Below are 72,089 nucleotides of genomic sequence, written 5' to 3' on the forward strand. Positions count from 1 at the left end.
TAAGCACGCAGTGGTGAGGTAAAATGCAATCAGGTACATTCCGTGTAACACATTGACGCATATGACTAAGGTTAACGTATTCTTCGATAAATGACTTGTAATTATTTGCGATATTTGCCGATCTTGAAAATTGTTTTTCTAATTGATAAAATTGAGCTATTGCTTTTTTCTTAGATTCGCCCAAATTTTCTTTGATATTTGCCTTCAAAGGTAATCTGACAATATATCTGCCGTCCTTTCTTCTTATTGTTTCCGAGTTGTATTGCTATATGCATTGATAGTCCTCACTGGACATGTTGATGTTTCCATCAGCTACATCTTCGATTTTCCAAAAGTCTTGTATGTCTTGTATGTGATTCATCACAACGTTGCAATGGAATGATTTGACATTTCCACTCAATATCCAGCCCAGATGAGTTTGCTGCGCTACAGGTAGTGATTCATTTACTTTGATAATTTCGCTCATGAGTATTTGGGCAAATACGTCGGCACCCAGGAGCAAGTCGATGGGTCGACTTGTATAGAATTCTGGATCGGCCAGCTGAATATTCTTTAGGTGTGACCATGACGGTTGGGCGAATGTCTTATTCGGCAAGTGATGGAGTAGAGTGTTCATTATCACTGCTTCAGTTTGGAACTCGAACTCTGAGTACATAGATGCAACATGCAATAACATTAATTACGCCCTTGCTGTTTGTTTGATTAGAACCGATGCCAAATATAACCCCTTTGCATGCTTGACGTGGAAGGCGTAACATTTGAGCTGCATTTTCGCTTATGAGGGAAGCCTGAGAGCCTTGATCTATGAGAGCCCTCATAGTGTGATATGCTCCATTTGCTCCCTTGACCTTGATTAGAGCCGTAGCGAGTAAGACTTCAGAAACGTATTCATTTGCGACATGAGAGACATTGGCCCTCGGTTTGTGCTCCCGTGACGTAGATGGCGTTGGCAATCGTGTAGCAAGGTGTTATGAGTCTCGTGACATACCCGGCATTTTGCTTCAGAATAGCATTGGTTGTCTTTATGATCGAACAGGCAATTTTTACATAGTCTTAACCTTTGTACTGTGTCGCGCCTCGCTTCTGGCCTAGATTCTAAAAATGTTTTGCAATGGAATAAGCCGTGACTGTCACTGCACAGTGGGCGTTTTTGAGCCTTCATTGCAAAACTTTTTATTGTTGAATTGCGTATGAACGGTTGCTTCGAATCGTTTTTGTTATAATTATTGAATGATTTATTTTGTTTGGCGTAATTATGATTTTCGGCGTAATTATCCTTTTTATAGCTTGACGACGTTGGCGCTGATTTTGATGGATGCGTCTTGCGTCGAGATGACTCCAAAGCAGTATATTTGTTTTCAAGGAATTTCAGAAAATCAGCGATCTTGGGCAACTCTCGTGGGTTTTCTAGAGACAAGGCGTAATCAGCATTTGTTTGAGTGTCGAGTTTCTGCGTCAATAAGTGCACAATCAGTGGTTCCCATGGTGAGGGACTGAGCTTCTGTAGTGTGGTATGTAATTAATATGTATTTCAGTCGTAATAAATCACTCGTAGCGCATGGATGTGTTTTTAATTATTATCCTCACGACTCATACACGTCATGGCGACCCTGCCTTGCGCAAGCGCCTTTCGTCGCGTATCAGTTTACGGCTGTCGGTAGGCGAATCTTGCGGATTCAGCGGATTCCTGTGTGCCTCGGTGCACGAAGTTAGAACTTTTAATCATCGACGTTATAAAACACAATGACTTTGACTGCGATACGATACGAAGCTCTAACGTGTTCGGTCGAATTAAAGTTTCATCATGGGGAAATCCTATTCGAAAACGGAAGATCGAGAGGTGGTAATAGCACAAACTGCCTCTGGTGGCGACAACAGGACATCAGAGTCCAACGTTCACCTAAATAACATCCTGCTGCTGTCGGCCTTGGTACTTTTTGGCATCGTGTTTGTGGTTGTACTGCTTCGAAAAATACGGAAAAGGCACGAAAAATGGATTGGCGATCGAGTGGAGTCGGAATTTATAAGAAGAATGCGGTTGAGGTTGTCGGGGAGACGAGAACGCGATCGGGACGAGCCGAGAGACCAGCAGTGTGTATAGCCCAGCTGCCTCCTATCCAGCACGCCGGAACGGATATTTCTTTCAATGAATTGGCTTCGTGAAATGGAGTAAGACTTTTGTCCTTTTATTATTATTATTCGTCGTATTATGCAGTGAAAAAGCGCCGCGAGTGGAAAAAAAAAACATAAAATGTTGAAGTGCCGTAATTTTAATTTTTCGTTGTGTTGAAGGACACTCGTCTTCTACGAGAACATTAGTACAATAAGTTTAAAAATATATAATTATAAAATATATCTCTTATGCCGCTATATTGTTACTGACGTTATTGCGCGTCTGTTATTTTTTTACTTTTAATGATTATTAATTATGGTTTAAGGAATGTCACAAGGTTCATTATAACAAAAATCCAAGTATATACTTTTTTTTTAAGCATGAGCTTATTTGGTTGATTTTATGGAAAAGGATTTAGAGTATATTTTAAGTGAGTTAACTGATATAAAATTAAGCTTAAGAAAATTAGGTCCAAGTCGGAGGTTACAATATAAAAGTTTAGTTAATAAAAAAGTTCTCAAAGCTAAAGACCTTTATGCGTCATATAAAACTATTTTAAATATTTTTACACATAAAGACAGTGATTTGGAATTAGCTCATTATATTTACGAAGTTTTAAAAGAAAAAATAGAATGCGTTTATAATCAAATTTTGAGTTATAACATTGATTGTGACCTAAGTAATAGGGATATTTTCTTAAATATGGAGCGTTTTGATATAAAAACGGCTACATCACTTATCCCGGTGATGGATAATTCTGAAGTAATTACTGAGAAAATTATTGACTCGGTTGAGTTATACGATAGTTGTCTCAAGGATGATGAACAGAAAAAAATGTTGATTTCGTTTGTTTTGAAAACAAGATTAACTAAGAGTGCAAAGTTAAAGTTAAAATCCGAATATAGCGATGTGGGAAGCCTTGTTCGGGATATTAAAACGTATTTATTGACGAAAAAGTCAGCCAATTCTATTCTTTTACAATTAAATAATTTATCTCAGAACAATATGTCTATATGTGAATATGGAAATAAATTATCAGATTTATTTATAGGTCTCACTATTGCACAAGCGGATGGTAATGAGAAGGCATGTGAAATATTGAGACCGTTGAATGAGAAACTTGCCATTAAAAGATTCTCTGATGGATTAAGAAATAGGCGTTTAAGCACGATAATTTCAGCACGTGATTATTCTGAACTCAAAGATGCAGTTCGCGCAGCTGAGGATGAGGAGCTGGCGCAGCCTTCAACTTCCAACGGTATTTTCAACGCTAGAGGTAAGTTTAATAATAGATTTTATAATAATCCAAGTAGAAATACGATGTTTGGAAATAATTGTGGCCGAAATGGTTTTCAATACCGTGGACGAAATTTTGGGAACCCGAAACATAACGTGCAACAATCACGTTTCAATACTCAACCTCGTGGAGGGTACACATTTTATAGGGGTAACAGTAACAAATTTTCGAATTTTAGGGGTAACAATAGATTTCCTGATAATAGAGGTAATCGTGGTAGACGTAGTCAGAACAGAATATTTTCGGCTCAATCAAGCTCATCTACCACTGATAATGATAAAATATTAGAAGAAAATCAGTTTTTTCGGTCCTAAATACATATTATGATATTTTAACTTGTAATGAAAATGTTCGATACGTTTATTTTAATATTAATGAAGCCAGGTGTTCATGGTTACTTGACACCGGCGCGTCTATTTCCGCTGTTTCTAAGAAGGTGTTATCAGAAAGCATTCCCGTGCATGAAGATTATATTGTTATAAATGGTATAGGTGGTAAAATACACTCCAAAGGTTATGTTTTTCTTACATTACATACTTCGGATGGTCATTGTTTTTAACATAAGTTTTATTTATTTGATTATTTACCATGCAAATCGGATGGTATAATTGGGTTAGATTTTTTGATTAATTTTAACTCGCACATTAATTTAGAAAATAATACATTAATTTTGCAAAACGAAAACGAGTGTTGTGTACCTCTTTTCACACCAGCCTCTGTTTTTTATAATTATTTGAATATTCCAGCGAGGAGTGAATCTATTCATTATATTCGACTTGATAGTAATGCCACTGATGATTGTGTTGTTTTGCCCAAAGAATTACAGAACGGTTTATATTTAGCTGCTGCAATTGTGAAACCAGTCAATAACATTATTCCAGTTAGAATACTGAATACGAAGGAAGAGACAGTTAACATACCTTCTTTTCAACCTGAATTACATTCATTATGTGACTATCAAATATGTGAGTTTAGTCGGTGTAAATCCAATGCAAATCGATCAAAGCTTTTATTATCGTTATTAAAATTGGATCATATACATTCTAGTGAACGTGAAACAATAGAAGCTATTTGTCCTAAATACAGTGACATATTTCATTTACCAGGTGACAAACTTACAACTGCTAAGTCATGTGAACATAAAATTTATTTAAAACCAAATGTAAATCCTGTTTATATTAAACCCTATAGATTGCCACATAGTCAGAAACATGAAATTGCTAGGCAAATAAAGCAAATGTTAGAAGATGATATTATAGAGGAAGCTCAAAGTGATCGGTCCAGCCCTATTTTACTGGTACCAAAAAAGTCTGAAGATAGTAGTAAAAAATGGAGATTAGTAGTAGATTATCGTAAACTAAATGATGTTATTCAGGACGATAAATTCCCATTGCCGAATATAACTGACATTTTAGAATCACTTTCTGGAGCTGTTTACTTCACACATTTAGATCTTAGCCAATCTTACTATCAGGTTAGCCTAAACCCAGATTCAAGAAAATTTACTGCTTTCACAACTAATACTGGTCAATACCAGATGAAAAGAATGCCTATGGGTCTTAAGACCAGTCCAAGTTCTTTTGCAAGGGTAATGACAGTTGCTATGTCAGGACTAACGTACGAAAAATGCTTCCTGTACCTGGACGATTTGATCTGCGTCGGCAGAAATTTGAGTACACATAACAAAAATTTAATAGATATTTTTGAAAGACTTAGGAAAGTTAACCTAAAATTGAACCCAAACAAGTGTCATTTTCTTAAAAAAGAACTATTATATTTAGGTCATATAGTATCAGCTGAAGGCATAAGGCCAGATAAAGAAAAAACTAAAATCATTGAAAATTACCCTACACCCAAAAACACTGATGATGTAAAACGTTTCCTTGCATTTTGTAACTATTATAGAAAATTTATCAAAAATTTCGCTGTACTTTCAATTCCATTGAATGCATTATGTCGTAAAAATGTTCCGTTTATTTGGTCTGAGAAATGTGAAAATTCGTTTAAATTGCTAAAAAAGGCTTTAATGTCACCAACTGTTCTGCAGTACCCAGATTTTTCTGACGAAAATAAATTCATATTACAAACAGATGCTTCTGGCATTGCTGTTGGAGCAGTACTTTGTAACAAAGATATGCGCCCTGTCGCATATGCAAGTCGACCCTTAAATAAAGCCGAAAGAAATTACCCTACAATACAAAAAGAATTAGTTGCGATTGTATGGGGAATTAAATATTTCAGACCCTACCTTTTTGGCAGGAAATTTACAATAATGACAGACCACAAACCATTATTATATTTGTTCGGAATGAAAGATCCATCAAGTAGACTATTAAAGTTTAGACTGACTTTAGAAGAATATGACTTTGACATAGTTTATATTAAGGGTAAAAATAACGTTGTAGCCGATGCATTGTCTAGAATTTCTATGACCTCTGAAGAATTAAAATGTATTAATGAAAAAGTATGTGTTATGACAAGAGCACAAAAACGTAAATTAGAGGATAATTTAGGAAGTAGTTACACTCCAATCACCAATAATAACACTGACTATCGGCCTGATCAACCGAGAATCGTGGAATTATTGAGGATTCTGAGTGACGCTGTAGAAATGATTTTAGTCAAAGGTAACCAATTAAACAAGATAAGAAGTGAAAAAAGTCTAGATGTAGAAACCGAGTGTTTTGCATTATCTCGTAGTAAGAAAATAATATACGTAAACCTTGATTTCAAAGCACAATATACGCGAGACGTTTTTGTGAAGAAATTAAGTCAATTATGTAAAAATATTAACGTCGACGAAATATGTATAATAAAAGAAGATAATAACGCGTTATTTATAAAAAATCTAATTGAAGAAATTAAGAATAAGGATAAATGGACCGGTCCACGTATTTGTATTTTGCGAGGTGTTGAACGAATTATCGATGACAATGATAAACGATTTATCATTAATGACTATCATTTGTTACCGACCAGTGGTCATGCTGGTATACGTAGAATGATCAATAATGTAAAAAGGAGATATTACTGGCCAGGACTTGACAAAGACGTTACTAATTTTGTGAATAAATGTGAGCAGTGTCAAAAAACTAAATATTGTCGTAAGACTAAAGAACCAATGGTGATAACAACCACTGCCTCATATGCTTTCGAAAAAATATTCTTAGATTTAGTTGGGCCCTTAGATAAGGATATAGATAATAATAATTATATACTCACACTACAGTGTGAATTAAGTAAGTTCATTGAGGCTTATCCTCTTCAAAATAAAGAAGCAGTTACGGTAGCTAGATCTTTTGTTAACAATTTTATATTAAGATTCGGAATTCCAAAAGTTATAGCGACAGATAAAGGTACCGAATTCATGTCATCGACGATGACTGAGGTTTGTACGCTTTTAGGTATTACAAAACTAAATTCCACTTCTTACCATCACGAATCGATTGGTTCGCTTGAAAACACACACAAACATTTAAACTCATTTTTAAGAATACAGTGTGACAATGTTCCTGAAACTTGGAGCCACTGGCTTCCGTTTTGGTGCTTTTCTTTTAATAATACAGTACACTCTTCTACCAAATATGCTCCTTACGAATTGGTCTTTGGTAAACCCTGTGACATTCCGAGTAGATTAAGTCGTTGTGTTGAACCTTTGTATAACACTGATAATTATAGTTTAGAATTAAGATATCGTTTGCAAGTAGCACAAAGAGATGCTAAAAATAATTTGATTAAAAGTAAGGAATTGAGAAAATTTAATTATGACAAAAATGTCAATAAGGTGTTTTATAAAAGCGGTGACTTAATATAATTAAAAAACGAAACTGCAAATAAATTAGATTCTTTGTTTACTGGACCATATATTGTTATTGAAGATCAAGAACCTAATGTAAAAATAAATAAAAACAATAAAATAGAAATTGTCCACAAAAATAGAACAAAATTGTTAAAAGTATAAACTCTAAATTGTTTTCATTTGTATCTTTGTTATATTATACAGGTATGTTCTTATGTTACAATGTAAATTCATTGTATTGTATTTGATTTATTGATAAAAAAAAATGTATGTATTTCATTTTTTTTTTCCTTAGTACCCCTATGGTGTAGTGTGGTATGTAATTAGTATGTATTTCAGCGTAATAAATCACTCGTAGCGCATGGATGTGTTTTTAATTATTATCCTCACGACTCATACACTTCACTTCTTTATGGCATTAACACATTCATTGACAACATCGAACATGTTCTTAATATGCGTGTCAGATGGTGTATGCATAATTGGTATTGATAGAAGTACGTCTACGTGAGAACTGAATATGCGCTTATAATTGCTGTACCGATGCTCCAGTATGTCCCAGCAAATTTAGTAATTTTCTGAGCTGATATCCAAGTGTTGCACTATCCTTTCTGCTTCACCTTTCAGTTTCCCCTTCAAAAACTGCATCTTCTGGGCGTTAGACAATGACTTGTTAGTGTGAATAGCCTTGTTAAATAGGTCTTTAAAAGAAGTCCACTTGCTATAGCTTCCATTGAAGAATGGAATGTCTAGCTGAGGTGTACTCTTTTCTCTGTGCACTACTGAACCCATCTTGATATTGATAGACCGTTTCACCATGGACCACCGTGCTTCAACTGTTTTCAGGATGTCTTGGAATTCCCATTTTTCAGAGAGGCCTTCTATGTCTACATTCGAGATGGTACGGGATAACGCTTTGAAGTTGCTTTTTTATTTGCGCAGCATGTCTTCTAGCTTGCTGTCATTTCCTCGGGAAACAGTGTTTCTGAATGATTTGCTCTCCGCTTTGCTGTTTGCTTGATCGGGATCAACTGCCGCTCGCTGATCTTTAAATTTTTGTTTGTCTTGATCTTGAGACTCCGTTATACAAACCGATGGCTTGCTCGGGGTTCGATCTTCCACCTGAAGATCACTCGCAGCACTAAACTGAGATATTGTTTCTCGAGCTTCGTTGTAAAACGTCTTTGCCTTATGATAGACGTTGTCCGTGAAATACCTATATCCACGGTCGTCAAACTTGCACAATTGCAAATGATTCGACTGAAACTCGTCCCAGTAAGAGTCCAATGTTTGCAATCGTTTTCTGATATATGGAAGTGTCTTACGACCAGATGAATCTTTTTTGAAGTTACTAAATAGCTGCTCCATAGCCCCGATGGTTTGATCTTGATTGGCTAAAAGATCCTCCATGGTTGCACTCATTTTGATTGTTTAATTATTAGATCTGAATTGATATTCTGTTTTACTTACTTCTTGACTGCTTTACCAGGTTGCTGATGATTTAAACTTTCTGTGATATGTGCGTGTCGTCTCAATTCGCCTGGTGAGACCCGCTTGTGGGAGGCCAGGGAACCGATTCGCTACCACAAAAAGAGTATCCGGCTCGAAGGACCAAAAAGATGTAGGGTGTTTGCTGTCTGTTCACCACACAACTTATACTTGTTGGATTGACTGATGAATAATATTTGATTGATACGAAGTTCGAGATTGAAAATTATTTATTGATATAATTTGAGTGCCAACTAAGCGAAATTAATGATATGTGTGCACTGAATGTAAAGCGCCACGGCTCACGTAAAGTGCTAATAAGTCAGAAACAAATTATTGTGCATTGCTTGCACTGTACAATATCACTGAACATATACATATCTGCACATTAAATACCCGGACACTAAAAACAGAAGAGAGCCTCAAAGAACTAGAAATAGCCATATCCAAGATAAAATGGGACATAATGGGCATCAGCGAGATGAGAAGGCCAGGAGAAAGGATAGAAGAGAGGACAGACTTTATCATGTTTCACAAAGGAGAATACACCGGTCAAAAAGGAGTAGGTTTTCTCATTAAATCTGAACTGAAGAAGAACATTATCGGATTTGAGGGAGTTTCTGACAGGATTGCGATAGTTAATTTAAAATTTCCGGGTTACAATAAAAACTGGACCATCTTCCAAATATATGCCCCAACAGAACAAGCGGGGAAAGCAGACATAGAATATTTCTATGAGAGTATCTCTGAAGCAATAAAGCCACACTATAGCAACAATATAATAATCATGGGTGACTTTAACGCACAGGTTGGAGAAAGGCAAACAGGAGAAGAATCCTCAATTGGCTTAAAACCAATAAATTCTCTAGTGACTTAAAAAGTAAACTTAATAATAACAATTTAATAAGCCACATAGAACTGCCGACACGGATGAATTCGTGCTTGGATTTAGTAGTTAGTAATTTGAATGATACCAAAGCTTCACTTCATTATTTAACTCTGTCAGACCATGAATCAGCACAATCACTGACATTTAACATAGAAGCTAGACAAAATTACAAACAAAAATCTAGCTATTGGTTTAAATATATAAGGGATCTAAGCACAGAAAACATTGATAAGTTTAAATATTGTATGTCAGAATTACTTTTAATGAAATTTATAGTTGTACCAATACAAATGAAGCATTTAATTCTCTACACGATACAATAACATTATTTTATAAGCTTTGTTTTCCAGTCATTAGGATAAAAAATTCCCACAAACAAGTTAAAAATAGGTACTTAACAAAAGGTATTAAAAATGCTGTATAAAAAAGAGAACCTTATATCTAAAGTACCACTTATATAGACATAATAAAAAAAATAATAAAACTATTTACAACAACTACACAAGAATTTTAAGAAAATGTATTTACAAATCACAACAGATAAATAGTTTAAGATAATATATTAATAACTCCAAGAACGCATGTAAAGCATAATGGCAGTTAATTAAAGAAAATATAAATAATTCAACAGCCATTTCTGAAATAGAATGTATTAAAAGTGATAATAAATTATACGATAATCCTAATGAAATATGTGAGTTATTTAATAATTATTATATATCCTTAACTAATAATGAAACACAAAATACTAGTACTATTAGCTCATTTATTTCTCCAAATCCTAAAAGTATATTTCTGACCCCATTAGATGATATTGAAGTACATAAAATAATTAAGCATCTAAAAAATACAAACTCAACAGGTTATGATGAATTAAACACCAAAATATTAAAAATATGTGCTCTGAATTTAGTGCCTCCCCTTACTTACGTAATAAATTTGTCTTTATCCGAAGGTGTATTTCCAAATAGGTTAAAAATGTCAATAGTAAAACCGCTTTACAAAAAAGGAGCAAAAACGGATATGAGTAATTACCGTCCCGTAACGTTAATCCCAATGTTATCAAAGGTGTTTGAAAAGGTAATGTACATAAGAATGGAAGATTTCCTAACTTCCTGTGATATTCTTAAAAAAGAACAGTTCGGTTTTAGGAAAAATAGCTCGACTTCTCTAGCATGCTTTCAGCTAGTCAAGCAAATCACGGAAGGATTAAATGAGAAGTCTAAAATTGGTTGTGTATTTCTGGACATGACCAAGGCATTCGACTTTGTCTGTCATAAAATACTGTTATCCAAGCTATCTTCTTACGGTATACGGGGTATCGCAAATGATTGGGTAAAAAAATATTTAGAAGTTAGACAACAATGTGTTGAAGTAACTAGAACTAATAACTTTCAACAAACCAACTCAAGATCTGACTTTAAAGTAAATAAATTTGGCATCCCACAAGGTAGTATATTAGCTCCGCTTCTTTTTCTTATATACATAAATGACCTTCCCGATGCAATAAATCAAAATTGTATAGGTATTATTTGCTGACGATACAACCCTAATCATTAAAAGTAACAACAAAGAAAATCTAGAAACTGAAATGAATAACGCTATAAGTACTGCTATAAAATGGCTAGAACAGAATAATTTAAAAATAAACATAACAAAAACTAATGCAACACAATTTCAAACACATAACTCACTTACATTAGATTTAGACATCCATCACAATAATGATCAGCTCCCTATCACTAATAATTGTGTATTTCTAGGTATAACTATAGACCAATACTGCAGTTGGAAGCCGAGAGATATAGAGAAAATTGTCAACAAAATAGATCGGTATATTTATGTATTAAATAGAATAAGACAAACAGTTAACCAAGAGGCCGCAATGTCTGCCTACCATGCCTATGTATCCTCTATCCTAAGATACGGAATAATAATTTGGGGTAACTCCGTAGATATAGATAGAGCTTTTAAAGTTCAAAAAAAATGTATACGAGCTATATGTAATTTAACCTTTTTAGATAGTTGTAAACCGCACTTTATAAATCTGAAAATACTTCCACTGCTTTCTCTATATATATATATGAAATATGTATATTTGTAAAAAAACATAATTATTTATTCGAAAGTTTTGGAGATAAAAATAATAGTAAATCTAGGCATAAGGATAGATTATGCTTACCACAAATAAGACTAGAATTATATAGAAGAAACGTTTATTGTATGTGTATTCGAATATTTAATAAGTTACCACAGAGTCTAATAGAGCTACCGTTTCTAATGTTTAAAAAACGTCTATTTAAATTGTTATTATGTAAATGTTATTATAGTGTTAAGGACTTTTTAGAGGTTAAGATAGAAATATTATAAACAAGTACTTAGTTATAAAATTTGTTAATATTTGCACGCCACATGTGGCAGAATATGCGCTCTTTAATTTATATTACCATCTTTAAACACCATATTTGAGCAAATAAATTATTTGATTTGATTGATTTGATTTGGGAAGTTTGGGCACGGTAAAAGAAGCCAAAACGGACGGAAACTAGTAGAATTCATGATGGAAAATAACCTCATTTTAATGAACTCATGTTTCTACAAAAAAAAAAAACAAATGGACATGGTCCTCCCCAGGAGCAAAATTCAAAACTGATATTGACTTTATTATAACCAACAAAGCAAGCGCGTTCTCAGATACCAACATAGTTAAAAACCTCAACTTTAACACAGACCATCGCATGGTAAGAAGCTGCCTTAGCCTAAACCAACCCAAAAGATCCAGGAAAACCCTAATAAATAATAATAAGCTGTATCAAACATCAATAAACAGTCAAACCACCAATCTCCACACAACCGATTCACTCAATGATATCATTACCTCCAATGCAGAAATGGGGATCAGATACAGGAGATTACTAAACAAATTGAAAGAAATGACAGTCAGCAAACCCAGAAGCAAAGAAAGCTATTTAAGCAAAGAAACTCTAGAAATAATAGAAGAAAGAAGAATACTAATCTATGCTAATATTATAAAGCTGAAGAGTTTGTTTGTTTGTTTGTTTGAACGCGCTAATCTCAGGAACTACTGATCCGATTTGAAAAATTCTTTCAGTGTAAGATAGCCCATTTATCGAGGAAGGCTATAGACTACATATCATCACGCTACGACCAATAGGAGCAGAGTACCAGTAAAAAAAGTTACACAAACGGGTAAAATTATGACCCATTCTCTCTTATGTGACGCAAGCGAAGTTGCGCGGGTCAGCTAGTATCAAATAAAGGGGACAAAGAAAGACGTCAAAAAATTGCTAACCTTAGCAAAGATATTAAGGAAAATATGAGGAAAACTCAATAATTATAACTGTAAAAGATGAAGAAACATATGAAACAATAGTAAATAATACATTAAAAAACATAATAACATGGTTGGATTTAAATAATTTACAAATTAATATAGGAAAAACTAACATTATTAACTTTAAAACACAAAGAAGTAATTACAAAGAACTTAATATAACATACAATAGCCAAAATATTAATCAATTACAAAGTACCTCATTCTTAGGTATTATTATTGACCAACACTTAAAATGGTCTGAACATGTTGACAACATCTGTAAAAAAATAAACAAATTTGTATTTGCCTTAAAAAAAGTTAAAGAAACCACGATTTGTGATGAGGGCCCTTGTTATGAGGACACATGTTGCAGTTTAGAGGGTATGCCCGCCCTTCTATCGGAATTTGCACATAGCCCCGCACTCCACCCTGGGTGCTGGTGTATGCATAATGCGCATACGCACCACTCCCATCGTCGTGAGCCGGGGCGATCACATAACGATTCCGATAAGTGTGTTACAATAGGGAATTACATACAAATAATACTGATGAGCTCGAGTTGATACGGTGACGACCCGTTTCCGAGTTGATACGTATGCTTACGACCTTAAATCAACTTCAGAGTGGTCGTTTCACAATCAAAATTGCTTTAGATAGTTTATTCTAGCAAAATCAATCATTATTTATGTTTTACAGCACTTTCAGAAATGAATAAATGTTTGAATATTATGAATCTTCAAACCTGTATAACTCGGTTCAAAGCGATCCTACCGGTTTTGTGCAATACTAACTATTGCTTCAAATGGCTAGTTCTATCGATATATGCCACTTTTTTTTGTTGGCCGGCACTTTGAAAAAGGCCCAAAAATGTATGGAGCCTGGATGATCTCCTTTGTAAAATGTAATACTCATCTTTTTGAACAAAAAAATAACACTAATAAACGAACAGTCACACATTCATATTTTAAACTACCAGTACCAAGACTTGAAATGATCGGACATAGTTGTGTGTATATGGCGCCATTAATCTACAACTCTTTACCGAAAAATATAATTGAATTGCCATTTAAGAAATTTTGTATCTGTCTACATAAATGGTTAGTTCAGGAATGTTTCTATTCAGTTAACGACTTTCTAAAAAAATACGGATCTCAATCTTATCACTTCAATAACATTTTATAAATATATTATTTTTATATTGTCTTCTAGTTAGGAACTATCTATGTACAGATGTACATAGATAGTTCCTAACTAGAAGAGACTGTGATAATAATAAAAGAATATATTAGATATTAAAGTATGGATTAATGTAAGTTTTAGAAATATGTAGATACGCTTAATGCGTGCTTAATATTTGCATGTCATCTTCATGACAAAATATGTGATACCAACTAATTTATATTGTAAACCACCTGTTGTACTATATTTTCTGCAAATAAATCTAATTTGAATTTGAATTTGAAGACCGCAAGGAGAAAAGAAACAGAGTTTTGGAAGAAAGTATAAAAAGAACAGGAGGAACCAAAAAGGCAATGAAACAACTAAGCGAACAAGGGAAAGAATGGCTATCGAAACTAAAGTAACGCGAATCTTACTGAACTAATCGACTATCAATACAGAAACTAGCCACTGATTATTACCGCCGACTGTATTCTGATAAATTCGAATTAGGGCTAGCCACAACTTCCGAAGTATACGAGACAAATGGAAACGAAGTAGATAAAGTGCCAGAAATCTTTGTTTCAGAGGTAGTCAAAGCAATAAAGTCCCAAAAACTGGAGAAAGCCTCAGGGCCGGACCAAATACCTAATGAAATGCTCAAGGGAACCTTAAAAGAAATCAGTCCTGTGCTGACACAACTCTTCAATGAAATCTTACAAACAAGGCGAATTCCAAAAGAATGGACGGAGTGCCACATAATCCTACTACATAAAAAAGGCCCTAGAGACGAGATTGGGACCTACAGGCCGTTCTTGATTATGCCGATGTCAGCTATCTTGATCTTACCGAGGACCAACTGAATAAACTTGAGCGACTTCAAAACTTCTTTATTAGATTCATATTTGGTTTACGCAAATATGATCATATATCTGAATACAGACATAAGCTCAAGTGGTTACCCCTACGTTCACGCCGGAATGCTCACATTCTCTCTCTTCTGTACAATGTATTGTTTAATCCCTTAGCACCCCCATATCTTAAAGAACGTTTTGATTTCTTGCATGACACACATTCTAGACTCCTGCGATCATCAGAAAACTTAAGATTGAAGATGCATTCCACAAGATTTCTTGATAAATCATTTTCTGTAGAAGCTGTGCGATTGTGGAATGCACTACCAGTATCAATACGACGCGCTCAATCCCTGCCCATCTTTAAAGAACTTGTCAAGGAACACTACCTATCGCTACACAATTAATTATTTATTTAATGTATATGTTACTGTAAAAGCCCGAACGATGGTAAATCCTAAGATTTTCCGGTATAACCTAAGATTTACCAACTCGCAATGGTAAAAGTCCGAAAAATTATTTTATTTCGAACTTTTATCTATATTCACTTGATGATATCGAGATGTCGCCGGAGCCCCGCTTCGCGGGGCTCCTCCTTCTGGGTGGTTAAAAAAAAATAACCACGAAGGCTAAGGTGGGAGCTTCGCTTCGCTCGCTCCCACCTTAGCCTTCTAACCTAACCTACCCATGTCGCTATGCCCAAAACTCCTTCTTTATAACTATGTCACAGTATATAATTATACCGTGAAATAGTTATAAACATAGTTATGAAGGAGGATTTTTTTATATATCGTAACATAGTTTTTAAACTCTGGCTTGTTCGGACTTTTACCATTGAGAGTTGGTAAATCTTGGGTTTTACCGGAAAATCTTAGGATTTACCACAGTTCGGGCTTTTACAGTAACATATATATGTATTTGGTATGTATTTTTAATATTATTTATGTATCTTTCATATATTTATGTATATATTCCACTATTATATATATGTCATTATTTACGTTTAATTAATATATTTTCCTAATACTCTTAGGAACTGCCCTCTCTCGTTTCATTCTAATGCATTAATCTCTCCATCCAATGGTTGCCTGGAAGAGATTGCCACTGTGTGATAAGGCCGCCATTTGTACTACCATCTTAATTTTATTTTGTTTTTTTTTATTCATGTCTATTCTTTTTCTTGTATCTTCTTTTTTATTTTATGTATTCAGTACAATAAAGAGTATTTTCACTTTCATTTCATTTACAGGCCAATCTCTCTAATATCAAACATATATAAAGTATTTGCCAAGGTAATCCTGGAAAGAATATCATTAACACTAAGCGAAAACCAACCTATAGAGAAGGCAGGATTCAGAAAAGACTTTAGCACAATAGACCACATCCACACAATAAAACAGCTGATACAGAAGTATAACGAATACAATAAAAAAATCTACCTGGCGTTTATAGATTATTCAAAGGCATTCGATAGCCTCAGGCACCAATACATATGGCGCAGCCTTGAACAACAAGGGATCAATAGCAACTATATAGAAATACTTAAGAGTATATACAAATCTAGCAAAGCTAGTATTAAATTAGAATCAACAGGTGAATTATTTCCTATCAAAAAGGGCGTACGCCAAGGTGATCCTCTCTCCCTTACGCTATTTAACGCCGTACTCGAGTATATTTTTAGACAGCTGAACTGGGACCACTTGGGTCTGAACATAAATGGAGCTCGCCTTAACCACCTGAGATTTGCCGATGATCTAGTGCTCCTTGAAGAGAATCCAGCAGCAATAGAAAAAATGATGCTGAGTCTAGCAAATAAAAGTAGAGAAGTTGGCCTGGAAATCAATGTCAGTAAAACAAAATTGATGTCAAACTCAAGCGAAACAGATGTTATTATAGATGGCAACAAGATCGAATATGTCAAAGAATATACTTACTTAGGACAGATAATATCCCCTACAGAAGAAATGACAAAGGAAATAAACAGGCGAATAGCCCAAGGGTGGAAGAGATACTGGTCACTGAAGGAAATAGTGAAAAGTAAGAATCTAGGGAATCACATAAAAAAGAAAACATTTGAGACCTGTATTCTACCAGTACTAACTTATGGCTGTAAAACTTGGTCAACAACACTTCAACACCGGGAAAAGCTAGCCAACGTGCCATGGAAAGAAGCATGCTAGGTTTAAAAATCAAGGACAGAGTCAGGAACGCAGACATAAGATCAACAACAAAACTCACAGACATTCTTACCCGGATAGATGTTCAAAAGTGGAGATGGGTTGGACATTTATTGCGCAACCCCATTAACAAATGGAGCAAGCAAGTCACCCTTTGGCAACCAAGGGACGGCAAGAGAGGTAGGGGCCGTCAAATCAGGAGATGAGAAGATGACTTAAAACAGACAGCGGGACCATTCTGGTTGAGAGTAGCAAGAGATAGGACCCATTGGAAAGAATTGGAGGAGGCCTATGCCAAAAGGCACACCGAGCTTAGGGACTTTCTGTAACCCTATGTTCAGGAATAAAAGGCTATTATTATTATTATGTCTTTTGTATATCTCGGGACTATGGAGTCCCGGACATTTGGAAGGCATGCGTGGGGCCGAAGCCAACACGTAGAGGCCCTTTTTAGACAGCTTTAATCTATCAATAATGTGTGGTGTCACAATCTGGTGATTATCCCTGTTTACACTATAAAATGCACCCAAGGATAATCACCGGACTGTGCGGAACTATGGCAAAACTAATGGGAAAAAACTACTCGGGCTATGGGGATGGGGTGCTGATGGACTGGAAAACTATGTATCTACGGGGACTATGGCGCCTGCCTATAACAATGTAAAACACGTATAAATGGCAGGCGGAGACTCGCCAACTCACAAACTGGGCCACCCTAAACAAGTCGCATAAATAGCAACAAGGGGGCAACAGGGACGTGAGCGGCTGAAGGACGGAGAGGCCTCGCTGGACGTTAAACTCAGATCACTTGCTCCCTGAGGGTCCGGCATCACTGGCCCACTAGCCACTTACGCTCAGCATCCGTCCTCCGAACAGAGTGGGAGCTCTGCTCTCGCGACTCCACTCTGGACGGCCAATGAAGGCAAGCCAGAGGCGGGGGACCGCTTCCTCGTCAGTTTTCACTCCGACCAGCCAACTAAGGCAAGCCGGAGATGAGGAAGGGTGACTTCCCCCTGGAGCACTCAGGTACCGCGGGGTCGCTACTCCCCGTCACCTCGCCTCGAGGTGCCCTGCGGGCTTATTATTATTATTATTATAAATACTAATAATACGACCTCACTAAATGAGTGCGCGGAGACGACTGCCGCGCCGGACTATCGCAGGCGTGCGCCTGACTACACAATGCAGCGTCAGCAGTGTCCTTTACCAAAATTTTATTTGTAAAATTTTAACATTGATAATACATATTGGTTAAGGTGTCCCTTAAATTTTTATTTCGATATTTTTTTACGCATACCTTCTTAAATGTTTCGTAATAACCCCATATTGTCTGGGAAAAAAGAATTAGTTGGATTTATAAACGATAACCCGTGCCGACTTGCTTTTTTTAACTTTTCCATACAAGTTGCGCATGTACTGCGCTGTGACTTGTAACCACATGCTCTATTTGCCATTGCATACGTGATTTTTATGACTATTAATGCTCTAATGTTTAGTGCGTAAACATGACGGAGAAATTACAAAGTGATAAGCAAAATATTTTTCATATCGGATTGCCTAGCTTATATGGTACAAAATCACCATCTTATTGACAAGTTCTCTAAGTCCTATTTTATGATATTCGTGTGGATATGATACATTGACTGTTAGTGAAAGTGCAAATCTTGTGATTAGAGAGTGCATCATATACGGGGAAAAAGCAAGAATTCCAAGAAAGGCATTTCCTAACTGCTGAAACTGAAACTGGTTGATTTATATCATATTTGGAGGGAGTTGCAAAAAATTTTTAGGAAAGCTCATGTATGTTAGAGGCTGATAAATTATTTTAAGTGAAGAAAAGGTAGCCAGGTCGACCGGGATGCTTAAGTGGAAAACATGAAGCTAAGGCTGTTTCAACAGCTTTCCTGGACTGACACCTTCACGACAAAGAGCAAATTATGTGCTGCAACACAACAGCTTCCAATACGGGCCGTTTCAATGGAGCTTGTGCTATTTTGGAGCAAACTTTAGGAAGATAATTGTTGCTTTTTATTTGTCGTTATCATGTTTATGAATTAGTCCTAAAAGCAGTCTTTGAAACTTAGCTTAATCAATTTGCACCACGGAGGCAGTCAAGAAAAGTAGTGTGCGAAGGCTATGGGTTTCTTAATTTCCGTACACAATGACAGTCCTTAAAGTAATCTCCAATTCACAGTAAACTGATGTAAAAGACTAAAGGCCTAACCCCCGGAAAATAAGTAAAAACTATGTATTATTTTTATTGATATATTTAGCAGTAATAGCCGAGTGGTTTAAGTTGGCACTTCCCACGCAAGTAGTCGCAGGTTCAAACCCGAGGCAACACACCAATGACTTTTCGAAGTTATGTGTGTATTAGAAATAATTATCACATGCTCTAACGGTTAAGAAAAACATCGTGATGAAACCTTGCATGCCTAAAAATTGTTTAATTATAATAAAACATTTATTGAGGGCATGCAAAGTCCCCAACCCGCACATGGCCAGCGTGGTGGACTCAAGGCCTAACCCCTCCCTCATTACGGGAGGAGACCCTTGCCCAGCAATGGGACATTAATAGGTTAAATTTATTTATTTATTTTATTTATACCACACATTTATTTCTAGAGAATCCGCACGCTAAAGATTAATGAAACATTCTTATGAGCACTAGTTATTTTTACCTGTGAAAATTACTAGTAGCCCAGGTATTTCGATGTTAAGAAAGTATAGAAGCTTAAAGAAGAATCGTATATGAGAGTAATAAATAATACTGCTAAAAAGGTTGTTAAATTATTGCAAGATTTTAACGGACTTATCACGGCTGAAGAAGAGTAAATACAGTTATTGCTGTGCTCTGTCCAGCAACATAGAAAATTGTATCCGGACTGTAAAAAAACTACTTTCATAAGAAGTGACTCTGCCGGATTGGCTGGATTGTTTTTAATTTTATGTTTCTAATTAAAATTAATGTTTATCTTTTTTTTTTTCTTTATATTCACTTAAATAATTGGATTTAAGTGATTTTATAACAATCCAAAATTTTTAAACGAAGCACGTTTTTTACTAAGCTTGGAAGGTCGGTCGGCACTGGTTGTAGTTATGCTAGATTGATATAATTTTATATTTAAGTATCTTATAGCATTAGTAAAAAAAATAGATGGAATGCATTTCAAAATTCGATTTTTTTTTGTCATTTAAGGGACACCCTAATATTGGTATAAGAAAAATAAACATTAAACAAATCATGAAATAACAACCAGCAAAACCATAGTGTACTTATTTCGCTTACTCTGCGTTCTGACTAAGAATAACAATTCTGACACTTGATATCATGACCGCTGTATGAGCTCTAGTAATATTCCAAGTAATGATAAACAATGACTTCATTATTATAAAACACCATAGCAAGAACAAATTGTAACACATTAGCTAAATTATTTCAAAAACAAATAATATATATTATACACTAACACAAGCCAAAAATATCCACGATCATTTTCCGCGATCCTTTTTTGCGATTCCTTTCCGCGATCCTTTCGTTTAACTGGGCCGTACTAAGGTAAGACAGGGTGCACCATCCAACACTGAGCGGTATCTATCCTCGCTTCCAAGTGTGATGAGTTGCTTTGACGCGTGCACTGGTCCATAGAGTGCCACCGCCGGTTCCTCGTCGTCTACCGTTCTCGGAGCTTGCTGCGTAGTGTCGTACGCCTCTCCGGAATATCCTCGCATAAGCTGCCTATGTCGCCGTGTTGCTCTTCGTCATTGCTCTCGACAATTCCAAATTCCGTCAAGCTGGCTGCCACGTGTCACATGTTGCGATTTTCGCTGTCGCTAACCATGCGCGTGTTCTTCGTTGCCACGTTGTACTGCTACGGAAGGTCGTGTCTTCAATTATCGAGCTTGTCACCGTGTTTATGATGCTATCTGCTGGCTGTTGCCACGCTGCACATGCGCTATTTCTAGTTCGCTGGCCATGTCCACGTGCGTTAATGCCACGTTGCTGAAGGCCTGAAGGATGTGTTTTCGTTGTCGCGAGACACCAATGTGGAGGTTACTGATACTTGAGGTGGTGGTGATAAATAAACTACTTCCATGATATACGATATATATTATCTGGTACCAGGTTTAACAATATATTACTACATATTAAATACTAATAATACGACCTAACTAAGGCGATTAACACACTGCCCCGCACCACGCAGCGTAGCGCGTGAATGCGTGTTCGAACGTTGCTTGTAAGTATCTCCGTTTTATGGAAACACGCGTGTATGCGCGTGATCCGCATGAACGCGCGTGGATGCATTTTCTGTGTGTTAGACTGTGCGTGTTTTCCATACAAACGGAGATACTTACAAGCAACGTTCGAACACGCATTCACGCGCTACGCTGCGTGGTGCGGGGCAGTGTGTTAAGCGCCTTAATGAGTGCGCGGAGACGACTGCCGCGCCGGACTATCGCAGGCGTGCGCCTGGCTACACAATGTAGCGTCAGTAGTGTCTTTAATTATTCTTATCACAATTACAATTTTAGTTGGATATTTAATAAATTAGACTTTTGTTTAATAAATATATTAATCGATTTTTATTAGAAAGACAAATAATTGAATTAATTTGAACAATTTTACCAGCAATTACTTTAATTTCTATTGCTTTACCTTCTCTACGACCTTTTAATTACTCTAAAATCTATTGGTCATATGAATACTCAGATTTTCATAATGTAGAATTTGATTCTTATATAATCCCATCTAATAGTTACAGCTACTGATGTCATTCACTCATGAACTGTTCCTTCCTTAGGAGTAAAAGTAAATGCTAATCCGGTCGATTAAATTAAACTATTTTATTTATTAATCGACAAGGATTTTTTTTTTATCAATGTTCAGAAATTTGTGGAGCAAATCATAGATTTATACCTATTGTAGTTGAAAGAATTTCAATTAAACATGTTATTAATTATATTAATAATTATTCTTCATTCGATGACTGAAAGCAAATACTGGTCTCTTAAACCATTTTATAGCAATTTAGGATTTGTTCCGCATTCGCCTCACTCGTTCGCCTCACATTCCAAAAAAATCCTTTTTCGCCCCATGTTAAATTTGATTCTTGTTTTGCCCCACTTGAAAAGAGTATGGTAGGCACACAAATTGATTCTACCTAATTGTCTTATGGCTAATGCGACAGTTTGTTATGTCTGGGTTTAATTTATCAATAATATCAAGGAATTGTGTAGGTATGTTGTTTCTTTTTTATCCATTAATAGGATGTAAATTAATGGTACAACATGTATGTTCTCCCGAGTGCTGCCGAGGTCTCCATAAATGATATATAACTGTTTGAATGGTTTAACAGTACATTTAAAAGTGCCATCTCCGATAATCTATACTAATATTATAAAGCTGAAGAGTTTGTTTGTTTGTTTGTTTGTTTGAACGCGCTAATCTCGAGAACTACTGGTCCGATTTGAAAAATTCTTTCAGTGTGAGATAGCCCGTTTATCGAGGAAGGCTATAGGCTATATATCATCACGCTACGACCAATAGGAGCAGAGTACCAGTGAAAAATGTTACAAAAACGGGGAAAATTATGATTCTCTTATGTGACGCAAGCGAAGTTGCGCGGGTCAGCTAGTGTTCTATATTTTGTATATATTTTCTGATTTCTTGATCAGCAAATGCCAATATTCTTGTTTTATTATACCCGTAGTCAAAAAGTAAAAAGTCTTCATAAGCCTTAGGTATTTGAACCTCAGAGGCGTTAAACGTTGACTTTTTAAAATTTTGAGATTTGTTTCTCGCATTGTAGAGACCAATTTTAATTTTCGATAATTCTGGTAAAACTTCAACTAAATCTGTACCTCTGTTTTTCATCCTTATTAAGCATTCATTATAAATTGATGTGATGGGTTTACCATCCGCAGATGCAGCTTCTTGTTTATAACGAAACAATTCTTCTTTGATCAAATTTTTTGCCACATTAGGTTTGCAAAAATTGTGTTGCACTATTCTATTTACATGATTGTAAATGGTAACTACTCCACCTTTACATTTTCTATTTACACATGTCGACGAAATAGGACCATTTTTATTATTTCTCCTTTTTACGTGTTCATATCCGTCGAAAAGAAGCATAGGGTCGCCCCGTATTGATTTAATAAACGATAGGTTTGTAAGGGATGTAGATTGAAAAGGTTCTTCCATTTTCAATTAATACTTAAAATAAAATAATGAACGTTAACTAAATTCAATTTGAATTAGACACCTCTTTGCACTTTAACTCAAACACACAAACAACGAATGAGTACTAATTCTAATTACCCACATTTTGCTATGTGTCGCCCGACCCTTACTGATAATGTCCCTGATTGGCTGACCACATTTGACTGGTCTTGAAAAAAAGGGTTGCGATCCGATCTATTGTCTTATTTTGTACCTGCTCATAAGTTTGTGTGCAAAGAGCTGTAATAAAATATCAATGAATATTTATGATTTTTTAGGCTGTCTGTACTAAAACAGTATAAATTTGAACTCATAAATATTCGAGGCGAATCAAGAACGAAAAATGAGGCAAAACAGGAATAAAAGCTTAAATTAAGAATAAATATGGCATTCGGGGCAAAACAGGAATAAAATGTAGGGCAAATACGGATTTTTTCATGTGGGGCAAAACATCGCGGGTCGAATGCGGAACAAATCCAATTTAGCAATAGGCATGATGACAGTAATAAGAACCGTAAAACGGGGTTACTTTGATGATAGTTAAATTTAGTAATGTTTTTTGGATTTATTGCGTGATACTGAACGCAGCTAAAATTTTGTTTGTTCTGTTGGCCAGACTGACAGGTCGGCCATATTTTGCCGAAGCGTCGACGATTAGTTGTTGTCGGAACTATATAAAATTATTTGTTAAAGTTTAGTGTCAAAAAGGTATAAAAAAATTGTCTGAATAACTTCCGTGGTATAGACATAAGTATTATTGTTTTATTTGTAGTTTTACACTGTTTTAATTAAACATTTCTTCGAGATTTAGAGCATGTTTGCATTTTTGGTTACGGTCGCCATTTTATTTTCTATGAATACTCTAAGTTCATCGGGGCTAAATTGATAGGATATACGAGGCGACTTTGATAGTTATCAATTTCACCCCAGTGGTTGTGGTACCCGGTCTTATAGGATAAATATACAAATTATCAATTTAACCTAATTTATTGCTTTTGTTTTAGTTGCCTGATGGTTCGTACATACAAAAAGGCCGCGGGTACCCGCAATTATAAAAATTACAAACAACGAATTGTCTATTAATGCTGCTTCAGTTTATTATAAAATTCCGTTTGGGACACTTTATAATAAATATAAAGGATTACACGGAAGGACGCCTGGTGCCCAGCCAGTTTTCATGCACAATGAAGAAATCGCAATATTACGTGCTGCGGCTACATGCGGTGATTGGGGTTTTCCTCTTACTTTGTTAGACCTTAGAATGTTTGCAAAGGCTTATTTGGATAAACAGGGGAAGACAATAGAACGGTTTACCAATAACCTACCAGGTGTCGAATGGGCCATTAGCGTTCTGAAGCGCCATAAGAACGCCTATGGTCAAAGACTTTCAACCAATATTAAAAGGTCTAGAGCGACTGTGGGCCGGGAATCACTAAATAGATATTTCGACAACCTTCAATCTGAAGTAGAAAATGTACCACCGTCTAATATATTCAACTATGACGAATTTAATATGGCCGACGATCCGGGGAAAAAAGATGTGTATATAGAAGAGGAGTAAAATATCCTGAAAAAGTGATGAACTTTTCGAAGTGTTCTACGACAATTATGATTTGTGGTTCTGCAGATGGCATATTATAATATAATTTACTACCCACTTATAAGTAATGAAAGCAGATAAAATTATCTACAACTTTTGTTATACACACTTTATCGAAATTCTCATCAGTTTTCGAGCATCACGCTCCGAAATAGTTAAAATGAACGTTTTTCAGATCATGAGTGAGTGTCATAAATGCGAAACTTTGCTTTCGCTTATCTTCGGAACTAAATGACCTACAGACCTGAAATTTTGGATTTTAATTATGTGGTTATCGCTTACTAGATAACTGATGTTTCAGCGTTCTGGTCTAAATAAATATATATAAATAGAGGCGACGCTGAAAAACATTTCGCCGCATTTTCAGGCCCATATTTGAGAACCTCTGGATAATACCAGAACGCTGAAAATTTAAAATCAAAATCAAATCATTTATTCATTTAGGTCAAATATTGACACTTATGATAGTCGTTACAATTACTGAATCTACCACTAGCTCGGAAAGGGGGTAGAGCCTTATGAGAAGAGCTAGCGAGAAACTCACGGCCACTCTTTTCAATCGCCAAAAGTTTTACAATGTGGTTGATACAATAATTGATCATGCGAGGAGCTGCTAACAATCAGCGATATAGACTAAACGTCAATTATTAAGGAAAATGAATATAGCTAGGTTATTTATTAGTCTCTGATCATACCGTATGTTGGGAGCACCTACTAGCATGTGATAATAAGAATATGGGCAGCAAGTGAGCACATTGGTTGTAACATTATAGAAGAAAAAAATGACAGTTTTATGGTTAACATCAAGTTGTACGTAACATCACCTATTTGCATCATTAATTGCCCATATTTTACAATATTTAGACCTACTTCTACTGAGTTTATACAATTTATAGCAAAGTTCCCTAATTTCAAAGAATCCTAATCAAGCGAGCGACTAATCCCAAGAGCTATTGTCGTTTAGATGCACATCAATTCTGTAATAAGCTTTCCTAACGAGATGTTCCTTAACAGCAACTTTGAATTTAGGCAGGGGTAAATCAATGATGTGTTTGGGAAGCTTGTTGAAGAAACGAATGCCGAGACTTACAAACGAATTGTGCACCTTGTGTAAACGATGATGGGGACCTACTAATTTGTGTCTGTTTCTAGTGTTATAATTCTGTCTATCGCTATTTGTTGTGAAAGTCCCTAAATTTTGTTTTATATACAACAAGTTTGCAAGGACATACTGTGATGACACTGTCAGTATCCCTATCTGCCCAAAAAGCTCTCTCAAGGAGTCCCGCGCTCCTAAAGTATATATTGCACGAATAGCTCTTTTTTGAAGGACAAAAATAACATCTATATCAGCAGCCTTACCCCACAGTAATATACCGTAAGACATGACGCTGTGAAAGAGATTAAGTTATCTAGTAAGCGATAACCACATAATTAAAATCCAAAATTTCAAGTCTGTAGGTCATTTAGTTCCGAAGTTAAGCGAAAGCAAAGTTTCGCATTTATGACACACTCATGATCTGAATAAGGTTCATTTTAGCTATTTCGGACCGTGATGCTTGAAAACTGATGAGAATTTCGATTAAGTGTGTATAATAAAAGTTGTAGACAATTTTATCAGCTTTCATTATGTAGAAGAAACTTTGGCTATACGACGAACAGTTTTAAAGATATAAGTGAAAAACTAAAAAATGGGGACTTTCACCCCCTTCCCCCACTCTGGCGCCCCCCTAAAAGTAGGGATTTTTAGTATGTTTATTCTCTAAACATCCTGAACCAATTTCTGAAGAAATTGTTTAGGATCCCGCTCGCGCACTCTTCACCCGCTTTTGGAGTATTCTTTGAGCGGACTAATGAGGAGACCACTTATTTTTAAAGTTTACTTTATTTTTATATTTCTGCAATGTAGAAAATACAATAATACATATACTTGGATAGTTTCAAATATCTGCAAGTAACGGTTTGAACGCTACAATAAAAAAAAACTTTTTTTTGTCCCCACTATTTTTTATTTTTTTTTGTTTTCAGATTTCTTCCTAAGGTTACACACAATAACCAAGCTAGGTTCCAAATTTCATCTTTCTAGGTTATCTGGAAGTAAGTTAGGTTTAGGTACTATCAGTCAGTCAGTCAGTGGGAATTTCACGATTTTTAGACCTTCATATTTTTATAGCCGTTAGAGCTAGCTATATGAAATTTTGGCTTCTACGTGTCCTTATGAACATAGTTGAACACACCTTTGAGTTTCATGTGTTTACGTTAAATAGGTTTTGAGTTATGGTGGGGTCAAAAGTGGCCCCAAATGGGTCGTGTAATATTATACTAGCGCTTGCCAGCCAGTTTTTGCTTTGCTTGAACTTGGCTTGACACGCTGCCGCGTGTCTAGATAATCCTAAAAGAGTATTAAATAAAATAAATAAAAATCTATACTTAATCTATTCTAATATAATAAAGCTGAAGAGTTTGTTTGTTTGTTTGAACGCGCTAATCTCAGGAACTACTGGTCCGATTTGGAAAATTCTTTCAGTTTTGATTGCCCATTTATCGAGGAAGGTTATAGGTTATCTATTCTAATATAATAAAGCTGAAGAGTTTGTTTGTTTGTTTGAACGCGCTAATCTCAGGAACTACTGGTCCGATTTGGAAAATTCTCAGTGTTTGATAGCCCATTTATCGAGGAAGGTTATAGGCTATATATCATTACGCTACTACCAATAGGAGCAGAGTAACAGTAAAAAATGTTACAAAGACGGGGAAAATTTTGACCCTCTCTTAAGTGACGCAAATAAAAATAAATGTTAAACCTTGAAAATTCATTATGAAGTTTAGTTAAAATAACGTTTTATATGAAATAATGACGATCTATTTGTTTTAAAGTATTTTTTTTTTAAATTGGCATGATAATAACATACGTAATAACTTAAGACAGAAGGTCCTTTAAGTAGACAATAAATAGATTATTCGACTTGGTATTATATAGATCTCACAACTTTTTACGGCGAGACTTGAGGTTTTTACAGAATGTTTTTGATGGCATTTCACTTCTTTTTGAAGAGCGAACATAAGTCCAATTTGTATGGAAAGACGTTTTTTTCATAATTCAACATATTTTACTATGGGAATGTTGTTCAGTTTCATGGGCTAAACACCCTTACCCACCCTATACCCCCTCCCGTTATGCCTCATATAGTAGGTACCTGTTTACACCTATTTATTTTATTTTCTACAGTAATAATAATTCATTAACTGCAAATGTAACCTTGTAATCTTATACATTTATATAGGATTACAAAGTTATTGTTGCAGTTGGTGTATTCAGAAAACTGGACCGAAATTAGAAAATATTAAATTTTTCCCATGATTAAGACACTAAACCCTATTTGTATTCTAAATTTTAAGCTTCTAAGTCTATTAGAAGTACCTTAGACTTTTGATGATCGGTGAGTCAGTGAGTCAGTGAGTCAGTGAATCAGTGAATCAGTGAGTGACAAAATTCAAAATTTTAACAAATTGTCATTCTTAAACTACTGGTTCAAATTGACTGAAATTTTAAATATACCGTGTTTATACAATGTCTGATTAGTTGCTGAAAATCCAGGCTTCTTGTTTTATCCACAACGAAATTATAGGGGTGTCATAAATAGCCCGAATTGCTTCGAGAAAAGGATGTTACGGCCGTGCCGCTTTTTTTGCTCGACTTGCGGGGGCACTTCCGTGCCCCCAGATTCCTAATATCGACGCCCCCAAACAATAACTCGGTAATGTAGGTACTATTATGGACTTTATGCTTTTATGTCATTTTAGGCATCTATGGGTTAGGATACACCTTGGTAATTTTTTCCAGATTTTTCCTAATGATATTTACAAAAATATGATGATACACGTGTTTTTTGTGCGGAATTTAGATAAAAATATATGTTGGCAAAAAACCTGTTATACTAGATTCATACAAAAAAAACAATTCATATTTTATTTAGGCAATATACGTTTACCGGGTTATTGGCGTAAATAATTTTTATGAAGTTTTAAGTAAGAGTGAGTACACAGTTATTGTTGAATACAGTTGAATATACATATTCCATAATATACACTAACAATGTTATCTGATACTGGTATTGTCTCATTGAAGTACGCAATGTTTCAATACTGTGAATTTGTTTTGTATTTTTATCGATTACACCTAGAATGAAAAAAAAGTACGTTGCTCCCGATCAGGAATCTGATGTAGGTTTTTCTCCAGACGAGTTGGAATAAGCTCCGTGTCCACGCCCTAACATGGTGGAGAGCCTATTAAGTAGCATTTCAAGTCTAAGCGGAAACTTTGCACCTATTAATAAAATAATAAGTTTTCCAGAAATGATAAGCACTCCATCAACAATTTCAAATTTATCATTATATTTAACTCACGCAGATTTCGTAGCTTCTTCGACAGAAATATATATAGCATCAACCTTCGATTTATCTGTAACAGACATTGAAAACGAAAATCGAGTAAGTAACTAAGAAAATTTTAATGACACGCTAAAACTACATGAAATTTCAGCATTTAATCACAAAGATACATTAACCGGTACAACTTCTAATGATTGCTCACGTGCGATTATAAGCGAATATGAGATCACTGCAAACTTAATAATAACTAGTAGTGAAAAAGAAGAAAATGAGGTTTTAACTCCGGAAGAGCGATCAGAAAGAATCAACGATATAATAATGACAGCAGAAAGCGATCATGAGGTTGAGCAGAATTTATTAGTAAGCATTGAAGACATAGTTACTAGTAATGAATCTGGAAGGATATCCTTCTTTATTGGAAAAGGAAAATAAACTAGCTAGAAAACGCAAGCATGTCAGAAGTGAGTGGAGAGAAATAAAATCGTTTAAAATTCCAACAAACAGCAACTTACTAATGTTTGTAAGTTGCTGTTCTGCTAATATCTCGTCGCTCGCAGTTAGTCGCTTTTAGTAATACTATACCGTAAATTAATTATTTTTAACACTTAAAACTTTAATTTACAGTCACTCGTTTAAATACTACCCTTTTTAGAAAGAAATGTTAGTTTATTTAAAGTGCCAAATATAATTGTGATTTTATTAAATATTACTTATATTGTAATAGAAATCATTGTTTTTTTTTAATCTTTTCCGCCTTCTACAATGACATTTTTATTATTTAAAAAAGTCGGTATCAATTGGTAACAATAACAATGTTATTCTAATTTTCCTCATAATAATGATGTTATTTATCAATACCAAATTTGCAATGATTGGATGTTACCGGCAATAACTCCGTAAACGTATGTTACGCATCAGCCTAACGAAAAAAAATAACGCCGTAGAAGTCCATAATATGAAGTTACGAGTTATTCTTGGGGTAAAATTACAGCAATAACCCCGTAAAAACTTTAACTGTGATCTTTTATATGATATTTTTTTGGTATTATTTATTTTTATCAATTACAAGGTATTTAATAAAAGGCATTTAATTTTAATGCCATTGTTATATTCCGCCAAAAATTAGCTTTCTGTTAACACATCAATGACAGCAATAGTCCTACTCGTTCAAAAGATATTTAATAAAATCAGTAAATCTTTTCTCCTGTAAAATTTAGATTTTTCGATTACCGACTTATTGCTTGGGGGCATCGATATAGTTCTAATTCAATTTAAAGAAAGATTAAATAAGTTAGTTGAGGGATCAAAAATGGAAAATAAATCTATACTAATATTATAAAGCTGAAGAGTTTAATATTATAAAGCTGAAGAGTTTGTTTGTTTGATTGTTCGTTTGTTTGTTTGTTTGTTTGTTTGAACGCGCTAATCTCGGGAACTACTGGTCCGGTTTGAAAAATTCTTTCAGTGTTAGATAGCCCATTTATCGAGGAAGGCTATAGGCTATATATCATCACGCTACGACCAATAGGAGCAGAGTACCAGTGAAAAATGTTACAAAAACAGGGAAAATTATGATTCTCTTATGTGACGCAAGCGAAGTTGCGCGAGTCGGCTAGTTACTTATAATTTTCAAAGTAAATTTTTATTTTTAAAATTGAATTTTTTTTTTCTTATTTGTATTTTTCGAATTCATATAAATAATAAATACAAATAAAAAAATAAAGAAAATATTCAATTAATAGGTATTATTTGAGGAATAAAAGAATATTACTTATGTAATAATTTAAATTTGACATATTTATGTTATAAAAACTAATTCTTTAATTGATAGTTATATCATTAGAAGTAATAGGCTTGTAGACAAGTTTTGAAATTGACTTTTATTTGATAGATGTATGTGTATTAATAGCGAAAAACATAATATTTCAGTACATAACTCTGTTATAAATAATATTTTTGACTTTTTCTGTCCCGTATTTCAATCGAGCTTCAAAACGCCCCAAGTGACAGTTGACAGCTACAGCCAAACGTTATTTTGATCGAAGACCGACGTATATAAGGTGCAGCGCAGACGGCACACTTTTTGTGTGCGATCGAGTCTGCAGAATATCATGATAGACATTTAAAAAGAAAAATGTGGGATGAAGTGTGCTGTATTGTTTATTCCGCTCCTGTTTGGACATGTATGAGTCTAAAGAAAAAACAAAATACGGTAAGTTTAAGTTTTTAATAGACTTTACCACATTAGTACACAGACTCGATCGCACAAAAAGTGTGCCGTCTGCGCTGCACCTAATACTCGACATTGGTCATTACTGATCTCTTAGCTGCATTTATACATACTTATTGCTCGATTATAAACCAGAAAAATATTTATATTAACTTACGAACATGATCAATGAGGTATACAGTTGATGCAAAAATATAAAATGTAATATGTTAAGACGAATGACAAATTTTAATACTTTAATTACGCATTGACATGCAAAATAATAATTTCCAAGTAATTTTTCTTAGAATTTTCGTAAAATGGAAATAAATAATTTAAAGTACTACAATAAATCAATATTCACTAGCCGATTTTAATACCAATATACAATAGTTAGGCCATAGTTATCTTTAGTATGTTACAAATGCAAATTATTGGTAGACTAGATAATCTAAATAACTTGAATTTTACAATTAAAAATACAATACAATTTTATAAACAGAATACAAATAAGAATGAGCCATTTCTTAACAAAATAAATAGCAAAATACTACCTAGTCAGGTCATAAGTTCTGTCACACAATAAAAACTTTTCAATTATGGAATGCTGGCCACAAAAATGTTTCTTAATTTTGAATTTTGAATCTTTTGCGAAAATAAGAATGTGTCATTTTCATATTTGGCGTATTTTTAAATATGGAGTTGACGCGTAAAGAAGACCGTGTCGCGGTTATCGCGCTACATCGATGTGGTTACGCGCCAACTCAGATTTTTGATATACAAAAAAAATTGAATTTAACCAAAAGATTCATTTATCGTACCATCAAACGTTATAATGAGGACTCAAGTTTGGAAGATAGAAAAAGAAGTGGTCGCCCTCGCTCTGTTAGGACGCTAGCAGTGATAAAAGCTGTGAAGGCGCGAATCCAAAGAAATCCCATACGCAAGCAGAAACTGTTGGCCCTTCAAATGGGGTTAAGCAGAACCACGGTCAAAAGGGTGTTGAATGAAGACCTAGGGCTACGAGCCTATCGCAGAAAAACAGGACATCGCGTAGATGCGCGTCTAATGGACATGAAACTGAAGAGATACCGCGTTTTGTTGAAGCGGTACGCGGGAAAAAAGCATCGTCAAATTCTCTTTTCGGACGAAAAAAATTTTACCGTGGAGGAGAGATAAACAAAATGATAAGGTGTACGCCCACAGCAGTGAAGAGGCCAGCAAGCGTATTTCGCGTGTCCAGCGAGGACATTTTCCACCCTCACTCATGGTTTGGCTAGGAATCTCATATTTGGGCTTAACTGAGGTACATTTTTGTGAGAAAGGCGTAAAAACAAACGCGATTGTGTATCAAAATACAGTCCTAGCGAACGTTGTGGAATCAGTTTCTCAATCAGTGTTCAATAACAGACCCTGGGTATTCCAGCAAGATTCTGCACCAGCTCATAGAGCGAAAAGCACGCAAGACTGGCTAGCGGCGCGCGAAATTGACTTCATCCGGCACGAAGACTGGCCCTCCTCTAGTCCAAACTTAAATCCGTTGGATTACAAAATATGGCAACACTTAGAGGAAAAGGCCTGCTCAACACGCCATCCTAATGTAGAGTCACTCATGGCATCCTTGATCAAAGCAGCCGCCGATATAGACATGGACCTCGTGCGTATTGCTGTAGACGACTGGCCGCGCAGTTTAAAGGATTGTGTACAAAATCGCGGAGCTCATTTTGAATAATAGTAATTAAAATAAGAATCCATGTTTTATTACGTATCTTTTAATATATAAATGTGTGAATAAAAATGTGACAGAACTTACGACCCGACTAAGTAAATATGTCCATTAGTTGTTTACTTTAACAAATATTTAATGATAATAATCGCTTTGCTAACGAAATCGGGTACAAATCGAATTCGCAGCAAGTAGAATAACGCAGTGGCTAAATTCCGTTTATCATTAATAAATTTAACCGTAATGAGGAAGGGGTTAGGCCTTGAGTCCACCACGCTGGCCAAGTGCGGGTTGGGAACTTTGCATGCCCTCAATAAATGTATTAAACAAATTTTAGGCATGCAAGGTTTCCTCACGATGTTTTCCTTCACCGTTGGAGCATGCGACAATTATTCCTATTACACACATAACTTCGAAAAGTAGAGTCCGACCGAAACTGATTTTTAAACCGAAACCGAAACCGAACTTTCGGTTCTGATCTCAGTTTCGGCCGAAACCGAAACTTACACAAACATAATATATTAAAATTTTCTGTTTTTTACTGAAATGTATTACTTACAATTTTATTTGCTTCATTGGTGTAAAATGAAACAAGCAATAATTAAGTTATGTGAAAAAAAATGTTTTATGTCATTATGCCATTAAATCTATACTAATATATATATATTATATTATATTGGTCCTAGCCGATTTCGGCGACAGCGACTGCAATTATTGTGGACTTTGCTCGTTACTGCGGAGCTCCACGTTCATCCTCTCTTTGATGAGCTCGGAGGTGACTGGCGTAACCAATCTTGGCTACGAATGTGCGGTCACAACGTGGACACGTCAGGACTCCACCGCAGTAGTTATAAGTTATAGCCATGGGTGGTCTGGCTTTTAGTGCGTCTCTTGTTCGATCAAGGTTCTCCTTTCGTTGGTCCTCGAAAGCGTAGGTTTTCCGCTTAACGAGAGACCTCCATTCCGACCGGTTACCAGCCAGCGACTCCCAACTAGAAGGGTCGATATCACATCTTTTCATGTGCCTTTTTAGCCCATCTTTGTATCGCAGGAGCTGTCCGCCTTGCTTGCGCTGGCCTTCTTTAAGCTCACTGTAAAAGATGCGCTTAGCAACCCTTGCTTCGGGCATTCGAAACACATGACCGCACCAACGCAGCTGTCGTCGCATCAGATACGCTTCGATACCGCAGGTGTTAGCGCGTCGCAAAACTTCTGTGTTTCTGATGCGATCAGACCACTGAATACCCATTATGTTCCGAAGGCATTGCATATGGAACCGGTCGAGAGCGCGTATGTGTTTTCGGTACATGCACCAAGCTTCTGATGAGTACAAGAGATTAGGCAGGACTATAGCTCGATAGACAGAGATTTTGGTACTGATCTTAAGATCGTGTGACTGGAACACCTTGTGGCGTAGTTTGCCGAAAGTTGCCGATGCAGCACCAATTCGTGCGTTTATTTCAGCATCCAGGTCACACTTCGCTGTGAGTGTGCTGCCTAAGTACTTAAATTTGTCTACAGATTGAAGGACATCTTGACCAAGACAGATCTGTAAAGGTCCGTGGTAAGAACCTGTGGCCATCACTTCTGTCTTCTTCGCATTGATCCTAAGCCCAAATCTTCCACATGCCTGGTCGAGACTGGTCATTAATGTTTGTAGAGACGTTGGGGAGTCCGTTACAAAACACAAGTCATCGGCGTACATAATTTCTGTGACTAAGTCATAAGAAACCTTAGTGCGAGCCCGTAGTCTGTCCAAATTAAATAGCTTCCCGACCGTTCGCAATGCTATGCTATGCAATCTCGGACTACCACCGCAAAGTAAAGTGCAAACAGAGTAGGCGCAAGAACACAGCCTTGTTTAACGCCACAGGTGACCCCGAAAATACTCTGTTTGGTTGCCGTTGACCGCTACGCAGCAACTCATGTTGTCATGAAAGAGTCGTATTAGTCTTACAAATTTTTCTGGGCATCCTATTTTTAGTAATATTTCCCATAACGCTTCACGAGGAACACTGTCAAAAGCTTTTTCTAGGTCAACAAAAGCCAGAAGCATTGGCTGACCCTGCTCACGGCTCTTTTCCTGAAGTTGGCGTAAGGAAAAGATTGCTTCACAGGTTACTACATACTAATATTATAAAGCTGAAGAATTTGTTTGTTTTTTTGATTGTTTGTTTGTTTGAACGCGCTAATCTCAGGAACCACTGGTCCGAGTTGAAAATTTCTTTCAGTGTTAGATAGTCCATTTATCGAGGAAGGTTATAGGCTATATATCATTACGCTACTACTAATAGGAACAGAGTACCAGTGGAAAATGTTACAAAAACGGGAAAAATGTTGACCCATTCTCTCTTACGTGACGCAAGCGAAGTTGCGCGGGTCAGCTAGTATATAATAAGCATGTTAAATTAAGGATTACTTCAGGTAAAAATTAAAAAATCAACACTTAAACTAGGTACTTAATATGAATTAAAATTCAAATAGAAAAATTATTAAATGACACGTACTAAATACGAAAAATCTGTCCAAATGAGTCACACCAGCACATCAAAATATGACTATTAAACATACTGCATTTAATTTGTGTACTTATGCTGATAATTATAGTTTTTGTTTTATCAAAATCGGGTCAAAATTACCGAAGTTACAGCGTTATAAAGTTTCACTGCTTTTTTAAATTTGTGTTGCTTCGCGCGCTATGCGCTGACGTCACGTCGCGACAGACACGCTTGTTCGACTGCGGGTGATGCGGAGTTTTGATTTGAAAGGTGATTTGCATTTAATATTTAAAGAGTCTGTGTTATAAATTGATTAGGATATTATTCTAATTGTATTAATAAAGCGCGATGGAAGAAGGTTTTGTAAAAGGACAGTCGGATAACCTACCAAAAGTCGGTGTTTCAGAACATAATGATGCAGAATAAAAGTGATTTAACGGTAGTTAAGTTATTGCGGTCGGCAATTTAATTAAAAAAATATTTATTTATAAAAAATACAATGTTTATTCTTCGAGAACTGATACAAGACTAATTAGGAATTGAATATAATGAATAACAATTAAAATGATGCGTTAACAATATTAGAATAGCGTATGCTGATGCACGGCTGCAACGTCGGCAGAAAGGGGTTGCTACGCCGTGGTAACTCCTCCCTCCTTAAGACGGAAGCAGGAACTGCTTCCGGTAGCGTCCTCGCTACCTTCCAAGTCCTTCGTCGACTTGATGCTCATGGCTTGCGAGTCCGCTGCAGCTTTCCATTTATACAGCTTCCATAACGCCGCCGCTATCAATAGGGCGTAAAGCAGCAACGTTGTCCAGCTTGGTGTTGCAGCTATCAATGGCCATTCCTCATCATTACTTGAAGATATGTCGTTTGCTCTGTTGATGAGTTGATGGATGTTGTCCAGGGATATCTCCTCTAATTTTAGTTCATACTGTACTGTTTCTTCTGGTTTTGATTGTTGCTTAGGCAATGGGATGACTTCGTTGATGGCTATTGTACTGGTGTGCGAGATGAGAGTTGTATTCTTAATATAGATCTTGCAATCTTCCGTCAGCGAGATAAGGATGACTCCGACTGCTCGGCTGTAGTCTGTTTTGGAATTGCATTCTGTTCTTATGACTTGTTCTTCTTTCAGCACTGCCAACCAGCTGCTGTCTCCGATCTTCTGTATCTTTCCGTCGGCGAGGTTCATCTTAGCACGGGTACAGTTGGCTGCTCTGTGTTGCACGAGAGATACAACGCAGTCTTGGGTGTTATCCATTCTTTTTGTTTCCAGAGTTTTGCAGAGCTGGGTGTCGTCAGTCAACGGCTCGCAGTTTTGCTCCAGGTAAGTGTACTCATCGTTACCAAGTGCAAGGTATTTGGATTTTGGAATAATAGTAAGGTTATTTTTATCAGGAATGGAATATAGGTGAATTAAATCATATACATTGGGAGATATTGAAGGGATTTCAAGAATAAAATTTATTGAGTGTGTTGTACTATATGCTTTGACAGTTATAGATTTTTCTAAGATATGTATGTTACTTATATTTATGTCAGCTACTGCTTTAAGATTGTATAATCTATGTAATTTATTTAATTCGGTTATGAGGTTTTGTGAGCTTATAATACTGGGATGCATGGTACCTAAACGAGCAAATGTTATCGCATCTTCTAAAATCATTAACCTATCTAAAACTATCTGTAAACTAAAATCTATCTGTACGTATACATCTAAGAAATGTAAATGGTTTTTAATACTATTGCTGTCTCTGGTTATATTTTTAAGAGATTCTGCTAAATGTTTCTGGTTTTCATCTAACTTACTTAACTGATTACTAAATTCGTCTACTGCGTTTTCTGCTAATACTAAAGATCTTTTCTGAGAGCGCTGAATATAGTTAATTTTATTGTTAAGGTTACTTATTTCGTTTTCGAATTTAATTGCATCTTCGCTGTCAAGATTACCTGTAATGGCTTTGACTATTGAACCTAAACCATTAATTATACCACGTTTCTTTCTAATTTGGGGTGTTAAAAATTGTAATTTTTTATTAATGAGATTAAGGTTGTATTTAATTTGATCTTTGTAAGTCTTATGTAACTCTCCAAAAGAATGACCTTCAGCAGATCGAGTACTTGCATACAATGACATTAAATTCATAGATGTAAGACGTAAACTAGTTATATTATAAGTACAAGCTAAACTAAAGTAATTATCTTGTTTAAACAGCTGTCCTTCTTTTAACAGAACTATGCCATTTCCGTTATCTATGGGTTTTATGTTCACGGTGGCTGATGCGTAGAGCACGATGGCTCCTGCGACGAGGGTCCTGCAACAAAATGAGGCCTACGTAGTAACTTAAAGTGCACCCTAATTGACTTAGAGTTAGGGTGGTTACCTATAATCTCGGCAATGTTGTTCGGGTGTAAGTGAATGATCTTATAAGGTCCCTTGAAAACTGGTTTCGTTTTGTCACTGCGTGCTGTCTTGGCTACCTGTTTATAAACGGTTTCACCTACCTTGAATTTGATTTCTTCAGCTGCCTGGTTCCTTTTAGCTATGACCTGTTCCTTATTTTTAGACATATAAGCTGAAACACATTCTTGAACGGCTTCAGCGTTCGTGCGGTGTTTGATAACATAATCTTGGTAATATTCTTTTGGGTAATACAATTCTAATGGGTTTCGAGAGTTTGTGTGGCCAAATAGTAATTCATGAGGTGTGTAACCTGTAGCTGAGTGTATCGCATTATTGTACGCTATGACTGAATATGTCATTATGGACTGTATGGGGTCATCTTTGTTGGTCATTCGTTGTATACGAATTATTTCTGCTATGGTGGAATGAAAACGTTCAATCGGTGTATTCGAATTGGGATTATAGGGCGTTGTGAAATGAATGTTGATATTATGTAATGCACATATCTCTTTTATAACATCATTATCGAATTTACTATCTGAGTCTGTAGTTATTTTGCATGGTAGACCTAATACTGAAAATACTTTAATTAGTGATTCTGCTATATGTACGCTACTACTTGCACTTAAAGGGACTGCTTGGGCGAATTTAGAGAAATTATCGATGATAGTAAGAAAAGTTGCTCCGCCTGTTGAATATAGGTCCATAAATAAATGCTCCATAGGTTTTGTAGGTGTATCAGTAAGGGCTAAATGAGGCTTTAACGGGTTCCTTTCATACTTTGCCTTTAAACAAATATCACATTGATTGATGTAAGTTTGTATTGTGAGTAACATATTTTGCCAATGATAATTGCGGTGAATTTGTTTGTATGTTTCCTGAATACCACGATGTATTGTTTTGCCTTCGTGATATTTCTTTATAATTTCGTTTTGCTCAGATCTATTTTCTACTAACGTAACGCGTGAAGTACATCTTATCAATTTTGGGCCACGGTTATTAAATATTGTAGTGTAAACTCTAGAAAATGCGTAATATAAATCGTCACTATGGAAATAACAATGGAAAACTCTATCAGCTACGGTGTGTTCTTTTTAAAAATCGAATTATCTCAGTCTCTGTATTATTGATTGGAATAAAAACATCTTTAATAACGATTCTTGTGCTTGTGGATCTATTATCTACCCTGTACGTGGAACCTGGTGCTGACCTAACATGAAATTGCTTAAGTTGTCGGTCTATTGCATCAGTTATTATAGGAATGCCTTGATTTTCGTTATCTGGTTGCGTGTGATTAGTAGATATCATGTCCTGATGTTGGGACACAACGCTCATACTATCTGATGCAGTTCCTACTTGAGATTCGGGGATACTTGGAATTTCAGGTGGAATATTTATATCTTGGTTATCACTCGGTTGATTTTCAGCTTCCCGTCGTGCATTATCGAATATTCTATTGATAATTTCATCATCCTCGTTATCATCTAAGTTTACAGCTAAAGAGTCCAAACTATGGTGAAAAATTTTAACGCGAGATAAGGCGTCCGCGTTTGTGTTCTGAAGGCCCTTTTTATATACAACGTTATAATCATATTCCGCAAGTTTCAAACGCCAACGAGTTAATTTTGAATTTGGGTCTTTTAATGACATTAACCATTGAAGAGGCCTATGGTCCGTATATATAGTGAACCTTCTTCCGTAAAGATAAGGCCTGAAGTACTTGATTGCCCAAACTATTGCCAGTAATTCTTTCTCTATGGTGGAGTAACGAGATTCGGTATCAGATAGTGTACGGGATGCAAACGCAACAGGTTTATCGGAACCAACGATACCCTGAGACAAAACTGCGCCTAAAGCTATATCTGAAGCGTCCGTTGTTAAAATAAATGGTTCATCAAAGTTAGGGTACTGTAGTATCGGGGCATTAGTCAAAATCTGTTTACATTTATTGAAAGCTTCTATAAACTCTAGAGAGTGGACTACCTTATGATTTTTCTTAAGACATACTGTCATTGGTTTGGTAAGTTTGGCAAAATCTCTGATAAACTTTCTGTAGTATCCAACTAGACCTAAAAATGATTTAATATCTTTCTGAGTATTTGGCAACGGAAAATTAAGAACGGCTTTGATTTTATCTTTGTTAGGCTTCAGTCCTTCATCTGTTAATTCGTGACCTAAAAAGTTTACATGTTTTTTTATGAATTCGGATTTATCTAGCTGTATTTTTAAGTTGTGGGTTCTAAATCTATCGAATACTTGCTTGAGCCTTTCTATATGCTGCTGGAGGCTGGTAGATATAATAATAATGTCATCTAAGTACGTATATACGTTATCTAACCCTCTTAAGATATGATCCATTAAGCGTTGAAAAGTACTTGGTGCATTTTTTAAGCCAAAAGGCATTCTGAGGAATTCGTAATGTCCTCTTTCAGTTGTAAATGCTGTTTTCTCGATATCATTGGGGTGCATTTCCACTTGGTGGTACCCACTGGCCAAATCTAGGGTGGTAAAATATTGTGCACGTCCTACTCTATCCAGGATATCATGAATGTTAGGTAAAGGGTACTTATCTTCGACTATACGATCATTTAACCGCCTATAATCTATTACAAGTCTCCATTTGACTTTCCCAGAAGCGTCGGCCTTTTTAGGCACGATATGCACGGGGCATGACCAAGGAGATATGCTTTCTCTAATTATTCCCTGTTCTAAAAGCTTATCTACTTGTTTACGAATTTCATTACGCTGTTGTGGGGCTTGTCTATAACTACGTACAAAAATAGGATTATTATCTGTAAGACGAAGTTCGTGTTTAACGGCATGTGTGAAGGTTAGTGGTAAATTCTCTGAATAAAATAAATCTCTGTACTGATAACACAATCTAGTGATTTCCCGCTTCTCTTCTTCATTCATATGTGAGGTACGTATTTTATTAAGATTATTACATAGTTCTTTATTTATATTACTAGTCTGTATGTTATTTAATTTATATGTATTTTCTGTTTCAGGTTCTAGGTAAGTTTCTAAAGTAATTAATGATTTATTAGGTATATATTTCTTTTCGTCACTAAAATTTATAATAGATGTTTTAAATGAACCATTAGCTACGTTAACGATCGCTGCCGGTGAGACTAGACCATCTGACCAGTAAAAGTCATCATGTAAGTATTGACCGTCTGTGTAATGTGTTTTAACGGCAATAATTTTTTCACAGTTGGGTTCGATTCTAATCTTTTGAACGGGATAACTAAAATTAATGGGTATATCGGCATTAGATGTATGTAAGATGTTATTGTTAAGATCAATACTACAGTTAAGTAGTTTTAGTAGATCACATCCTATAAGACCTTTGTATTTTGGATCGACATCTAACATTAAAAATTTATGTGTTAAGTTACAGTTAAAAGCTGATGGCAACGGAAGGTATACTACTTTATCGTGTCTAGATGTACCGTGAGCTGTAATTATTTGAAATGGTTCTATTGCTATACAATTTTCAAATTCAGTGCCAAAAATAACATCAGATGCTATAGAGGATCGACTAGCACCTGTATCTATGAGAAACTTGCCATTGAATTCTGGTAACTCAATATAAGGTAAGTGGTCCTTATATTGGTAGTTAATTTTTATTAGCTCTGGTCGTGTTGATCCAGTTCCGAGAGAAAACCCTGATCGTCATTTACCTCTAAGTCGTTGTTACATGGCTCAGCGTCTGCGTGATCTGCATTGGAGTAATTATAATCATAGCACTCACCTTCGTCATAGTACGGCTGCATCTGGTCGAGATGACTCGGTGTGTAGAACAGCTCTTGGGTTGCGAAGTGTGGTGGTGCAGGTTTGGTCGCAGTTCGCATGGTAACATCTGATACATGCTGTGGAGGGTTTACCTGTTGTTTTGGGATGTTCTGCTGTCCTCTAAAATTGCCTGAATTATTCCTAGAGACGTTTGGCCTAAAATTACCTGATCCAGGTTTGTTATGCCATGGTTGCCCCCATTGCGGATACTGTTTAGTAGCTTGTTGTGAACCGTAGGGGTTCTGAGAGCTAGTAGAAGGATTATTAAAGTTTGGATGCGGCCTCGGTTGACCAAAATTACGGAAAGGTACGTTATTGTTATTATTTATCTTAGGTAACTCCTTTGGTTTAACTTGAGATGTGGATGGATTATTAAATACAGATCTATTGTATGCAAGCCTGCTTTCTTCCTGTCTAGCTGCTATTATCGCAAGTTCAAGCGTCTCCGGCCTAAGAATTTTAACATTAATTGATATTTGGAAGTCTAACTGATTAACATATTGTTCTATAACCATCTTCTCATAATATGCCTTATTAGTGTGCTCGCCTACAGAGTACAGCGTTTCTAAAAGATCTCTAAGCCGTTTACCGAAAGTTTCGGCGTCTTCATTCCTCTGTTTCCTAGTGCGCGTCAATTCTTGCATCACTTGGATTTCGTTACGCGGCTCCCTAAGACGTCGTATCAAAGCACACTTGATTAACTCCCAATTACATAAGTTTTCATCATACGCGACCGCGTCGATAGCTGTCCCGCTTAACCTACTCTTAATTAGACATATAAGTGCCGGGTGTGCACGATCTGCCTCATCCAGTAAGCACAGTATGTTTTCTACCTCTCTAATATAATAATTCAATCGTTTTGGATTGCCGTCATACTTAGGCATCAAGCCTGTGAGTATTTTAAAATGACCATTATCACAATCCTTCAAAGACATTTTTACTTTAAATCAAGACAATGCCAATGGCTAGCGCGAGAACAATAGGGGTGTACGGTTACACTGTATTGAATGATTTCGTTCAAGCACGTATATGCGTCGATTTAATATCTATTTATAAAATTATGTTTTATAACTTTAGATAATAAACTAAGGTATTACTTATATGGAATGCCTAGCGCGATTCTAGCTTATAGACAGACACACACAATGTAAAAATATGTTATAATAATATTAACACAGGAAATAGAGCAAGGAGCACTTGAATAATACGAGAGTACTTACCAAAGCGTTCTCTGCATCTCCTGTGGAGCCTTGTCAGCAGCAGCAGCTCCTCTATAGCGCCAGAGTCTCTGCTACCAGGTGCCCGACCGCGCGTAAGTTCTTTACGGATCGCGAGAGTACGATTTGAGAACCGTCACAGCTTTCCCAAAGAGATGTATTCGAGATAAGCGTGCCGCGATCCTACCGACTGCGCCAGTTAAGTTATTGCGGTCGGCAATTTAATTAAAAAAATATTTATTTATAAAAAATACAATGTTTATTCTTCGAGAACTGATACAAGACTAATTAGGAATTGAATATAATGAATAACAATTAAAATGATGCGTTAACAATATTAGAATAGCGTATGCTGATGCACGGCTGCAACGTCGGCAGAAAGGGGTTGCTACGCCGTGGTAACTCGGTTAACAATAATTTATTAGGAAACGATTTTAACAGTTCGACGTATGGCGTAAGAATGACATGACGACATTATTTTTGTGCAATCAACCAAAGCGCCTGTTGATAATTTGTCCGCAGTGTTCTATCTCGATTGTCTTCGTAGTTTTATGGCAGGAGCCTTAACATGCTCCCCCCGTTGAAAAGTATTTTCAACTAGTTTTGCAGTTCTTCTGCTGTAGGTAGAGGACATAGCCGCACGAAGGGACGGCGCACGCAGCCCCTGATGGTGTTGACATCTGCTACCCTCGCGATGCCGTCAGGACCCGGGAACAGACGTAGTACTCGCCCAAGTCGCCATTGTAAGGGAGATGTATTATCTTCGGCTAATAGTACCATATCACCAACATTCAACTTAGACGTACTGGTACGCCATTTTGTGCGCTGTTGCAGTTCTGCCACATATTCCTTTTGCCAGCGTTGCCAGAAATGCTGTCGGATTTTTTCTAGACGTTGGTATCGTTGGAGGCTGCTCTCTTTGTGTTCCAACAGCGGTGGTGCTGGTAGTGCAGTAAGCGGTCTCCCGATGATGAAGTGTCCTGGGGAAAGAGGAAGGAGGTCGTCAGGACTGGGTGAGAGTGGGCACAAGGGACGACTATTCAAAACCGCCTCCACTTGCGCAAACAGAGTGGAAATTTCTTCAAATGTTAAATGACTATTTCCAATAATACGTTTCAAATGGTATTTAGCGGATTTGATTCCGGCTTCCCAGATACCGCCGAAATGAGGAGCGTAGGTTGGGATGAACATGAATTTGATGCCTTGCTGACTTGCAAAATCAATCAGAGAATCTTGATTTTGGTTAATTAATGATCCTAATTCTTTGGCTGCAGCAACAAAGTTTCGACCATTGTCGCTATATATTTCTGTTGGCTTGCCTCTTCTAGCGACAAATCGCCTTATTGTCATGATAAAGGCGTCTTTCGACAAGTCACTTACAGCCTCTAAATGCACGCATTTATATCGTAGGCATACAAATAGGCATAAATAACATTTCGTGATACGACTCCCACGACCCTTACGATTGACTATAAAGAAAGGGCCAGCAAAATCTAGACCAACGGATGTGAATGGAAAGCCTGGATTAATACGTGAAGCAGGTAAATCACCCATTTTAGTTTGCAATGTTTTGCCTCGCAAGCGCCGGCACGTGACGCAGTTGTTTACGGTGCGCCTAGCGAGACGACGACCATCGATTGGCCACACGGTTTCTCTTACAGTCGCTAACAATAATTGAGCACCAGCGTGCATATTATTTATATGTTCATAATGGAAATAAAGTTTTGTGAGTCTGTGTGATGCATGTAACAATATAGGATGTCTTTTTTCATAAGTATAAGTAGAAGCATCTATACGTCCACCAACTCTAATTAATAAGTTTGAATCTATGAAAGGTGATAATGATAACATTTTACACTTATGACTTAGCTGTTTATTGCTAGACAACAAATTGTATTCATTAGGAAATGATTCACGTTGAGAGATAAGGCACAATGCATAGAATGACTCACGCAACTCGGCAGGTGTTAACGCACCTAAGCGCCTATTGTTTTTGTTTTTAATATTATACATAAATCTGAGAACGTAAGCAAACAATTTGTTTAGTTTATTGAATGACGAATATTTGTTAAAGTCTAATAGTGGAGTGGTAATTGCTACGGAATGAGATTTTACTTCGGGTAATATTAGCGGTTCGTTGACTTTGAGTACTGGCCATTCAGATTCATGCCTATATAAATAACTAGGACCTAACCACCATATATCCATATTTATTAATTTATCTGCATTTACGCCTCGAGAGATTAAGTCAGCCGGATTTGAGTCTGTTGGCACATACCTCCAAGCGTTAGGGCTAGTTAGTTGTGTTATCTCATGAACGCGATTGCGTACAAATGTTTGTAATTTGTTTAAGTCACTATTTATCCAGCTAAGTACAACGCTGGAATCGGACCAGTGAATAGTCCTGTTAGGACTATATGATAGTGAGTCTAGCACACACTTGCTTAACCTAGCAGCTAGGAGTGCAGCACTTAGTTCCAGGCGAGGAATAGTGGTAGGTTTTACTGGCGCGACCTTGGACTTAGCGCAAAGTAAGCGGACAGTAACCTCATTATTATGACCTATTGATTTCATGTAAACACAAGCTCCGATAGCCGCATTGGAGGCATCGCTAAATGAATGCAGTTCTATATATTTTGGTGTATCACATAATACTAAACTAGGTATATGAAAATTGGTTAAGCATGTTATGTTGTTGGTGAAAAGTATCCATTCCTTTTCGATTGTTTCTGGAATGGGCTGATCCCAATCAATCTTTAATTTCCATAACTTTTGTATAATGATTTTTGGTTGAATAACAATTGGACTCAAAAGCCCTAAAGGATCAAAGATTTTAAATGCATTTGACATAATAGAACGTTTAGTTACAGTTTTACTATCATGAATAATATGTTTTATGGGGAAGTGGAAGGTATCCTTTGTTGGTACCCATCCGAGACCCAAAGTACTTGATGACTCACTGAAGATTAATTTATCTTGCGAGTTGATATCAATATTGTCGAATATTTGTGGACAATTACTTTTTAACTTTCGTAGATTAAAACAGCCTTTTTTTAATGATTTTAGTACGGCATGTTGTATATACTTTAATTGATTTAAATCGTTACTTCCGGTAATTAGGTCATCAACGTAAAAATCCCGTTGTATTATAGTTTTTATCAATTCGTCATCAGCTTCTTCACCTAGTTGCCACAAGTAGCGTGTGCTCAGGTAGCTGGCACTGGCAGTTCCATAAGTAACTGTATTTAATGTTAACGTTTGAATGGGCTGTGACTCGTTATTCCTCCACAAAATTAATTGCAAATTACGATCTAATTCGTTTACTAATACTTGCCGGTACATTTTTTCAATGTCACCGGTGATTAGATATTTGTACTGTCTAGCGCGCAATAAAATGGCAAATAAAGTATCTTGTATGTTCGGACCGACTCGTAATATGTCATTTAATGAATAACCAGATGTGGATGGAGCCGAACCGTCAAAAACTACCCTCAACTTTGTGGATTCACTTTCTTGCTTAAGAACTGCATGATGACAGAGGTAATATCTTGGTTCAGTACAGATATTTATGTTGTTATTACTGATAGATAAATGACCCAAGTCCGCGTACTCGTGAATGAACTTTGAATATTCTAGTTTTAATAATGGGTTTCTTTTAAACCTTTTTTCTAAATTAATAAATCGCTTCTTAGCCAAATTGTATGTGTCACCAAGACAATCCGCATTGTCCTTCATTGGCAATCGTACACAAAATCTACCGGATTGATCCCTAGTAGTGTGTTTCACAAAATGGTTTTCACAATATTGATCATTAAAATTTACAATGGGTTTATTAGGAATTTCTTCGAAATCCCAGAATTTAGTTAGCATATTTTCTATGTTATCGTTTTGCGAGCTTGACATGATTGTATGATTACAATGAATGCTCTTTTGAGGACTCACTAAATTGATAGGACCGGCGATGATCCAGCCTAAATGTGTATTTATTAGTTTTGTGTTATTGTGAGTACCTAAGGAACGCTGTTCACTACCTAATATGTCCCAAATAAGATCGGCACCGATCAGAAGGTCAATCGGAGCTGGTTGATAGAATTTAGGGTCGGCTAGCTGTATACCCTTAGGCAGATCCAATGATTTAATATCGATTGGAGTTTTTGGTAAATGACCAGTTAACTCTTTTAGAACTAAACAGGTTAATGATGCTTTATAGTTTGTACATAAAGAATTTATTTGTAAATTACAAGAATTGATTACTTGATTTGAAGCTACGTTGCCTATCCCAATAACTGTTATGGCGTCAATGGGATTTGATTGTAATTGAAGTCTGGTCTTTAGTGACTCAGACAGGAACGAGGATTGGCTGCCACAGTCTAGAAGTGCCCGAACTTTAATCTTTTGCTGATTAAATGGATTCAGAGCCTCGACTACGGCAGTGGATAGAAGTACAACCTTTTGGTTTGAGTACTGATTTGAATAGTTGGCAATGGTTTCGCCATTTTCTGTTTGTGTATCTATAGCTATGTGATGGTTGACTGATGCTGGTCTGTGGAGTAAACTATTATGCTTGCGTTTACACTCACGACATGGTCCTAATCGGCAGTCATTAGTTGAATGTCCCTGCCGTAGGCAATTTGAACATAATTTGTATTTTTGAACATCTTGCAACCTATCGTCAATCCCTTTGGATTTGAACGTAGGGCAATCATATATTCTGTGACTATCACTACAAATTATGCAGTTATTTGATTTGTATTTGCCATGGTTTGAACTCATAAATGATTTTGTACTTGTACCTTGACCTGACCTTTGACCATTAGGTGTGCAGCGAGTTTGAGTTATGGGAGGCTTAGATGTATCATATTTATTAGGGTTGAGTGACTCAATCACCTCTGCTCTATCACTCAAGAATTTGTAAAATTGATCTAATGTAGCTACATCGTCCTCTAACGTTTTGCGATGCTCTTCCCATTTCGTCAACGTTACACTATCCAACTTGGAAGACAACATATATATTATAAGTACATCCCATTTATCCGTTGGTTGACCTAGATTAGCTAAAGCACGTAATTTTTTTGTAACGTGGTCAATCAGGAATCGTAAGGATCGCTCAGACTCGCGTTGTATCGGTTTAAGACTGAATAATGAATTTAAATGATTAGTAATAAGTGTTCTTTTGTTATTAAAACGACTACTGAGAATGTTCCAAGCTTCCGTATAATTGGAGCTGGACACTTCAAGGTTCGAAAGCATGCGAGCAGCATCACCTTCTAAATATGATAAAAGATAGTGGAATTTACTAATTGGCGGTATGCGCTCATTGTTATGAATTAAAGTTGTAAATGTATCTCTAAACTCGAGCCAGCGGAAATATGAACCATTGAATTTTGATATTTGAATTTGCGGCAACTTCATACCTAATGGATGTTGTTCTATACAACAGGAAGTGTTATGTAAAGAATTTCGCCTATCACATTCTTGTTTGGAAGAAAAAGTATCAATTAATTTCTTAGCAGTGGCAATATTTCTTACAACTTCCCTTTCGATAACTTCGCGTTCTTCAATTTCAGCTTTAATATTTTCAGGAATAAGAACCTCGATCTCATTCTGCAAGTCATCGAACCTCACAGATAGTGATTCAAATTTTGCTAGCTTCAAACTCAGTTCAGTTAACTGGATATCATCCAAGGAATCTTGATCAGACACACCCTTCACGTAATTTTTAAACTTTGTAATTTGTCCTTTGATGGACACCCTTTTAGTGAACAATTCTTTGTAACGTTTATCTTCCGCGGACATATTGTAAAAAAAAACGAAATTAAAAAAAAAATGAAAATTGTTTAAATATTACGCGTGGTGTATGAATAAATATTTAAACGCTCACGCTCCTCGTTTCGGTGTCACCGTTGAGCCGGAATCGCGGACCGCGCTCAGCTGTTTGCTGGCAGCTCGAGCCTCACAGAACCGGGATGCGTACCCGAACCACGGGGAAGCGCGTTGTTAGAAGTTGAATTTATCTGGAATATTCGGCGAATTTCGTGAGAAACTTGAAATTTCAACTTTTTATTTTTGTATATGGGGGTAACTGTAAAAACAATATTATGATGAAATACTTGAGATTAAAGGCAAAAATCACTAATTAATCTGCACGAAATGATTTTACGCAAGTGAATTAAGATTATGAATAGCGGAGATGGCAAGGAATAGGTTTATTTTAGGGTATTGAATGGTGATTGTGATAGATAGGAAGAAGGACGACACTTATCTTTAGGTGAATTCCGCTGCGCAGGCGTGATGCTTTAGCTGCACCACTGGTCCAATCCAGGTCCTTAGGCGTCTCTGGTTGCAACTTCGTTCACTGGAACTGTGGCTGCTTTGGTCCACTTTAGTGTCCCGGTAACATGTATGTCGTCGGCGTGGCAAGTTCTGTTTTGCACGTATTTTTCGCTATTGGTCTTCTTCCTTCTCGCTATTTCTTGCTGTTGTTCCCCTCATGGGCCACCAATTTATGTTTCAGAACATAATGATGCAGAATAAAAGTGATTTAACGGTTAACAATAATTTATTAGGAAACGATTTTAACAGTTCGACGTATGGCGTAAGAATGACATGACGACATTATTTTTGTGCAATCAACCAAAGCGCCTGTTGATAATTTGTCCGCAGTGTTCTATCTCGATTGTCTTCGTAGTTTTATGGCAGGAGCCTTAACAGTCGGTATTTTTATGGACTCTTATACTACTAATAATATTTTTGTGTGTAGTTAACAATAAAATTGAAAGTTTGTTACAACTAGCATTACAAATAATGAGTGTTACGTACCTATCAAGTGTAAATTTGGAAAACATAGTTTTAAAATAATATTATAAAAAAAAATTATGTCACCCCTGCCTCTGACTTTAGTCAGGTTGATGGCTATCATACGAACGCATAAATTTACTCTGTAGGTAGGTAGTCTTATATGATTGGGTGTGTAATGAGAACTTTTAGTTAAACTAACATTTTAAAACATTTGTTATTATTGGATTTAATAAACATGGGTTCTTTTTTTCAAAACAAAAAACCAACGCCAAATCAACCGCCGCGCTAGGCTCGCCGCCGCCTGTGAGGTCATTGAACTGCTCATTAAATAGTATCAACTGTTTAGTAGAAGTTCATTGCTAGGTAGGTATGAACATGATATGGCATCTTGATCTTGAGGAAGTGTTCAAAAGGCAATAAACTTCTATTTAACATTTGCGCTTGACAGTATCTGAACCTGGCTTTAAGTTATAGATTAGGTGTCTTTTGCAAAAATATAAAACAGTTTTGTCAAAAGAATATTTACGTCGAAATGATCTTCACAACAATGGACGTGACTCGTGTCTGTGAGAGGATCTGCTCTCTTCATAACCTTTAACCACTTTTTTCGCACATTTTTATCTAATGGTACAGAAAAAATCAATTTTTGGGGTGTTTTTTCACTGGAGTTAGTACACATAGGAACAATACAATATTTTCTAACCATTTTGTTTGTCCACTATAAGCAAAACAAATTATTTAAAGCGAAACCGCGAGAGCGCAACGAGCCTATGTAGGTATCGGCAAGTACTGACGAAATAGCAGTGTCGCGAGATGACGTCACATGTCCGTGCGGCCGCTTCACCGGAGTTTGGCGCGAAGGCCATACTTTGACGTTTAATATCTCGGTCATTTTTGAAGATACGAAAAAAATAAAAACATATTTTTTGTCCTTGAAGTACCTAGTTTTTAAATATGCTCATAACAAAAATCATTGGTGTGACTCATTGACTCTGTAACTCGCGGTAGGCGAGAAAAGTCGATGCAGTAATTTTTTATTTGTTGTAATTTGTTTCCTTACATTATAACAACTAAATCATTATACAGGGTGTAACAGGCGGTCAATAAAAATGATTTTAGACATGATTCTGGTGCTTATGGCGTTGAAATTTTTCATCGCTTTTTTCTTGATTTTTCCGATTTTTTATGCGTTTTTTTATTTTTTTTCGGTATTATTTCATTTATACTATACAATGCAACATGAATATGAAAAAAAATCCGTCATATTACTGTTTTTCACCAAAAACAGCAATGGATTAAAACAACGTATAAATTCGCTATCAGCTGTTCGCGCGCGGCCAACGACACCGCGCCGGCGGCGGCCGGCCGCGACGCTCGACGTCACGCCGCGTACCTACGCGCGCCACACAGACACGATTACGCACACAGCTGTCAACCTCACACTCACTAGTATGCAGCGTTACTTAGTATTTGTTCTATGTTAAAAATGAAAATTACATAATTATCCCGCTCTCCGATAAAAGGTAAATTCATAAGATTTAAAATGTGTGATATCTTATTATTACACGTACAAATACATACAGAACGACAAAAAATCCTATTGATATTCTTTAGCGCTATAAAAATCTCTAATAAACAATTTAACATGTATTGTCGCTTTGTTCCATTTGTTCTTGCAAAATTCTATTCGATATTTACACGCTCATTCATACTTCATTACTTTACAAGCGCGGTGCGACTCGAAAAGTAGATGGCCGTAGTGACGCGTGACGCCGCGACCGCGCGTGGATGTTACATAGATGGGATGCGACAAAATGGATGCTAAGTAATTCTCCGGGGATTATGAATTATGATAAGTTAGTTTCTCTGATAAGAATATTAATGGATATTGATTGTTATCATTGTTATGTACCTACATTTTTTATGGTTTAATTAAATAAACGTTTCGTGTTTATTTTATTTACTTTAAGCTGATTTTATGTTATAAATATCAAAGTATTTTAAACTTACATCAATAATGTTTGTAATGTTATTTGGTATTTGAATAAAACTACAATGCAACCAGTAACAACTGTGACAAGTAAAAATAGTAATGCCACATCAATATTTTATTGAATCTAATCTCTCGCTGGGATCCTAACTCGTCGCTCGTCACCAAATCGGCGGCGCGCGCGCGGACGGCGCGGAGGGAGCGGGTGGCGCGGGCGAGGTGCGGCGCTAGTGAGCGGAGATGCGCCGGCGGCTCTCTTTGATTGATAGTTCGAGCAATTCGCTCGCGGAAGACGGAAGCTCTTCACCGGTGTCGTTCGTTATGTCCTATTCGTCGTGTCGTGTGTGAACTGTTGTTTATTATTACTTGTTATTGTTTCGGTTTTGAGTTGTTAGTGGTTTTGTTGTTATTATTTTTGTTGTTATTGTTTCCGAAGTGAAGTTGTGTTCGTAAATAGGAAGACATGTTGATGTGTTATGTATGGTGAAGCACGTGGAAGTGCACGGCGTGCTCTGCACGTGTACGTCCGGATCCAAAGGTACTCAAACTCTCGCCATACACCAGGTATTTGCGTGTTGATAGACATTGATAACAATTTGTTTTAGCACTTTCTTATTATTGGTTACATTTTGCTATTATTGTTTGATTTCACGTAAGCCAAGTAGGTACCTACCTACTTACAATTTTACTATGAGCTATTGTAACATACGGGCCTACTTACGATACCATAAACGATACATAAGATTGTTATCTAATGATAGCGTTGCATACCTACTAGTGAGCGCATAGACGTGGTGGTACGCGTACGTACCTACGACGCGTCGCGACATGTCGTCGCTCAGCGCGCCGCCGCACGGTGGATCGAAAATCGGCTGTAGAAGACATAGGATCTCGATGTCGTGAATGTTATTTTTTTTGATGGAAATGTATTCTGCTAATCATTACTGTTCTATAAAATGTCATATGTAGTTATTGTGTGCACAAATGGAAGAGTTATAATTTTTTTAAGAAAATTTTGTATGGAGCTGACATGAAAAATGAGAATATCTCTGGAATCGCAAGGTTGGCCGTTATATCCTTGCACACTGATATAGTACTATTTACTTGTGAATTTTTGACATACTTTATATCGCGGCATCACTTGCGATTTTTTTTCTAAAAATCGGCAAAATTTTCAAAAAAAAAATTTTGTTTATGATACATTTAAATGCTTAAGTATGACTAAAACAAGTGTAATTTACAATATTTTTCATGCTTAGACCAAAACGTTCTGAGAAATCCCGAAATTGTATTCCTCCTCCTCGAATGGTGCTCTCTGAACCTCGTATAATCTTTGTTTCGGGCCTCTGAAGCTTCTTCCGAAAGACTTCTAATTGGTACAATAGCATTTACTGCAATTATGTCTCCTCCGTGAATCAACCATTTGTGGACAGTTGATGACATGTAGTACCCATCATATAGTTCCACGTATTTTCAGCGGTTGTAATAGCGTATTCTTTAATTACGGCACGTCTACAAACTCTCCAGATGTGATAGCTCTCAGAATCAAAGCAAATCTGCGTATTAGGTCTTCATCTAATCCAAATACCGTACTTGTAACGACAAGATAAAAAATTGATATTAATATCAAACTGGGGATTAGACGGTGCATCTTATCAAAGTAGATATAAGCAAAACATAAAGAGTGTTCAAGATGATTCCAGCGTATTTATGACCTCTTTGGTTCCATTAAGGTTGATAACTGACGGTGATACCATATGGGTGAATCCAAAACCCTACTCACCTATGTATTACCCTCCAGTCCAGTTTAGTTTTTCGAAAGCATCTAAAGAAATTGTCATGAAGGAAAACACTGCTATGGATAACAATATCGAAGCTCTCGTTACGGATAACAAAATTGCAGCTCTCATTCCCTCAAAATGTCAGGGACATGAAATTAGTCACCAATTAATGATGACGATGATTGATGGCAAAATTTGTATAGATATGTACAAAGAAGCGAGGCCATCAAGAGTTATTGCATCCACGAAAATCCATCTTTGAATCGATCTTGGATGAGATTTTCGTGGATGCAATAACTCTTGATGGCCTTCTCCTCTAGCAGACCACTTTTTGAAGTCGAGACGATACGGTATGTGTAAAAATTATTCCATCAGATTTACGTGGGCATGAAATTATGATAATCCGAACTCATATACACCAGAAGAAACGGTTTTTGACGCAATGGCATCTAACTTATTCATTTATATGGTCTTAGCCAAACACATGTAGCAGGCCGCATTGACTTCGCTTCTTTGTACATATCTATACAAATTTTGCCATCAATCATCGTCATCATTAATTGGTGACTAATTTCATGTCCCTGACATTTTGAGGGAATGAGAGCTGCAATTTTGTTATCCGTAACGAGAGCTTCGATATTGTTATCCATAGCAGTGTTTTCCTTCATGACAATTTCTTTAGATGCTTTCGAAAAACTAAACTGGACTGGAGGGTAATACATAGGTGAGTAGGGTTTTGGATTCACCCATATGGTATCACCGTCAGCTATCAACCTTAATGGAACCAAAGAGGTCATAAATACGCTGGAATCATCTTGAACACTCTCTATGTTTTGCTTATATCTACTTTGATAAGATGCACCGTCTAATCCCCAGTTTGATATTAATATCAATTTTTTATCTTGTCGTTACAAGTACGGTATTTGGATTAGATGAAGACCTAATACGCAGATTTGCTTTGATTCTGAGAGCTATCACATCTGGAGAGTTTGTAGACGTGCCGTAATTAAAGAATACGCTATTACAACCGCTGAAAATACGTGGAACTATATGATGGGTACTACATGTCATCAACTGTCCACAAATGGTTGTTTACGGTGCGCCTAGCGAGACGACGACCATCGATTGGCCACACGGTTTCTCTTACAGTCGCTAACAATAATTGAGCACCAGCGTGCATATTATTTATATGTTCATAATGGAAATAAAGTTTTGTGAGTCTGTGTGATGCATGTAACAATATAGGATGTCTTTTTTCATAAGTATAAGTAGAAGCATCTATACGTCCACCAACTCTAATTAATAAGTTTGAATCTATGAAAGGTGATAATGATAACATTTTACACTTATGACTTAGCTGTTTATTGCTAGACAACAAATTGTATTCATTAGGAAATGATTCACGTTGAGAGATAAGGCACAATGCATAGAATGACTCACGCAACTCGGCAGGTGTTAACGCACCTAAGCGCCTATTGTTTTTGTTTTTAATATTATAATATTATATCTAGTTTAGTATTATGTGATACACCAAAATATATAGAACTGCATTCATTTAGCGATGCCTCCAATGCGGCTATCGGAGCTTGTGTTTACATGAAATCAATAGGTCATAATAATGAGGTTACTGTCCGCTTACTTTGCGCTAAGTCCAAGGTCGCGCCAGTAAAACCTACCACTATTCCTCGCCTGGAACTAAGTGCTGCACTCCTAGCTGCTAGGTTAAGCAAGTGTGTGCTAGACTCACTATCATATAGTCCTAACAGGACTATTCACTGGTCCGATTCCAGCGTTGTACTTAGCTGGATAAATAGTGACTTAAACAAATTACAAACATTTGTACGCAATCGCGTTCATGAGATAACACAACTAACTAGCCCTAACGCTTGGAGGTATGTGCCAACAGACTCAAATCCGGCTGACTTAATCTCTCGAGGCGTAAATGCAGATAAATTAATAAATATGGATATATGGTGGTTAGGTCCTAGTTATTTATATAGGCATGAATCTGAATGGCCAGTACTCAAAGTCAACGAACCGCTAATATTACCCGAAGTAAAATCTCATTCCGTAGCAATTACCACTCCACTATTAGACTTTAACAAATATTCGTCATTCAATAAACTAAACAAATTGTTTGCTTACGTTCTCAGATTTATGTATAATATTAAAAACAAAAACAATAGGCGCTTAGGTGCGTTAACACCTGCCGAGTTGCGTGAGTCATTCTATGCATTGTGCCTTATCTCTCAACGTGAATCATTTCCTAATGAATACAATTTGTTGTCTAGCAATAAACAGCTAAGTCATAAGTGTAAAATGTTATCATTATCACCTTTCATAGATTCAAACTTATTAATTAGAGTTGGTGGACGTATAGATGCTTCTACTTATACTTATGAAAAAAGACATCCTATATTGTTACATGCATCACACAGACTCACAAAACTTTATTTCCATTATGAACATATAAATAATATGCACGCTGGTGCTCAATTATTGTTAGCGACTGTAAGAGAAACCGTGTGGCCAATCGATGGTCGTCGTCTCGCTAGGCGCACCGTAAACAACTGCGTCACGTGCCGGCGCTTGCGAGGCAAAACATTGCAAACTAAAATGGGTGATTTACCTGCTTCACGTATTAATCCAGGCTTTCCATTCACATCCGTTGGTCTAGATTTTGCTGGCCCTTTCTTTATAGTCAATCGTAAGGGTCGTGGGAGTCGTATCACGAAATGTTATTTATGCCTATTTGTATGCCTACGATATAAATGCGTGCATTTAGAGGCTGTAAGTGACTTGTCGAAAGACGCCTTTATCATGACAATAAGGCGATTTGTCGCTAGAAGAGGCAAGCCAACAGAAATATATAGCGACAATGGTCGAAACTTTGTTGCTGCAGCCAAAGAATTAGGATCATTAATTAACCAAAATCAAGATTCTCTGATTGATTTTGCAAGTCAGCAAGGCATCAAATTCATGTTCATCCCAACCTACGCTCCTCATTTCGGCGGTATCTGGGAAGCCGGAATCAAATCCGCTAAATACCATTTGAAACGTATTATTGGAAATAGTCATTTAACATTTGAAGAAATTTCCACTCTGTTTGCGCAAGTGGAGGCGGTTTTGAATAGTCGTCCCTTGTGCCCACTCTCACCCAGTCCTGACGACCTCCTTCCTCTTTCCCCAGGACACTTCATCATCGGGAGACCGCTTACTGCACTACCAGCACCACCGCTGTTGGAACACAAAGAGAGCAGCCTCCAACGATACCAACGTCTAGAAAAAATCCGACAGCATTTCTGGCAACGCTGGCAAAAGGAATATGTGGCAGAACTGCAACAGCGCACAAAATGGCGTACCAGTACGTCTAAGTTGAATGTTGGTGATATGGTACTATTAGCCGAAGATAATACATCTCCCTTACAATGGCGACTTGGGCGAGTACTACGTCTGTTCCCGGGTCCTGACGGCATCGCGAGGGTAGCAGATGTCAACACCATCAGGGGCTGCGTGCGCCGTCCCTTCGTGCGGCTATGTCCTCTACCTACAGCAGAAGAACTGCAAAACTAGTTGAAAATACTTTTCAACGGGGGGAGCATGTTAAGGCTCCTGCCATAAAACTACGAAGACAATCGAGATAGAACACTGCGGACAAATTATCAACAGGCGCTTTGGTTGATTGCACAAAAATAATGTCGTCATGTCATTCTTACGCCATACGTCGAACTGTTAAAATCGTTTCCTAATAAATTATTGTTAACCGTTAAATCACTTTTATTCTGCATCATTATGTTCTGAAACACCGACTTTTGGTAGGTTATCCGACTGTCCTTTTACAAAACCTTCTTCCATCGCGCTTTATTAATACAATTAGAATAATATCCTAATCAATTTATAACACAGACTCTTTAAATATTAAATGCAAATCACCTTTCAAATCAAAACTCCGCATCACCCGCAGTCGAACAAGCGTGTCTGTCGCGACGTGACGTCAGCGCATAGCGCGCGAAGCAACACAAATTTAAAAAAGCAGTGAAACTTTATAACGCTGTAACTTCGGTAATTTTGACCCGATTTTGATAAAACAAAAACTATAATTATCAGCATAAGTACACAAATTAAATGCAGTATGTTTAATAGTCATATTTTGATGTGCTGGTGTGACTCATTTGGACAGATTTTTCGTATTTAGTACGTGTCATTTAATAATTTTTCTATTTGAATTTTAATTCATATTAAGTACCTAGTTTAAGTGTTGATTTTTTAATTTTTACCTGAAGTAATCCTTAATTTAACATGCTTATTATATACTAGCTGACCCGCGCAACTTCGCTTGCGTCACGTAAGAGAGAATGGGTCAACATTTTTCCCGTTTTTGTAACATTTTCCACTGGTACTCTGTTCCTATTAGTAGTAGCGTAATGATATATAGCCTATAACCTTCCTCGATAAATGGACTATCTAACACTGAAAGAAATTTTCAACTCGGACCAGTGGTTCCTGAGATTAGCGCGTTCAAACAAACAAACAATCAAAAAAACAAACAAATTCTTCAGCTTTATAATATTAGTATGTAGTAACCTGTGAAGCAATCTTTTCCTTACGCCAACTTCAGGAAAAGAGCCGTGAGCAGGGTCAGCCAATGCTTCTGGCTTTTGTTGACCTAGAAAAAGCTTTTGACAGTGTTCCTCGTGAAGCGTTATGGGAAATATTACTAAAAATAGGATGCCCAGAAAAATTTGTAAGACTAATACGACTCTTTCATGACAACATGAGTTGCTGCGTAGCGGTCAACGGCAACCAAACAGAGTATTTTCGGGGTCACCTGTGGCGTTAAACAAGGCTGTGTTCTTGCGCCTACTCTGTTTGCACTTTACTTTGCGGTGGTAGTCCGAGATTGCATAGCATAGCATTGCGAACGGTCGGGAAGCTATTTAATTTGGACAGACTACGGGCTCGCACTAAGGTTTCTTATGACTTAGTCACAGAAATTATGTACGCCGATGACTTGTGTTTTGTAACGGACTCCCCAACGTCTCTACAAACATTAATGACCAGTCTCGACCAGGCATGTGGAAGATTTGGGCTTAGGATCAATGCGAAGAAGACAGAAGTGATGGCCACAGGTTCTTACCACGGACCTTTACAGATCTGTCTTGGTCAAGATGTCCTTCAATCTGTAGACAAATTTAAGTACTTAGGCAGCACACTCACAGCGAAGTGTGACCTGGATGCTGAAATAAACGCACGAATTGGTGCTGCATCGGCAACTTTCGGCAAACTACGCCACAAGGTGTTCCAGTCACACGATCTTAAGATCAGTACCAAAATCTCTGTCTATCGAGCTATAGTCCTGCCTAATCTCTTGTACTCATCAGAAGCTTGGTGCATGTACCGAAAACACATACGCGCTCTCGACCGGTTCCATATGCAATGCCTTCGGAACATAATGGGTATTCAGTGGTCTGATCGCATCAGAAACACAGAAGTTTTGCGACGCGCTAACACCTGCGGTATCGAAGCGTATCTGATGCGACGACAGCTGCGTTGGTGCGGTCATGTGTTTCGAATGCCCGAAGCAAGGGTTGCTAAGCGCATCTTTTACAGTGAGCTTAAAGAAGGCCAGCGCAAGCAAGGCGGACAGCTCTTGCGATACAAAGATGGGCTAAAAAGGCACATGAAAAGATGTGATATCGACCCTTCTAGTTGGGAGTCGCTGGCTGGTAACCGGTCGGAATGGAGGTCTCTCGTTAAGCGGAAAACCTACGCTTTCGAGGACCAACGAAAGGAGAACCTTGATCGAACAAGAGACGCACTAAAAGCCAGACCACCCATGGCTATAACTTATAACTACTGCGGTGGAGTCCTGACGTGTCCACGTTGTGACCGCACATTCGTAGCCAAGATTGGTTACGCCAGTCACCTCCGAGCTCATCAAAGAGAGGATGAACGTGGAGCTCCGCAGTAACGAGCAAAGTCCACAATAATTGCAGTCGCTGTCGCCGAAATCGGCTAGGACCAATATAATATAATATATATATATTAGTATAGATTTAATGGCATAATGACATAAAACATTTTTTTTCACATAACTTAATTATTGCTTGTTTCATTTTACACCAATGAAGCAAATAAAATTGTAAGTAATACATTTCAGTAAAAAACAGAAAATTTTAATATATTATGTTTGTGTAAGTTTCGGTTTCGGCCGAAACTGAGATCAGAACCGAAAGTTCGGTTTCGGTTTCGGTTTAAAAATCAGTTTCGGTCGGACTCTACTTTTCGAAGTTATGTGTGTAATAGGAATAATTGTCGCATGCTCCAACGGTGAAGGAAAACATCGTGAGGAAACCTTGCATGCCTAAAATTTGTTTAATACATTTATTGAGGGCATGCAAAGTTCCCAACCCGCACTTGGCCAGCGTGGTGGACTCAAGGCCTAACCCCTTCCTCATTACGGTTAAATTTATTAATGATAAACGGAATTTAGCCACTGCGTTATTCTACTTGCTGCGAATTCGATTTGTACCCGATTTCGTTAGCAAAGCGATTATTATCATTAAATATTTGTTAAAGTAAACAACTAATGGACATATTTACTTAGTCGGGTCGTAAGTTCTGTCACATTTTTATTCACACATTTATATATTAAAAGATACGTAATAAAACATGGATTCTTATTTTAATTACTATTATTCAAAATGAGCTCCGCGATTTTGTACACAATCCTTTAAACTGCGCGGCCAGTCGTCTACAGCAATACGCACGAGGTCCATGTCTATATCGGCGGCTGCTTTGATCAAGGATGCCATGAGTGACTCTACATTAGGATGGCGTGTTGAGCAGGCCTTTTCCTCTAAGTGTTGCCATATTTTGTAATCCAACGGATTTAAGTTTGGACTAGAGGAGGGCCAGTCTTCGTGCCGGATGAAGTCAATTTCGCGCGCCGCTAGCCAGTCTTGCGTGCTTTTCGCTCTATGAGCTGGTGCAGAATCTTGCTGGAATACCCAGGGTCTGTTATTGAACACTGATTGAGAAACTGATTCCACAACGTTCGCTAGGACTGTATTTTGATACACAATCGCGTTTGTTTTTACGCCTTTCTCACAAAAATGTACCTCAGTTAAGCCCAAATATGAGATTCCTAGCCAAACCATGAGTGAGGGTGGAAAATGTCCTCGCTGGACACGCGAAATACGCTTGCTGGCCTCTTCACTGCTGTGGGCGTACACCTTATCATTTTGTTTATCTCTCCTCCACGGTAAAATTTTTTTCGTCCGAAAAGAGAATTTGACGATGCTTTTTTCCCGCGTACCGCTTCAACAAAACGCGGTATCTCTTCAGTTTCATGTCCATTAGACGCGCATCTACGCGATGTCCTGTTTTTCTGCGATAGGCTCGTAGCCCTAGGTCTTCATTCAACACCCTTTTGACCGTGGTTCTGCTTAACCCCATTTGAAGGGCCAACAGTTTCTGCTTGCGTATGGGATTTCTTTGGATTCGCGCCTTCACAGCTTTTATCACTGCTAGCGTCCTAACAGAGCGAGGGCGACCACTTCTTTTTCTATCTTCCAAACTTGAGTCCTCATTATAACGTTTGATGGTACGATAAATGAATCTTTTGGTTAAATTCAATTTTTTTTGTATATCAAAAATCTGAGTTGGCGCGTAACCACATCGATGTAGCGCGATAACCGCGACACGGTCTTCTTTACGCGTCAACTCCATATTTAAAAATACGCCAAATATGAAAATGACACATTCTTATTTTCGCAAAAGATTCAAAATTCAAAATTAAGAAACATTTTTGTGGCCAGCATTCCATAATTGAAAAGTTTTTATTGTGTGACAGAACTTATGACCTGACTAGGTAGTATTTTGCTATTTATTTTGTTAAGAAATGGCTCATTCTTATTTGTATTCTGTTTATAAAATTGTATTGTATTTTTAATTGTAAAATTCAAGTTATTTAGATTATCTAGTCTACCAATAATTTGCATTTGTAACATACTAAAGATAACTATGGCCTAACTATTGTATATTGGTATTAAAATCGGCTAGTGAATATTGATTTATTGTAGTACTTTAAATTATTTATTTCCATTTTACGAAAATTCTAAGAAAAATTACTTGGAAATTATTATTTTGCATGTCAATGCGTAATTAAAGTATTAAAATTTGTCATTCGTCTTAACATATTACATTTTATATTTTTGCATCAACTGTATACCTCATTGATCATGTTCGTAAGTTAATATAAATATTTTTCTGGTTTATAATCGAGCAATAAGTATGTATAAATGCAGCTAAGAGATCAGTAATGACCAATGTCGAGTATTAGGTGCAGCGCAGACGGCACACTTTTTGTGCGATCGAGTCTGTGTACTAATGTGGTAAAGTCTATTAAAAACTTAAACTTACCGTATTTTGTTTTTTCTTTAGACTCATACATGTCCAAACAGGAGCGGAATAAACAATACAGCACACTTCATCCCACATTTTTCTTTTTAAATGTCTATCATGATATTCTGCAGACTCGATCGCACACAAAAAGTGTGCCGTCTGCGCTGCACCTTATATACGTCGGTCTTCGATCAAAATAACGTTTGGCTGTAGCTGTCAACTGTCACTTGGGGCGTTTTGAAGCTCGATTGAAATACGGGACAGAAAAAGTCAAAAATATTATTTATAACAGAGTTATGTACTGAAATATTATGTTTTTCGCTATTAATACACATACATCTATCAAATAAAAGTCAATTTCAAAACTTGTCTACAAGCCTATTACTTCTAATGATATAACTATCAATTAAAGAATTAGTTTTTATAACATAAATATGTCAAATTTAAATTATTACATAAGTAATATTCTTTTATTCCTCAAATAATACCTATTAATTGAATATTTTCTTTATTTTTTTATTTGTATTTATTATTTATATGAATTCGAAAAATACAAATAAGAAAAAAAAAATTCAATTTTAAAAATAAAAATTTACTTTGAAAATTATAAGTAACTAGCCGACTCGCGCAACTTCGCTTGCGTCACATAAGAGAATCATAATTTTCCCTGTTTTTGTAACATTTTTCACTGGTACTCTGCTCCTATTGGTCGTAGCGTGATGATATATAGCCTATAGCCTTCCTCGATAAATGGGCTATCTAACACTGAAAGAATTTTTCAAACCGGACCAGTAGTTCCCGAGATTAGCGCGTTCAAACAAACAAACAAACAAACAAACGAACAATCAAACAAACAAACTCTTCAGCTTTATAATATTAAACTCTTCAGCTTTATAATATTAGTATAGATTTATTTTCCATTTTTGATCCCTCAACTAACTTATTTAATCTTTCTTTAAATTGAATTAGAACTATATCGATGCCCCCAAGCAATAAGTCGGTAATCGAAAAATCTAAATTTTACAGGAGAAAAGATTTACTGATTTTATTAAATATCTTTTGAACGAGTAGGACTATTGCTGTCATTGATGTGTTAACAGAAAGCTAATTTTTGGCGGAATATAACAATGGCATTAAAATTAAATGCCTTTTATTAAATACCTTGTAATTGATAAAAATAAATAATACCAAAAAAATATCATATAAAAGATCACAGTTAAAGTTTTTACGGGGTTATTGCTGTAATTTTACCCCAAGAATAACTCGTAACTTCATATTATGGACTTCTACGGCGTTATTTTTTTTCGTTAGGCTGATGCGTAACATACGTTTACGGAGTTATTGCCGGTAACATCCAATCATTGCAAATTTGGTATTGATAAATAACATCATTATTATGAGGAAAATTAGAATAACATTGTTATTGTTACCAATTGATACCGACTTTTTTAAATAATAAAAATGTCATTGTAGAAGGCGGAAAAGATTAAAAAAAAACAATGATTTCTATTACAATATAAGTAATATTTAATAAAATCACAATTATATTTGGCACTTTAAATAAACTAACATTTCTTTCTAAAAAGGGTAGTATTTAAACGAGTGACTGTAAATTAAAGTTTTAAGTGTTAAAAATAATTAATTTACGGTATAGTATTACTAAAAGCGACTAACTGCGAGCGACGAGATATTAGCAGAACAGCAACTTACAAACATTAGTAAGTTGCTGTTTGTTGGAATTTTAAACGATTTTATTTCTCTCCACTCACTTCTGACATGCTTGCGTTTTCTAGCTAGTTTATTTTCCTTTTCCAATAAAGAAGGATATCCTTCCAGATTCATTACTAGTAACTATGTCTTCAATGCTTACTAATAAATTCTGCTCAACCTCATGATCGCTTTCTGCTGTCATTATTATATCGTTGATTCTTTCTGATCGCTCTTCCGGAGTTAAAACCTCATTTTCTTCTTTTTCACTACTAGTTATTATTAAGTTTGCAGTGATCTCATATTCGCTTATAATCGCACGTGAGCAATCATTAGAAGTTGTACCGGTTAATGTATCTTTGTGATTAAATGCTGAAATTTCATGTAGTTTTAGCGTGTCATTAAAATTTTCTTAGTTACTTACTCGATTTTCGTTTTCAATGTCTGTTACAGATAAATCGAAGGTTGATGCTATATATATTTCTGTCGAAGAAGCTACGAAATCTGCGTGAGTTAAATATAATGATAAATTTGAAATTGTTGATGGAGTGCTTATCATTTCTGGAAAACTTATTATTTTATTAATAGGTGCAAAGTTTCCGCTTAGACTTGAAATGCTACTTAATAGGCTCTCCACCATGTTAGGGCGTGGACACGGAGCTTATTCCAACTCGTCTGGAGAAAAACCTACATCAGATTCCTGATCGGGAGCAACGTACTTTTTTTTCATTCTAGGTGTAATCGATAAAAATACAAAACAAATTCACAGTATTGAAACATTGCGTACTTCAATGAGACAATACCAGTATCAGATAACATTGTTAGTGTATATTATGGAATATGTATATTCAACTGTATTCAACAATAACTGTGTACTCACTCTTACTTAAAACTTCATAAAAATTATTTACGCCAATAACCCGGTAAACGTATATTGCCTAAATAAAATATGAATTGTTTTTTTTGTATGAATCTAGTATAACAGGTTTTTTGCCAACATATATTTTTATCTAAATTCCGCACAAAAAACACGTGTATCATCATATTTTTGTAAATATCATTAGGAAAAATCTGGAAAAAATTACCAAGGTGTATCCTAACCCATAGATGCCTAAAATGACATAAAAGCATAAAGTCCATAATAGTACCTACATTACCGAGTTATTGTTTGGGGGCGTCGATATTAGGAATCTGGGGGCACGGAAGTGCCCCCGCAAGTCGAGCAAAAAAAGCGGCACGGCCGTAACATCCTTTTCTCGAAGCAATTCGGGCTATTTATGACACCCCTATAATTTCGTTGTGGATAAAACAAGAAGCCTGGATTTTCAGCAACTAATCAGACATTGTATAAACACGGTATATTTAAAATTTCAGTCAATTTGAACCAGTAGTTTAAGAATGACAATTTGTTAAAATTTTGAATTTTGTCACTCACTGATTCACTGATTCACTGACTCACCGATCATCAAAAGTCTAAGGTACTTCTAATAGACTTAGAAGCTTAAAATTTAGAATACAAATAGGGTTTAGTGTCTTAATCATGGGAAAAATTTAATATTTTCTAATTTCGGTCCAGTTTTCTGAATACACCAACTGCAACAATAACTTTGTAATCCTATATAAATGTATAAGATTACAAGGTTACATTTGCAGTTAATGAATTATTATTACTGTAGAAAATAAAATAAATAGGTGTAAACAGGTACCTACTATATGAGGCATAACGGGAGGGGGTATAGGGTGGGTAAGGGTGTTTAGCCCATGAAACTGAACAACATTCCCATAGTAAAATATGTTGAATTATGAAAAAAACGTCTTTCCATACAAATTGGACTTATGTTCGCTCTTCAAAAAGAAGTGAAATGCCATCAAAAACATTCTGTAAAAACCTCAAGTCTCGCCGTAAAAAGTTGTGAGATCTATATAATACCAAGTCGAATAATCTATTTATTGTCTACTTAAAGGACCTTCTGTCTTAAGTTATTACGTATGTTATTATCATGCCAATTTAAAAAAAAAAATACTTTAAAACAAATAGATCGTCATTATTTCATATAAAACGTTATTTTAACTAAACTTCATAATGAATTTTCAAGGTTTAACATTTATTTTTATTTGCGTCACTTAAGAGAGGGTCAAAATTTTCCCCGTCTTTGTAACATTTTTTACTGTTACTCTGCTCCTATTGGTAGTAGCGTAATGATATATAGCCTATAACCTTCCTCGATAAATGGGCTATCAAACACTGAGAATTTTCCAAATCGGACCAGTAGTTCCTGAGATTAGCGCGTTCAAACAAACAAACAAACTCTTCAGCTTTATTATATTAGAATAGATAACCTATAACCTTCCTCGATAAATGGGCAATCAAAACTGAAAGAATTTTCCAAATCGGACCAGTAGTTCCTGAGATTAGCGCGTTCAAACAAACAAACAAACTCTTCAGCTTTATTATATTAGAATAGATTAAGTATAGATTTTTATTTATTTTATTTAATACTCTTTTAGGATTATCTAGACACGCGGCAGCGTGTCAAGCCAAGTTCAAGCAAAGCAAAAACTGGCTGGCAAGCGCTAGTATAATATTACACGACCCATTTGGGGCCACTTTTGACCCCACCATAACTCAAAACCTATTTAACGTAAACACATGAAACTCAAAGGTGTGTTCAACTATGTTCATAAGGACACGTAGAAGCCAAAATTTCATATAGCTAGCTCTAACGGCTATAAAAATATGAAGGTCTAAAAATCGTGAAATTCCCACTGACTGACTGACTGATAGTACCTAAACCTAACTTACTTCCAGATAACCTAGAAAGATGAAATTTGGAACCTAGCTTGGTTATTGTGTGTAACCTTAGGAAGAAATCTGAAAACAAAAAAAAATAAAAAATAGTGGGGACAAAAAAAAGTTTTTTTTTATTGTAGCGTTCAAACCGTTACTTGCAGATATTTGAAACTATCCAAGTATATGTATTATTGTATTTTCTACATTGCAGAAATATAAAAATAAAGTAAACTTTAAAAATAAGTGGTCTCCTCATTAGTCCGCTCAAAGAATACTCCAAAAGCGGGTGAAGAGTGCGCGAGCGGGATCCTAAACAATTTCTTCAGAAATTGGTTCAGGATGTTTAGAGAATAAACATACTAAAAATCCCTACTTTTAGGGGGGCGCCAGAGTGGGGGAAGGGGGTGAAAGTCCCCATTTTTTAGTTTTTCACTTATATCTTTAAAACTGTTCGTCGTATAGCCAAAGTTTCTTCTACATAATGAAAGCTGATAAAATTGTCTACAACTTTTATTATACACACTTAATCGAAATTCTCATCAGTTTTCAAGCATCACGGTCCGAAATAGCTAAAATGAACCTTATTCAGATCATGAGTGTGTCATAAATGCGAAACTTTGCTTTCGCTTAACTTCGGAACTAAATGACCTACAGACTTGAAATTTTGGATTTTAATTATGTGGTTATCGCTTACTAGATAACTTAATCTCTTTCACAGCGTCATGTCTTACGGTATATTACTGTGGGGTAAGGCTGCTGATATAGATGTTATTTTTGTCCTTCAAAAAAGAGCTATTCGTGCAATATATAGTTTAGGAGCGCGGGACTCCTTGAGAGAGCTTTTTGGGCAGATAGGGATACTGACAGTGTCATCACAGTATGTCCTTGCAAACTTGTTGTATATAAAACAAAATTTAGGGACTTTCACAACAAATAGCGATAGACAGAATTATAACACTAGAAACAGACACAAATTAGTAGGTCCCCATCATCGTTTACACAAGGTGCACAATTCGTTTGTAAGTCTCGGCATTCGTTTCTTCAACAAGCTTCCCAAACACATCATTGATTTACCCCTGCCTAAATTCAAAGTTGCTGTTAAGGAACATCTCGTTAGGAAAGCTTATTACAGAATTGATGTGCATCTAAACGACAATAGCTCTTGGGATTAGTCGCTCGCTTGATTAGGATTCTTTGAAATTAGGGAACTTTGCTATAAATTGTATAAACTCAGTAGAAGTAGGTCTAAATATTGTAAAATATGGGCAATTAATGATGCAAATAGGTGATGTTACGTACAACTTGATGTTAACCATAAAACTGTCATTTTTTTCTTCTATAATGTTACAACCAATGTGCTCACTTGCTGCCCATATTCTTATTATCACATGCTAGTAGGTGCTCCCAACATACGGTATGATCAGAGACTAATAAATAACCTAGCTATATTCATTTTCCTTAATAATTGACGTTTAGTCTATATCGCTGATTGTTAGCAGCTCCTCGCATGATCAATTATTGTATCAACCACATTGTAAAACTTTTGGCGATTGAAAAGAGTGGCCGTGAGTTTCTCGCTAGCTCTTCTCATAAGGCTCTACCCCCTTTCCGAGCTAGTGGTAGATTCAGTAATTGTAACGACTATCATAAGTGTCAATATTTGACCTAAATGAATAAATGATTTGATTTTGATTTTAAATTTTCAGCGTTCTGGTATTATCCAGAGGTTCTCAAATATGGGCCTGAAAATGCGGCGAAATGTTTTTCAGCGTCGCCTCTATTTATATATATTTATTTAGACCAGAACGCTGAAACATCAGTTATCTAGTAAGCGATAACCACATAATTAAAATCCAAAATTTCAGGTCTGTAGGTCATTTAGTTCCGAAGATAAGCGAAAGCAAAGTTTCGCATTTATGACACTCACTCATGATCTGAAAAACGTTCATTTTAACTATTTCGGAGCGTGATGCTCGAAAACTGATGAGAATTTCGATAAAGTGTGTATAACAAAAGTTGTAGACAATTTTATCAGCTTTCATTACGTAGAGAAACTTTTTCTCTACGACGAACCGTTTTAAAGATATTAGTGAAAAACTAAAAAATGGGAACTTTAACCCCCTCCCCCCACTGCGGCGCACCCCCTAGAGGCGGGGATTTTTAGTATGTTTATTCTCTAAGCATTCTGAACGAATTTCTGAAGAAATTGCTTAGGATCTCTCTCACGCACTCTACACTTGCTTTTTTGAGTGGACTATGATGAGATTGATGATTATTTGATGATGAGAAATTAATTATTTATATAATATATTTAGTATATTTGACTTCCAATCAAAAAGATTCAATTTTAATATTAATAATTATTCTAACAATAAATATTTTCATTTTAATCATACTAATTTTTAATATTATAATATTTTTATCTATCAAAAAAATCTTTTTTTGACCGAGAAAAATCTTCACCTTTTGAATGTGGATTTGATCCTAAATCATCAGCTCGAATTCCTTTCTCATTACACTTTTTTTTTAATTACAGTATTTTTTGATGTTGAAATTGCATTGATTTTACATATTATTCCTTTTTTTTTTATTAACAAAAACAAGATTTTTTTTATCATCATTTTAATTATTGGTCTTTATCATGAATTAAATCAAAATACATATATTAAATTGAACTAATTATTTTTTTTATTTTTAATATGAATTTTATTTATCAATAATCAAATTATATAAATTAAAGATTATAGTTTAAAAAAACATTTGATTTGCATTCAAAAATTATTGATTTAATCAATTCATTTTATACAGCCTTGGCCAAAAGTATTGAGCACCCTACAAACTTCTCACGTGGAGGAGTCTTAAGACAAAAGGAAAGATCTTATGTTTAGGCATTATTTTATTCGGCTCCTAAAAGGATAAGAAAACAATGACCCAACACATGTGGTGCAATGAAACACCTAATGCAATAAAATTTACCATTTGACTACTTTTGAACTTATCGATTAGTACACTATTGATGCTCGTTGTGTAAACATCCATTGATTTAGTGAACTTTTCGCGCTTATACTCGTTACATTTAGTGATATTGTTGCAATATACCTAAAAAAAGCGTACTTAGTTTGGAATAACGAGTGTGAGATGTCCCTTGTTCATGTAAAAGTTGTATCTGAACTTTTGCATGAACAAGGGACATTACAGGTGGTGATATCGAAAAATGTCAAATGCCCGCGCCGATCAGTGCAATATGCTATTCAACGATTTGCTGCTATCAGATTTTATAACAATAGACACAGATCCGGGCGCAAAAGCATCACAAGTGGCTGTGAAGACCGCAAGTTAGTGAGAGAATCTTTGAAAAATAGGAGAAAAACTTCTTCAAACCGCTGGGTTATCAGAGCAAATCAATGAAGCGATTTCTGATCGTACTACGCGTAGACAACTTCATGAAGCTGGTCTAAAAGGCTGTAAGGCCAGGAAGAAGCCGTGGCTCTCCGACAACAACAGAAAGTTTCGTTATAAATGGGCCTTAAAATACAAAAGTTTAATCGAAAGCGACTGGTCGAATATCGTATGGTCTGACGAATCAAAATTTATGGTGAGTTAGTTCATTTTATGTTCAAGTAAAATAAACGAAAAAGATTTAATAATAATGATAGTAAGTTAAAATATCTTCATGTCTTAAAAACTCCATTTTTGTCTTTATTTCAAACTAGCTGACCCGCGCAACTTCGCTTGCGTCACTTAAGAGAGAATGGGTCGTAATTTTCCCCGTTTTTGTAACATTTATTACTGGTACTCTCGAATTTTTCAAACCGGACCAGTAGTTCCTGAGATTAGCGCGTTCAAACAAACAAACAAACAATCAAACAAACAAACTCTTCAGCTTTATAATATTAGTATAGATTTTTGCCACAGCTCGTGTGACATTAGTGCGTCACCGGGTTGGCGAAGAATTCCTTTCAAAATGTGTCACTGTAAAACACAGCGGAAGCAGTGTTATGGTTTGAGGCTGCATGTCTGATGCTGGAATTGGTGAAATGTTTGTGTGTGAGGCTCGCATGGACTATACCAAATACAGCAACGTCCTAGAATCAGTGTTGCTGCTTCATTTTGCACACTTTTTGGCGAAACAGATATGAATAGCGTAAAATTGTAGCAGGATAACGCACTTTGTCATAAATCTCCTCGCACAAGGGCTTGGTTCGAAGTAGGGATTGCAATCCGGTCCGCCGGATCCGGTGTTTGTATTTGAAATATTTTCGTCAAGTGAAATAATATTAGTATGCTCTCTTCTAGTAGGTAAGTACTTACAGATAACTACATTAGTTACATTAGTAATTACATCAGTTCGCATGGTATATATACTATATATACTACCGTCCATAACTTTGGAATCATCCTCATTTTCAGAAAAACTATAAAACCATCAAAAACATTATTGATAATAGGGGATTAGTACTAACAACAAAATGTAACAAAAACACTAATTTCTTATCAACTATTCATTGTTTTCAAGAAAGACACACGTGTTTTATGATCACTCAAGTTGCGGCACCGCCATCTGAAGATTTCTTAGAATTGGCGATTTTAAGCATTGTTATAGTAATAGTGTGGAGGACTACTTTCTTCCAATAAAAACACCAGTTGACGCGAAGTAATATATTTATATTTATTTTCTTCAAATCTTCAAAGTGGACTGTATAATTCTATGTACTTTACAATGTTCTTATTATTTACTTCACTATGTTCATACGATGACTATGTTCATACTATTCATTCACTATGTACAGTTTTACAAAATACTTTGCTTATAATATTCACTATGTTCATTCACTATGTACGTTTATTCATACTATGTTCTTTCTTCCGTGTGATCTGATCACAATGAGTTTTAAACTAAAACTTTACAATAATATTCGCAATGTTCACTATTCACTATGTTCGCTATGTTCTTTCTTCCCAGTGATGTGATCACAATGAGTTTACAACTTAAACTTTACAATAATATTCGCAATGTTCACTATTCACTATGTTCTTTCTTCCCAGTGATGTGATCACAATGAGTTTAAGTCCCACTTAAACTGATGTTACGCAGCGCGCGTCCCTATTTATATTCATAAACATTGTTTCTACACTAATCTAGAATCAAACCGAGTGATCAAGCGCTCCGTGCCGCACCGCGCGAGATTCGAGAACGCCGCCGTCTCGCTCGCGCGTACGCGACTCGCCTATATGTCTATCTCGTTCTTGATCTTTCGGGAACAGTCGGCGTAAGCGGCATCGAAGGATCGCTGCCGCTTACATTGTTCACGATTGTTCTTTCGTACTATTATTAACGAGTAGAATTTTCTAATAATAATATATTTATTTCTACGAATTTCTACAATGTTCTACATGCGTGAATGAAACGTAATATTTTATGCCTAAATATGA

General features: G+C 36.2%; 3 pseudogenes; 2 read left to right on the forward strand and 1 right to left on the reverse strand.

Moving 5' to 3' along the window:
- The first annotated feature begins 9,163 nt into the window (after positions 1-9,163).
- Positions 9,164-22,107, forward strand: LOC142985963 (cytochrome c oxidase subunit 2-like; annotated as a pseudogene).
- Positions 22,108-33,995: 11,888 nt separating this feature from the next.
- On the reverse strand, positions 33,996-37,028 carry LOC142985964 (uncharacterized; annotated as a pseudogene).
- A 19,544-nt stretch (positions 37,029-56,572) lies between these two features.
- Positions 56,573-59,723, forward strand: LOC142985965 (uncharacterized; annotated as a pseudogene).
- Positions 59,724-72,089: the final 12,366 nt, after the last annotated feature.

The sequence above is a fragment of the Anticarsia gemmatalis genome, chromosome W (assembly GCF_050436995.1).
Source record: "Anticarsia gemmatalis isolate Benzon Research Colony breed Stoneville strain chromosome W, ilAntGemm2 primary, whole genome shotgun sequence".
Lineage (NCBI taxonomy): Eukaryota > Metazoa > Arthropoda > Insecta > Lepidoptera > Erebidae > Anticarsia > Anticarsia gemmatalis.